The 72089-nt window shown below is 30.0% G+C and overlaps 1 protein-coding gene across 1 annotated transcript; it reads right to left on the minus strand.

The window, feature by feature from the left end:
* Positions 1–32882: 32882 nt before the first annotated feature.
* Positions 32883–36660, minus strand: LOC129315248 (alpha-farnesene synthase-like). The gene is made up of 7 exons (XM_054958831.1): positions 36487–36660; positions 35965–36229; positions 35098–35473; positions 34790–35008; positions 33814–33955; positions 33271–33519; positions 32883–33182 (listed from the first exon to the last, which is right to left on the minus strand). The coding sequence occupies exons 1-7, from the start codon at positions 36658–36660 to the stop codon at positions 32883–32885; spliced, it is 1725 nt and encodes a 574-aa protein (XP_054814806.1).
* Between the last annotated feature and the right edge of the window lie 35429 nt (positions 36661–72089).

Raw genomic sequence — 72089 nt, forward strand, 5'->3', positions numbered from 1 at the left:
AAAATTTTTTAAATAAGGGCGAGTATAACTACTCTGTAACCAAGGAAAAACTAAAATTATGCACATACAAGATAAATTAATTAAGTCACAGAAAGTGAGCAATTAAAATCATTCAAGAATATAACTCAATATGACATCATATGATATCATAGATGCATGATCAAAACACTCTTTATCTCTTCCATATACTGCCAACTAAATCTATGGTCTAACAATTTAATAAGGTTAAGTCCATGTGAATAGATTAGCCCAGGATCACAGATTATGAGGAGCTACTTGGCTAAATATGCTACGCTTACTCTAGTACCATAGATTCCTCCTTCTTGAATTTACTGGGGTGTCACAAGCCTTACTCGTCACCCAGTTCAGGATGAGGTTATAAGGGTCATTCATAGTGTTGGTTATATTCCACATGGAAATATAGCACTAACTCCTCCTAAAAATGCTCAAACCATCATCATGCATACTAAGAATACTGTCATACTAAAGTTAATACAAGCATGCATATATTATCATAAAATCTCATGTCTAACCTAACATTCAACATATTGTTTTCAATAACATAATAGCATTTCCATAATGAACTTGTCTCATTTGATACAAAATGCCACACTTGAAATTTATTTTCTAAAACAATAAACAAATTTATTTGAATAGAAAAAATGTTGATCATGTTCACAAACACCTTAACTAATCTAACAAGCAATAGCAAGGTATAAAATTTTCCTAGTTACCTTAAACTTTTAAGAAGTTAAAGGTTTCTCCCACACAACTTGCTTTTCGATCTTGTAATGAGCTCAAACAACATGCCATAAGGTTCATCTACAATTGAACAATAACCATCATCACTAATTATCAATATAGACACCTAACTCCTAAGCTCATACTTTAACAACTAAATTTCCCCAACACAAGTTAAATCCTATATCCAATGAGCTTAGTAACTCTCACAACTCTATTTAGATCCCATTAACTTAAACAACAACTAATATATCAACCAACAACCTGAATTCTTACTTAAAGTAGCTAGATTTGTCCAAAACCCTAGATCCAAGCTCACAACCTTTTAAAATCTTTAAAATTACATTTAAAAATCCTAAGCAACTCCCATTACTCTCATTAAAACCTATAGGTTTAGATCCATAGCTTTAGGTCAAAAATCTTGCTCTTTTAACCTTAAATCTTAACTTTAAATGATGTAGAGAGATAAGGAAGGGATAAGGAAGACATACCTTGGTGAAAGAAAGCTTAAATCACATTCAAAGTACTTAAAAAGTGATGTCCTAACATACAAGAGCTCCCTTTCATGTTAAAGTAGAGGCAAGCCTTAGACAGGGAGAGAAGGGCGGTAGTAAGGTGAGATTAAAAAGAATAAGAAAGAAAAGGCTAGCTTCAAAGAGAGAGAGTGATAGTGATGAGGTAAGGTGAGATTGAGAAGAAGACCATTGACTTAAGGAGGAAACAACAATAATCTAAGCAAGAAGGAAGTGATCCCATTATCAATCGATTTTAGAAAATTGGAAGAAGAACAAGAAGAATAAATTGGTGGTGATCTTATGTAGTTGTGGTGTAACATTATCTCTAACATTACTAAACACATAAGACACCAAACATCAGACACTGTGATGATAACCAAGATTAAACTAATCCCATAAAAATAGTTATTATAAGACAAGGGTTAAAAGAATATTTAAGAAAAATGGGATCTCGAGAAAACCCTTTTGAAATATTTTTTAAGCTCAAACTAAAGTTTAGAAGAAAATAAACAAGACAACAAAAGCACGAAAATTCATTACATAAAAATAATAAGTAGAATTGAACAATTTTTCAACAATAGGGTACAGTGTGTCGTGGTGCAGTGCATTATTTGCCTTGGCTGATTGCAAAGAGGTAAACATCCCTCTTTATGCCTCACACCACTACACAAGTGTGTTTGATTGTGATTTCCAACCCTAAACACGGGTTCGAAGGAAAATCGAGTCACCTAGGAACGAGAAAAGGAAGAAATATAAAGGGCAAGGTTCTGTGCCATACGCCATGGCTTGTTGATCAGGCCTCTATAGCCTGTATATCTTGACATGCTTGAAAGGATGCTCTTTGTATCATGTGTCATGACACATTGTGCGTTCACCATGGCGCATTGACAATTTTTTTATAGAAATAAGTCTATTCTATAACTCACGAACATAAGAGGAAAGGGAGAGATTCGAGAGAGCATCTAAAAAGCTATGTTAGGGCTTGAGAAAATTCACTATTAGGAGTATTTTGGAGCTTATAAACATTAAAGATAAGCTTTCTACACCTAAATCCTCCTTCTTTCTTCCATTTTCTAATATTGAAAGTTAGGATTTGGTTGATAATGATAATTTTTAGTTCATATAGGCTATGGTTCTAAACCCATTAACTTAAATAGAGTTAATAGGAGTAGATTGAGCTAATGAAATTTGGTACTTACGGGTTTATGTTGATTGGTGGTTGAGAAACAATAAATATGCGAAATTCCAATAAATATGTTAGTTGGGAACAATGTGGTCTCATTAATGGCCATTTAAGAGTTTAATAATGTTAATAAGGGTTAAAGAAAGCCAAGAAAACCTTATGGGAATTTTTATATAAGTATAGAATGAATCTTGAGCATGAAGAAGTGTTAAGTTAATAGTGAAAATTAGCTCAACTATGGATATTGTTGAATCATATTGCAAATGCTTGTAGAGTAACCTTATTGGCACCATTCAAGCTTTTTGGAAGATTTGGGAGTAAGTAATTATAGGTGAAACCTTTGATCTCTCAAAGATTTGAGGCAATTGGGGGAATTTTACCTTATACTTTTATGTGTTAATTAGTTTATTAATTAATATTTGATAATTGAATTGTGTGAGATTGATTAAAATACAAATATGGCTTGTTTTATTTGAAAAGCCCACTATGAAGTGGTAATTTAATGTAATTCAATTATTTGAAATTATGGAGTTCAACAGTTTTTAATGTATGAGGTATAATGACTACGAAAACATGGAGTTCAATGACTTGTTTAGTTGAGAGTTCAATGATGTGAATTGTGAGTTAAATGATTAAATTGAAGTTCAATGATATAATTTGATAGTGAATTTTAATGAATTTAAGAAATATGAGTCCAATGACTTGATATGTGTATAGTATAATGAAATCAAAATTGTAAAGTTCAATAAAAATGTGAGATTAAAGAGTTTAATAAATTTGGGAATGAGAAATTTAATAAAATAAATATGTGGAGTTTAATGAATTGATTGGGTTTGTTATATGATTGTCTTATTTATGATTGGGTATAATGATAGGTAAATGTTTTCTTGTGATACTGCATATCTATGCATCGCATGATCATAAGAGGCGAGAGTTCACCTATGAAGAGGATTAGAGAATTAAATCCATGTAGTAAGGCTCCCATCTGAGTTGATGGCTTGCCTAGATTTTTTTATATTCATATTGTCCCACTTGTTTAATAAGGGACTGTCTTACTAGTTTAATGAAGGACTCGAACCTAACTAGCCATCTACTGGTTCAATGAGAAAGCTAGTTTAGGAAGAATAACACCCTATAATGTGAGAAAATGGGAGAAACCATGTTTCACAAGTGAGTTAGGTAAACCTTAGTAAGGTAATCCCCTCATAAGTATTTAGGCTAAGGAAGTCCTGGATTATAAACTATCTTAGTGTACTATAGCTCACAATTTCATGTTGGAGGATTAAGGAAGATATAAGGGAGGTGTGATCATGCATATAGTGAAAAAGGGCATATGGGTTTATATATTGTGACCTTAATGTTAATAAATACGAGTATAACTTAGTTCCATAAGAAATTATGTTGATAAAGTATGTGATTAGTTATTCTCTTATATGAAATGGTGCTCATGAATCTTGATCCTTTAAGCATGTGCATTTATGCTTGAAAATGTATATCTTTATCTTCTAGAGAATGATTTGTGATTTAAAATCATATTGTATTTAGCCACGTGCATTTAAATTAATTGACATGCATTATGATGAGTTAGTTAGACCTTAGTTATTGAGTAGTTATACTCACTCCATTATCTTCAATACTACAGGAAATAGCTTAAGAGGACCAAACAGAAGAAAACAACTCGAGGCATAAGCCTATAATCCTATTAGTATGCCTCTTTATTTTGTGTCTTTATGTGTATATGATAATTGAAATTGCCAACTAAGAATAGTCCATTTTGGTTCTTACTTGAATTATGTGTTTTATAAGTTGTAAGTGTATTTTGGGCCCTAGGGAATGAGTTTATGAAATGTGATATTTGTGATAGGGCTAAAATACTAATGTAAGTAAGAGTTGGTCATATTATGTGATGTTTATGAAATATTTGATGAAATAGATGATTGAACTCTCCCTTCTTTGCTTTTGAATTAAGGGGTTGAGTAGTGAAATTGTGAATTATAAGTGTTTTACATGATGTGGTGCATTGCATAGGTAAATTTTAGTCTTTTGTATATAGTTAGATGGTTGGTTAGGGCTTTTGGCTTGAGGATTATGTCTTGGCCACTTTATATTATGAAAATTGTGGAAAAAGTATAAGTCTTAAAAAGAGTGTCCAAATTTTGAATGTGTAATAATTTAGTTATGAAACCCAAGCCATTAGCTAGAGTTCAAAAAGAGCTTTCTGTAGACACCTAATTTGTGTTGATCGAACATTGAATAGAGGAATGGAGCATGCTAAAAGTTACTCTAAAAGCTATCAAATTAACAGCAGAAGTTTGCTATCATGGAACATGCAATATGCTGTGATGCATGGTGCAATGAGCCGCAATGCATGGCACAGAGGTGAATGAAATGTGGCACATGTTCAACAAGCCGCATTACACACTCTAATTTTTGCATGACTACTATATTTTTTGATTCTTTTATGAATGCACTAAGGTTTAAAGTGATCCCATGCTTTCACACAATTTTAAACTCTAATTTGTAATTTTGAGATCTTTTGAAATGGAATTAGTTTTGAAAATTTAGGATCCCAACTTTACTATATAGTTATAAACTTAGTAACTTGTTTTTTCCTTAATCCAGTCTCTAAATCAATGGAGATTTAGAGTTAAACTTGGGTTAGAGAAGGAACATATCACACAATGTGCCACGGTGCATGTGCAAAATGAGTGCTTATCAATTCACAAAAATAGATCGAGAATCAGAAGTAAGGATAAGTGAAATCATGAGGAGGCGAGGGGACATGACTAGTGACTGCTAAGGAATGATCTTTAGACCATTTTGAACACATTTGGGGTAAGATTTGTCATTGGATAAGCTCTCTACACCTCTCCCTCTCCCTCTATATGAATTTCTGATGCTTTTGGCTATAGTTGAGGGTTTGATTCAGTTGTTCTTGGGTAGTGGACAAACTTATTGCCTTAGGTAAGGTGTTATGGAGTTAAATCAAGCCTCTAACCCTAGGATTATGGGTTTGGATTTAGAATTTTTATTGAGAGTCTAGACAAACCCTACGTATAATTTGAGAGTTTTTAGACAATGTAGATCATTAGATAATGATTTTAGTATATTTGGATGTTAAATAGGATTATTAGAGTGTTTTGGAAGGGTTGGTGTTGTTAAATAAGGAATTTAAGAGTTATGGGTACTTGAAATCTATTGATTTTAGGGTTATTCATAGTGATAATTGATAATTATTACTTAATTGTGTCGATTGAGTGTTGCTCAAGCCTTATCATGCATATAGAAGCATGGATCTAATGTTAACTACAATAACCCTTTTGGTGATAAAGCGTTGAGGTAACGAAATAATTTACACTATTCAATTATATTGTTTAACTATTTGTGAGTAGATATGTTAATTTTTTACTTGTGCTTTGATAACCTTACATATTGCGAAATGTAATTTTGTACTTGTAAAATGATTTGTAAATGATGAGAATGGTGAAATTTTTATATGAATTGGTAGAGAAATTTGATATGTGTATGCAATATATATGAGAAGTATGAGTATGGTCATGTTAGGGGGTCAGAGTTTAACTGTAGGAAGGAGTAGTGAAAGTCCATATGGCATGTGTCTCCTTAGTGTCTAGTGAGGCACGATGTTAGAGATTATCTCCTTAGTATATATGCAAGATACGGCATTAGAGAGTAATGCTCCTTAGTATTAGTGATGCAGTGTTAGAGTAATAACACCTCGATTCTTGTGCAATAGGAGGAGACCATTGTTCAAAAGTAGGATAGGACACCTTTGGCTGGATGATCCTACCACTAAAGGTGAGCTCAAGCCATTATGAATGTGAACTTGATCCAAAAGCCTATAGTTTTATTTGGGGTGATGTGGAGGCTTGGATGGCAAAATGATTATGCTAGAGTAAAATTGAACATTGATTATGGAAATGGTAATGTTGTAATATGCTAAAAGTACGTTTTAGTATATAATAGCTTTACTCCTATATAGTTTGTACATGTTAATTAATAGTAGTGAATTATTTTATTATTGAGATGTTTATCTCACCTCGTGGTTATATTTTATAGGTGAGGGCTCTGATAGGGTAAAGGGAAGGAAGGGACAAATGAAAAGTGAAGAGCTCATTCATATAGCTCTTCTCCCTTATCATATGGTCTTTTATAATGAATGTTTTATATATCTTGCCAACTTAGGATCATGACATTGTTTTGATATGACTAGTATGAGGATTTATGATATATATATATGCATATCTCAGCCTAAAATTGATGCCATTATGGTTAAATGAGTGTGTTCAGCCAAGATACAATTACGAATGATATAATTGTGATGACTTATATGTGAAAATGACCAAAATAATATTTATGTTGAGTTTTATCTACCACTTTATGTCGTTGTGAATTGGGGGTTTGGTGGTCATTTTGAGTATGATTGTTATTGGTGTGATATGATTGGCCATGTGTGCTGTGTGTGGTCCATTTGAATTGCTCAAAGTGGTTCTAGAGCTAATGGCATTTAGCGGTATAAATTGGACACCTTTGAATGTGTTTTAAGGTGAAAATAGATCATTTTGGATTTAGGTGTTCATCATTTTAATAGTTGAGAATTTAGGTGTGAAACTTGTGCTATTAGTTAGAGGGCTTGAACAACTTCATACGGATACTAAAACCACTCAAATTGGACGCCAGACGATAAAACAGCTCACTCTAGAAGTTTGAAGTGTTGTCATGATAACAATCTGTGCTGCGGCACAATAGCTGAGGGACTTGTTCCTTTGTGCCATTCGCCGCGACAGGTGTGGCCTACACCACGTAGGACGTACCAGTTTGTGGAGAGCATTCCAATTTTCTCCTACTTATTTTTAAATTGCTAATTGGTTTCCATACTTTTGTTATCACATATGACTTGTTTTAAATTATAGATCAAGCTCAAACAACTTCAAAAAAAGGTTTTTCTTAGGATCCCATTATTTTAAACTAATTACTTTTAAATCCTTGGGTTGTCATAATGATGTGTTAGAGTGTTGTCCTAGTAATGTCAAGGCAGAGATCACACAACCACTATCATGACAACTCTCTGAGCTAACTTTCAGAGCATGCCATTTTGCCATTTGATGTCCGATTCGAGTAATTCAAGTGTCCACATGTAACTCTTAGAGCCACCTATCTATTGGCACCAGTCTTACACTCAAACCCAAAATGGCACAATTTCATTCCAAAACCACTACCAAGGTGTCCAAACTGCCAAACCAAGTGCCAATAACCATAGAAGTCCTTGAGCTAACTCAAATAGATCACAAATGACCTGTATAAGTATTCAGTTCACTACAACAACAGTCTAGACAAGTTTTAGCCACCAAAACCCCATATTTGACATAAATCTTATAAGGGGGTAAAACATACCACAATTTTTCAAATGGCTAAACTAACATATGAATCACCATAAAATTAGCACTTGCACTAGTATCTCGACCTCTCATAGCCATTACAACACAGATACAACATCTCAATCTGAGATACTCACAATTAATAATAGAAATCATGCAAGTGCATTACAAAATAATATATGTCCTAAATGCATTACAAAATAATATACAACAATTTCTAGCTAGTCCCTTTGATACTCAACCACACCTTCTTTTCCTTTACCCCTAATGGAGCCTTTACTTATAAAATGTAACCTCAAGGTGAGTCAAGGACTGAGTAACTAAGTAGTCTAATCAAACTACTTGTCTGGAAGAATAGATTGTGCATATGTGAAGTGGCATTCAAATACATATAACAAGTCATATAACTACACATATGATTGCAGTACGATATGCATGATTAACACACCACTTTATACCCTCCTTATATCTTTTAACTAAACTTGTGGGCTAACAACTCAATAGGACCAAGTCTATGTGACTAAAGTAGTCCAAGCTTACCATTAGTGGGAAGCAGCCCCAGCCAAGAATGCCTTTGCCCACTATGGACCACAGATTCCCCCTGTCTCTGAATACTAAGGGTGTCGATACCCAATCTACCTCATGTAGCACTAGGACTTCTAAAAGGTATAATATTGGGCCTCTATGGTGCCAGTGTACCATATGGATTTTCAAATAATGTCTCCAACAACATACTTGGGTGAACTCCCACCCTCTCACAATGATTATACCAAACATGCTCTAAGGTTTAACATATAGTCATAACATAAATTATCACAAATTCTCATTTCTACATAAATCATAAAATTTTGCAAGTACCTTTACTTAAAAATAGCATTAGCTTTCAAATACTAAACATTAAAACAACTTTTAATTTTATTTCACATAACTTCAAAATCATAATTTTATATTATTACTATGCTAGTACAAAATCAAAGTATTAACCTTGAGATCTAACACAACCATCCAAATATATAAAAAAGGAGATTAGACAATTCGATTACCTCAACCCTTTTGTCACTAAAAGTATGGGCAACCAATAGCTCGACACATGTGCATTATGATTAAAGGCTAATCTATAAGATTAAACCCTTAATTGTCTTTTTGCATATTAATTACCTTATTTTTAACACAATTGTGGGTACCTATTTTACCCAAAACCTCAATTTAGCCCCAAAAATTCTCCTAATACAATTCATTAATTATTTTTCACACATAAACATATAAATAACACTATTGCATTACCCATATTGTTCTCGATCTTCTCATTTTTAGGGTTCATCTAACCCAAAGCCAAAAATTACAAATCACTATATCATATATACATCTAGATTTAAAGGTTTGATTTAATTCCCAAAGACCTTAACTAAGGCAATAGGTTTGGTCCCAACCAAAGAACAACTAAATCAAAGCCTCAACAATAACCAAAAGTATCAAAAATTTGCACAGAGGGATGGGAAGAAGGTAGGAAGCTTACTTAAGGGTAAATCTTGCCTTAAATCCATCCAAAATGGTCCAGAGATTATGCCCTAGTAGTTATCAATTATCTCATGTCGCCTCCTCGTGATTTCTCCTATCCCACTTATAATTTTCGTTCTGATTCGCGAACTGATAAGTGTAGGTTTCTATACATGCACCGTGCGTGTGGCACAGAGAGCTCCACACACATTTTGAACCTCTTCTAAATCTGTCCAATGATTCATTATCTATATTATTCTCCTAAAAACGTCATTAATAAAAAATTCATTTAATTCTACCATTATACCCTTCTAAACACCTAAAATTCCTAGATTTGAAATCCAGGATGTTACATATAGTGTTGTGAAAGTCTAACAGAGCAAGAAATGGTTAGAATAAGTAATTTCATAGTCATTATCGTCAATATTGTTAGGTTAGGTCATAATTGGTATGTTTTAATTAATTAGGGGGGAGATTGTGCCAAGAAATATTTAAGGATACCAATTACATCTCAAGAAAAAATTAGGGGCGGATTTGCACTTTAAACCTATAATGACTTTGGAAAAATTAAATTAACAAAATTGATTAGTAACATATTTTGATGTTATTTTTATAATTTTGGAATAAATATGACAAGAGACATTGGTAGTATATTAGAAAATTGTCTGGTAGCTTCCTTTAAGTCTTGAGTTTGAATTCTGTAGTGCAGAGGGAGAAATTTTATTTTTTGCTTTAGTTTTTCAAAATTACCAAAATGCCCCTATTGAAAAGGAAAATAAAATACAAATTTTTTCATCAATGCTCTTCTCCATCTTCATTTAAGCGTGCTGATAGAGAGAAGAGGGAGCTTGAACCTTTGAGACCCTTCTCTACCATTCTCTTCCTCTTTCAGTCACCAATAAGAGCAAGTAGGTAATTGATTTTCCCAGCTGTTGTTGTTGGAAGTCACCAGATTCTTCTCCCTCTGTTTCATATTGCCTAAATTTTTCCCTCTTCTATTTGTGTCTTGCTCTGGGTGTTAGTATGTTGTTGGATTCTTCTTCCCCCTCTTTCATCCGTATGTCACCTATGTGTGTGTGAAGTGGGAGATCTTTTACTTTAAAGGTCATTAGATTCTTCCACGTCTTCCTCTATATGTGTTGTCTCTGTCCATGCTTCTTCCTTTTTTTCCCACTTGTGTGATTTGTTGTGGGTAATCTCAAAGAAACCTTCCCTTTTTGCTATTCTATTATACATTTAGTCCCTCAATCATGACCTATTGTGATGTCTAAATGATTTGGGTATTGGTCTCATTAGATTTAAATTTATAAAGTTTTTAGAGTAGGAAGCTTGACGATATACTATGATTTTTTAATGCACTCTAGATATTTGATAAAATGTCTAGAAGAGTTAGATTGGAGTGATTAACTATATTCAATATATTAAGGACTAATTTTATAGATTTAAATTTATTTTGGATAAAGAGATGATTTTGGGAAGCATAGAAAATTTATTTAAATGTTCAAAAAATTTTGAGAGGAGATTTAAAGAGTAAATTGTTTGTTGTGTGGTTGATGACTTATAAACCTTCATATTGTTTCATGATTTGACTTTGTTGTTTCATAATTTGATTTTGGGATGTACATATGGTGTTTAATGAAATGTGATGGATGAATGTTGGTCTATGGTAGTAACGAAGTGTATGATGAATGGGGTACTGGAATAGAAAAAAATTGATTTATTTTTCCTTATTGTTCTTGCTTGATGCGTAAATGGGAGAGTAGTTTGGATCTAAGCAAAATGAAATTCAAGTTTAGAGTGGGTGATTTGTGATAAGTAATTCCATTATAATTGTTTTGGCTACTGCTTGAGGAGGATGGTAGTGAGTTGGGATTGTATATGAGCTTAAATTGATTTTTGATGGAATATGAGTTTAAAAAGTATGAAAAATTCAAATGTTGATAATGAAAATTATTGGGTAAGGGTTGGCAATCTCAAATGATTAAATTAGGAATTGATGCACTAGGTGTTTGTTGAAAGGTCTAAAAGAGAATCATACCTCAATTAAATATTTGGCTATGGCTAAAGTAATTTGGAGGAATTTTGTGAAATAAATGGTGTTTGGGAAAACTTGAATTGTATAAATTGATTATGATTGTGTTAATGTTGGAAGGGATTTTACTAAACTTGTAGAAACTCTATTGAAATCTTAGCATATGTTATAGGGTGTAGGGAAGAGGAATTTGATCGGAGTTGAAAGAAGTAAATCTTTGAATTTTGAACATGAGAGGTAAGTGGATAGCATCTTAATTAACTTACCAATAAAATTTCTTTTTACTAAAATATTATTTTTCTTAAGTAGACAGCACGTACTATTCTAAATGATTTCAAGTGTTGAATATTTTATTAAATAAATTATTGAGCTCCCATTTATATGGTAAAGAATAGATAAACCTTTGTGTGCGTTGTACAATTCCTTACAAAAGTATACTTTTCAGCTTGACAGAAATGTTTATACAAGTTCTTAATAAAACAACTTTATATTTTGAAAGTAATTATTTTCTCATATGTTTGAAAATTGTTTTCAAAGAGACTATATACAAAATACTGATTGCTAATGGTAACTTCGTTAGCCCTTGGCACACTATGGCTAAAACTTAGTTAACGTGGTACTTATGGACATAGCACTCACATTTGATATTCGTGAGCATTGCACTCATGTTTGTTATTCATGGATCTAACACCTGCATTTATTTTCATGGCTTTAAGCCATGTTTGTTTAGTATTACCCTTATGGACTGTGTGTCCACATTTGTTTCATAGCTCAAGCAATGTTTAGTTACTTATCCTCATGTACTATGTATCCACATTTATCTTTGTGGCACAAGCTATGTTTACTTATTTACCTTCGTGGACTATATTGTGTCCATGTTTGTTTTGTGGCTTAGGCTATATTCAATTACTTACCCTTATGAACCATGTGTCTATATTTGTTATCCGTTTTGGTAAAGTCCCAATAAAACATAATTTTATTTTTAAGGCATTTATTGTATATACAATTTTATTTGATTCTTATTGATAAGGTTACCACAATCTTCATTTTTCTAGTTATAGTAACCTTCATTTTTCTAGTTCAATGATTCATGATTTGAATGTCAATTTTATATTTATATTTATGCAAATTGAAAATGAGTAATGATGGATATATATATATATATATTGTTGCCATTCATATAGCCAATATCTCATGAAAAATTTTCTTTTATTTTATCTTGAAAAAAAATGTTTATACTATACTAGATTAATTCTTTAAAATAGTTACACGTTTCTGTTGTTATGTTTTTGTTATTTTTAAATTTTATAATTGGAATGTTATTCATTGAATTTTTTTTTTGGCTTAATTGAGAGCTTTATCGCTGAATTGAAGTAGGATTTCTCGGGACAAATCTCACTTGGCCTAAATGTGAGCCTAATTATTATTTTAGTTAAAGTATGCATTTAATCTTTTAATTTTATACAATGTTTTATTTTAGTTCCTTTACTTTATAAAGTATCTTTTTAATTCTTTAACCCTAATACTATTAGTTTTATTCCAACAAATTTTCACATTGAACTTTCACATATTGAAAAAATATTCTCAAATGTTGACATATTAAGTTTAATTATTTCAAAATAACAATGATTGACACAAAAAATAATCATTTGGAATGATATTAGGGTTGAAGGACCAAAACGATACTTTACAAAATTAAATAAAACCTTATATAAAGTTAAATGACTAAAAATATAATTTAGCCTATTATTTTTATAGTTTGTTTCATGTACTCTTCGTTGATATAGATAGGATCTTGAGCTATTTCTATATGTTGATTGCTTATTGTCGAGGAGCCAAGCTCTTGTTACTGAACTGTTATAAATTTTGTTGTAGAAATTTCTAGAGGTTCTTCTTTAAAAAAAAATAGTATATGATTCTTTTTGTTTATAATATAAACATGGTAAGAATTTTTTATCTTATTATTAACAATTTCAAAATATTAATTTAAAAGTTTATTGAATTAAGGCTAAGGGATATGGGTTATATATACATATCTTATGCTAGTCACTCCTATATTTTAAGGCATGACAAACCCTATTTATAAATATGTAAGGAAATTTGATAATAAGTGGGTAATGTTTAACATAAAGGAGTATTGGCCAATTTTATGCACTAATTCATATGTATTTTGTTCCAAAAATAGCCCAAGATGGAAGCTTAAGTCCAAGACAGTAAATATAAAAAGGAATTATGATTAGCTCATGTTTGTTGCAGTAAAACATGCTTCACTACAGTGAAGCATGAATTTTTAGTAAAATGCAAATATTTGATTTTTAGCCAATATTTAGGGTTTTCAAAGCTCATTTTTGACAAAACTTGTCCGACAGCAGCCTTTGCACGTTCATGTTGAAGAAAAGAAGCCAAAGGTTAGACAAACTTGGATTTAATGGAAAATCAATAGTTTACTCAAGATTAATGCTCCGATTAAACTTTTCTACTCCTTCTCTTTATTTTAATATATATATATATATTGTTAAAATTTTCTATCATTAGAGTAATGGAGGGTTGGTTTTCTCTTAATCTAGGGTGTTTATGAATTGATTCTTGGATTAGAGTATATTTGAACCATTTATTTGTGCTTAATTTTTTTTTACTTAATCTTATACTTGTTTGTCTATTTAATGCTTGGCTACCACTAAATATGAATTTGGAGGGTTAGGTTTTGCCTTGGAAAAGGAAAATCTAAATTGGACCATTAGATTGAGTAATGTGATATTAGAATTTATTCTACTTTGATAATAGGATTGGAATATACCTATTAGACCTATATAATTATTTTAGAGTGAATTTGTGCCTCTTGAGTAATTGTGTTAGGAGTAATATTTTTAACTTATAGGAAAGGGCACTAACTAATTGAAAGATAATTATTCCTACTTATACTCTATAGATTAATGTGGCTAATATTAGGTGCATTTAATTGAGTAATTACATGCTCCATGAATTGAAGAAAGGTCAATTTGTGGTTTTTGAAACTTTAATTTTAGTGCATTCTATAAATTCAATTTTATTTTGTGATATTAGATCTAATTTGTTTTTCTCAATTTGAATGAAAATGAGACTTTCATGTGTAATTATCAATTAACTTGATTCTTTGTGGGAATAACCTTAGTTTACCGCATACTATTTTTATGATCTATTCACTTGCAGCGGCTGTTATATATTTGTGTGCATAAGGTATTTATGTGCAATTTTATGGATTCTTTTATGTAATTTTTGACATCCTTTTCTTAATTTTTAAACTAACTAATAGTCAAAGTTATTTTTTTCAATTGGAATGTACTCAATGCACTATTCTCAAATGTTGAAAGATGAGATTGGCACACCACAAAAAAGTCTAGGATAACATATGCTCCTGTGCAAATAGTTGATGGACAAAAATGCCCTTTATGCCAAAATAAAATACAATTTTTAATAGGATTAATGAGCAAAATGGACCCTCAAGTATTACGCAAAAAGTATCCTAAACCCTGAACTTTTAAAATGTACAAAATAGATCCTAAATTTTTAAATTCATAGAAAAATAAACCTTGACCGTTAATATTTTCTAATGTCATTATTGTTCATTTGTTAATTAGCGCCACAAACCTTAAACTATTACACGAATAGTGTCCTAGACCCTGAACTTTAAAATTTTGAGCAAATTACTCTAATATTTATGTATAGAATGTTGACCATTATATAGACTAAATTAACTTTAGCGTGGCCCATCACAGTGAACGTATCGTTGGTTATGGTCAACGACCCATAATTTTGTGAAATGACAGTTTTTACACCTTTTTTTATAATGTTTTCCAAACGATTAGTATCTCATACTTTCATATATTCTATAATTTTGATTTAGTTTTATTTCGAATAATGTTTATTTATTTAATAATAAAAACTTGGGATTTTATTTGAAAAGAAGTTTAAATATTAGAGAATTTTATAACGATCGATGTGAAGTCCAACATTTTCATCAACGAATTTAAAACTCAAATTAACTAGTTAATTAAAATCATCTAATATTTAAACTTATTTTCCAAAGGCATGCCAACTTTTAACCATAAAAATAAAAAATATCCAAAATAAGAATAAATTAGAGTTCTAAAGTACATAGAAGCATAAAATAACAATCATTTGGAAAATATTTCAAAAATGGGGCAAAAAATGTCATTTTACAAAATCATGTGTCGTTTACCACGGCCAATGATGCATTTACTCTAGTGGGGCACACTGAGACCAATTTAGTCTACATAATAGTCAATATTATATACATAAATGTTAGGGGTAATTTATTGAAATTTCAAAGTTTATGGTCTAGGATGTTACTTGTGTAATAGTTTAGGGTTTGTGGCACTAATTAACAAATGAACAATAACGGCATTAGAAAAAATTAATTGCTAGAGTTCACTTTGCTATGAATTTGAAAGCTTAGGGTTCATTTTATATATTTTAAAAGTTCAGGGTCTGGGACACTTTTCATGCAATACTTCAAGGTCCATTTTACTCATTAATCTTTTTTAATAACCTTAAAGTAGAGTACCCTTAAGAAATCCCACTCTAGTTATACCAATCTACAAACATTGTTAATGAAGATTATAAACTAAAAAAACCACGAAAAAAAAATATACAAAGACTACCACCACATGAAATGGCGAGGAGCTTCAAGGCGAGCAATGAAATTTTAATTATCTCCTTAAGTTTATAGGCAAGGGTAGTACCGATAGTGCCCGCACTTCGAGCATAAACGCAAACAGTGTTGACATGTTCAATCGTTTAAAGACATCGACAGTTCTAGTGTTTCCAATATACACAGAGACAATGTCAATGTTTCCCTGTAAATGTTAACATTGGGCATTAACAGACACCAACACTGTCATCACTTACAAAAAATATGCTCTCAGTGTTGCCATATTTGTGATGCTGACAAGGTTGGTGCTTTTCGAAAGTGGCTAACAACATTTCCTCTAATGGAGATTATTTTTTTAAAAAAAAAAAACCGGTCTCAAAATCGTCTCCGTTGCATATATAGTTAGGGATGTTGATAATTAAATCATTTATATGGAAACTTTAACCTTGGGAGGAACTATAAGGGTTAGGCATTGTAAATTTTAGCCAATTTGTATAAAACAACTTCTTGGCCTTATCTTTATTCAGCAATGCCCTTTTAAGAGCTATAAAGATTGAGTTATCCCTTATTGTCACCTCTACTCCGCATCCTTTGATTGAAAAGTCGTGACCTTGCCACAAAAAAAATTGGTAGAAACAAATGCAAAAAATCTAGAAAAATAATTCATGATATTTGTTTTAATGAAGGGGAAAGTATATAAAATCCTTAGGGAATCTAAAGGAATAAAGTAATTCTTATCTTTAGACAATGAGGATAAAATTTTCCAACCTAAATAACTTCAAAATTATTTTATTGATATCTTTTACCATTAATTTCATTCAATTTACCCATAAAAAAATGAGAAAGCATTTACTTCAGAACACATTAGTCAAAGTTCAAAATTTTAGACGATTACAATTTAGATAGATATATAAGAGCATTTTATTGCATGGCATCTAGTCACTTTAAGCTAACCTCGATTTTGCATTTGAGTATATAATTAATTTGATAGTGAACAAAGAAACATGTAATCTAATGGAATTTTAATTGAAGTTTAAGGATCAAGGGTGAATTTGGATACTTTAATTTTTGCATAATTAATTAATTATTATCATATTTTTATGTGCCTAAGAAAAAAATGCCACATTAGAATAAATAAAATGTTTATAAAATTTATAAGGTCTAAAATTTACAAACGAAAAACACAAATCTATGCACGCATCTTAAGTTCTCTCATGAGCTTGCAAGTTATTTTCACAATGTGATAACATGAATCAGACGTGGAACATTTGGACACAGGCATGGATGTGCGCTAAGTAAAGCAGGAATATTAATTTTTTTGGCTTGGTTCATGACCGATTTAATACATAACAAATGAAATATGAAAATAAATTATTGTATAACTATGGAATGCATGAAACTTGAATTTTGATGTACAGAAAATTTAGGGATAACGAAAAAGCTTTGTTCCTTAAATTTACTTTAATTATTTGATTTGGTAAATTTAAATTTTATCAATTTGATCCTTTAAACTTATACTTTAATTATCGATTTGGTCTTCATTGTTAAAAAAAAATTAGCACCGTTAAACCTTGCTAAGATAAATAACAAAATATTGAGTTGGCAGCCATGTAGATATTAATGAAAATAAGTATAATTATTTAGGAAAAAAGACTACTTAACTCAAAAAATTTTAAAATAAAAGAGCAAAACATACTTGACACATTAGCATGTTGAGTCCTTAACATATTTTAAATACTTGTAAAGGAATATATTGATAAATATTAAATTGATTTGAAGTGTCAATTTATTTTCATTCAACCATATGTGTGTGTGCGTGCAGGCGTGTGCGCACACCAAGTCATTAACATAAATATTTTGCACATTAGATTAATTTAAAAATTAATTTATGTTTTCAAAACATAAAAGGATAAAGTGACAACTTAAGAAATCTTGAGAGATTAAATTGACAAAAAAAAATTTTTTGGAGGAACCAAATTAATAGCAGAAGTAAACTTGAGCAACTAAAAGTTTATTTGTCCCCATAATTTATACATGATTTTCTTTTTCTAGATTAGCCATATCTTTGTTTCTATTTTGTACGGTAATATCTTATTATACAGATAACCAATCATTCCCAAGGATATCAAACTCATCATACTATCTCCAATATTCTCTGAAATGACAATACCTTCTTCTAAACCTTATCTTCTCTCCTTCACAATCATCTTCTTCCTCTTTTCAATTTGTGTAAAAGCTAAAAAAGAGTCTTTAATAATAAATATCATACACCGTGATTCTCCAAAATCTCCACTATTTGATAACACCACAACTCCCTTTCAAAGAATCCACAATGCCTTGCTTCGATCTGACCAACGAATGAATTACTTGTTCCCCAATAGAGCCGACACCATAAACGATGATGATCCACGACCTATTCTGATTGGCAAACCTGGGGGAGAATACATCATGGAGTACTCCTTGGGCAATCCCATGTTCGATACATATGGTATCATCGACACAGGTAATCAATGTCAACATCATATTTTGGCTATCTAGATAAAAATATGGATAATGAAACATATATTCCCTAATGTTTGCCCCAACTTTTGATTTTCCCCACAAAGTTTAATTTTTAACAAGCTAGTCCTGTTCGTTTTGATTTTTGGATGTGACATGTCAAAAGGACCGTTATCATCTAAGTTTTTCATACAGAAGATAATCACTTCAAATTTGTTGTCCATCAACTTGAACCAAACTTAGACCAATAAAACTTAGCACATAAAAAAATTGATGTAACTTCATTATTGAAGCAACAACTCTTGAGTGTGTACCAGAGGTCTTATCAATTAGATTATACCCCTAAAGTTTCTACTATTAATGACGATTTTGCATGTTATTAGCCATGCCTGTGCTTGGTTTTAATAAATGCTCTAGAAATTTTACCACAATCTCATAAGAGTGACCCTATTCCACATTCCTATAGGTGATTTTATCATGTATATCTGCAATGAATACACCATCCAAAAGGAAATTAAAATCATTGAGAGCTTTGGCTCAGCCTCTAATTAATGCATTCTAGCACTTTCTCAAGCTATAGGAAGTGACAAAAAATTTAGTACTAGAAAAACTAATAAGTGACTTGTTCTTACCCATTAAACCTTCTCACGGGATCTCCAATCACGAAGGTTAGGTTGTCATTAGTATTAATTTCAAATTGGCTTTACTTCCATTCCCCTTGATATTTTAATAATTAATTTCTTCCCCAAGGGCTAGTTAATAGATCCATCAGATTTACATCTGATCTCACATAATTGATTGAGATAACTCCCTCTTTTAACATGCTCAATTGTATCTCAAATAATATCTTTCAGTTACATTGTTCATTTTATAATAGCTATTGCCATTTGGCAATCACAAATCATTAACATATTCTATATCGGTTTTACTCACATAAGAATATTTATAGAGAAGTCTCCCAATTACTCAGCCTCATTATTAGCCAACTTTAAAGTAATAAACTTTGGCTTACATAATATTTCACTTGGCTACTAATAGATTTTCCCCATCTAAATATAAAATTCAGTTGACATCATTGTGTTGTTTTAATGTGATGGAAATCTATTATATATGATATCAACATCTATGGTATTCTTCAAACGCTCATTTGTCGCATGCTCTTGTGAGACTACTTCTCTACTTAATCTGCATGTAATGTATGTCATGAGATTAATACTTATTAATGCAACAAACTCTCAAAAACTTATGCATACACAGATTGAGCAACAAAAATATATCATCTTTTTTTATTTAAAAAAATGATGTCTTAGCATCGTAATAATTGCTAAGAAGATATCTAGCAACTTAGCCTCCAATCTACTTTTAACTTAATGAGCTTGTACTCTACTATGGTTCTATCATTATATTTTTTATTTCTCACACAAATTTATAACTCAATAAACATATTCGTATATTGTATAATGGGAATGCACTATTCACAATTCTATAATTAAAAAAATATTTTTCTCATGGGATCATAACACATAAATAAATCATAATAAATATTTATGCCAAGATATATAGGTCATACACCTATTTTAAATATATTTATCTAGATAAATGATTAAATCTTGTGCCACCATCACAATGCTTGTTTCAAACTAAGCCACAAAAAATTTCATAATCAACAAACTTTGACCTCATGTGAATAATAGCCTCCTCTTAATTAGTTTACCTTTATAAATCATAACACAAAACATCTTGGCATTTATAAAATAAGGCTAATAATATGATACAACATATAATTAATTTTCCAGAGTAAAGCAAAATATTTTTGCTAGGTTCCCCACACTTTCAAATATTTGAAATATATGAAAAATATTTCCTTTCCATATCAATGAAATTAGAGTCTCATCAAATCATCACATTTTTCTTATCATCATATTTATTATACGCCAAAATAGACTACACAGTATGCAATCAACCGTGTGTTACATTCCAAAACCTTTTTGCATTTCACAACCACATAGGGCAACAATATTATCAACACAGTTAATCAAACCAAGACTTCAATGTCAACATAAATGATAGTTAAATTTCTTTAAGAAACCAACAGTAACATTTTAATTTTTCCCCGTAGTCTCCAACATTATGTTCCATTTTTAATAATATTTTTAAAAATTGAATGCTCATTATATCTTATCATAAACAGTCCATAATATATGGTAATTTAATACCTTTCTTATGTCTATTACAATTATGAATTAAAATGATTGCAATCAAATAAATCTAGTTATAAATGTAATATATATTAATATGTATTATAAATGTCAACCTATTAAGATAAATATTATAAACGTACTGGAGGTCTTGTTTGACGAATCAATATATGGGTATTATTGAACCTAAATACCCCATTGAAAATAATGAAAATTAAATATAAAGAGAAGATAACGCCCCTGACTTTGCTTTTCACAAGAGGATTTCATATTTGGACTGCCGCGTCCTCGACTCAGCCAGCAAAACAATAGTTGCCATAATAATAATAATACTAGACTAGATTGTATTTACAAAATAAAATGTATATTCATGACTTGATATACTTTTATTTGTGTTTCTAAAACAATGCATCAAAAGAAAAGAGACTGCATAAATATTCATTCATTTACCAGTACTCAAGATTCCCAAAAAAAAAAAAAAACCATTTTCAGCAAAATAACTCGCATTAAAATTTGCACAACATTAGTGCAAATAGCCAAACTTAATATTGATCGACAATGATCTCAAAACGGCAAGCAATTTCGTAGAGCACAGCAATATACCGCATAAATTAGCAACTTAAGCTGACGGTTTTCGCCATACATCAAATGTACGGCATAAAGTAGGAGTGAATACGGTCATGGGGCTGCCTAAATAATCATTGCTGGCCTCGACTGCAAATCCAACATATGAATAGGATCAAAGCAAGTAATTAAGAAAAGGGCAATATCAAGAAATTATGCTTTACTCCCTCTGCTACCAATAAATCAATAACCATGTCACCAAAAAAATTAATAAGAAAAATAGTTAAAGTCATTAAATTTGTCTCAAATTATTTTTTTTTACAAATGACCCTAATTAACTAACTTAAATATTCTATTCCCTTTCTCGATCTTGGAGAGAATGGTTGACTTGTATTTAATAGAAAGTATTTATGAAATGAATTAATCAAGGATAAATTAGCTCATTGACCCAAAAAAAATCTTGTAAGCAGAAAATAAGAACTAAGATTTTTAAAATTTGGGAGTATGGCTGATTCACATTAATATACAAGAAGTTTGTCATCAATATACAAGAAATTTGTAATTAAAAATGTAAAAATTTATAAGGGATTTATTATTGACATACAACGTTATATAATTGACAAATATAATAAATAGGTCATAATATAAAATATAATAAATGTTGTGCTATTTACTTTGTTTGGTCCTATAACAATGGTTATATTTGGAAAAGGCCCATTAATTAACTCATCACATATTTAAATAAAATTCTCTATATTTTAGGTCAACCCAACTCTCTTTCAAACACTACTCTCTCTCAAGTCCTATTTATAAAGAACAGAGAGAAAATTATTTTAGTCTTGTTTATAAGTTACATTATTAATTTCTTATCATAAATTTCACCTTTTACACTCCATTAAGGTATGTACATTCACATGATCTTGAATTCGAGACTTTGTGCTTATAAAATGGAATTAGTTCCATCCAGTAAGGCCAAAGTGCAGATAGAAATAAAAGCATAAAACATATAGCCCGATCTAAAACTCATATGGAACCTGCATTACAAATAGGAATACTATATATACTTTATTTGTTTATAAAACAATTTTATAATTAATTATGATGAATATTAACATTTCATTAATAAAAAAAGTTAAATTTAATATTCATATTTTATTTTTAGTTGTTTACTAGGTTGTTTGAATAAACAATTTAGTTGAATAAATAATTATTATAAAATTGAGTATTTACTTAATAAATATATTTAGTATTTAATTTGCATATAATACTGGATAATACTATTAGTTTAATTACATCAAGCACATGATTTTTAGAGTTTCTATCATATATATATATATATATATATGTTTGCGAGTGTGTCTGTCTGTATGTAAGACATCACTGTAATTTGCTTAAAAAATATTATATAATTATAAATGACACTTATCAAAAGATTTTTTTCCATATTATAAAAATATTCAATACACACATTTATTCTTAAACTAAAGAAATTAAAAAAAAGACTACTAATATATATTGCAAATTTGGCCGACATGTGATTTGGACTTACCTTGATGGGGTTTTCACGTTAAATTAAAATCGTGGTAGAGTGTCTCTTGATTTATTTGTGTTGTTTTTATAATTTCTACTATATATTTGTTAACTAGGAATGGTAATTTATTTCCATTGCATATATATTAACGTGTTGTTGTTCTCATCATAAAGTTACATTATATAAAATCCATGAATAATGTGTACTTACTTTAAATTATATATATATATATATATATATTAATACAAAACCCGCGATGTCCACTGAAGGAAAACAAAAACATCAAACCATTATCCAACTGATATAATCATTCTGAATAGTTTTCAACCAATTTTTTTAAATAAGACTAGATAAAAATATTACAATAAAATATCGAAATCCTTTTTATACACACAACATCTTGGAAACATTTGAAATGTTGAAAATTGACTATACATTTCTTGCTTGCCCTAAATTGCCTTGCAAGAAAGATGAGGGAGAACTGAACCTCCTCCTTAGATCTGTTTATAAATTTCAAAAGGAAATGACGTCAGTTTTGTGAAGAACCGACGCGTTTCTGTTTTTAACGTTGATTCTTTAAAAACTTGCAATTTTTTTTTAAAAAAATTTTATTTTCAAAAGTAAACAATGTCGATTCTCTAGAGAACCAACATCATTTTTGTTTTTAACGTCGGTTGTCGGTTCTATACGTTCTTTATAGAACCGATGTTAAAAACTTGCTATTTTTTTAAAAAATTATTTTATTTTCAACCTCAGTTTACTTAGATAACCGATGTTAAAAGTGTCTCATACCAAAAAAAAAAATTTAATATTTACAATTTTGCCACCATTTTTTTTTTTTACAACAATGGTTTTTTAGAATTTTTTTGTATATTTAAAAGGCATCGTCAAAAGCATAATTTCTAATAGTGAATCCCATTCATGAGTTGCCCTCTTCCCTGTGCATACCATCAATCACTTTTCCCTCTCCCCTATTCTATTGACGCCAATCTGAGTGGGTATATGCTTTGATCCTTCTTGTTCTCGTCGGTGTCAATTTGCTTCTATTGCATGAGTGGAGAACTGAACCTCCTCCTCATTGCTGTGGTAGTTATTATTATTATTATTATTTTGTCCAATAGCTCTTTCGATTCTCACTGGTTTGCTTAGTGTGAGGTATTCCCAAATTCCTTTTTTTTTCCCTTTGTGATTACTGTTGGTTGTGAAAAAAGAAAGGATTTAGCATGTTAGTTGCCTGAAAATATTAGATTAAGAGATTTATTTTGATTGAGGTATCTCCCTAAAGTTATCTGGTTATGATAAGATAAGGAAGATCAAGACCAAAAAAAAAATTATGTTTTGCTTGAATTTTAAGAAAAATGTTGTTAAGAAAGTGATTGAGGAAACTTTAAAGGATTACGTTGATGGATAGAGGTGTGTGATTGATAGTTTATGAATTACTATGTTGCTCTATGATTTAAATTTTAAATGCACGTAAGGTGTTTGATAGAAAAATTTTAGTGTAAATTTATTGGAATGACATCATAAGGAGATGAAGTTGTTTCTTTATAACTTCAAGGAACTACAGGTAGGAGTTAAAATTGAGGAAAAAATTTGTCTTGCATATTTGAAAGAAGTTGGACAGCAGGAGGTTAAGCGTGACTACTATGGCTGTTGGGGATTGAATAAGCTAATATTAAAAAATTCAAAATTATTTGGTTGGTCATTTCAAAAATAAATTGGATTGTTTTATGTTGGTTTTTGAATATTAGCCTCAAGTAATTTAAAGAATTTGGATTTATACTAAGTTAAAGCATATGTGAACATGATCATAGTGTTTCATTGGGCATTAGGGAATTAAGGAGTAGCTTATTAGGAATATGTTAAGGGAATATCTTACATATGTGAATAGCATCCCAATGATTTATTAGCAAATTCATTTTTTATATTGATTAAGCTTACCTGCTCTATATATATATATTTTAAAAAAATTAAAAAATTACTCAAGACAAATGATAGAGTATTTTTATTTATTCTTCCTTAATGGTTTATGATTTTCATTTTTATTACTAGCTATTGTAGTTACAAATGTCTCCATTATAATAGATTTTGGAGAATTGGAACTATAATTTTTCAAATGAATATTTAAAAGTGATTGCTATATTTGATAATGTTTGATTTACATGTGAGAGATGATTAACTATTATGATTCATGCATGGGATTTATATACAGAGGCTTCAATTATGTTCAATTTGATGAGTAATTTTAAAAAGAGATAATATGTTGATTTTTGACCCATGCATGCTTGATTTGAAATGTGAGATTTAAGTCAGAATACTGGTTGCTAACAATAGTATTATTAGCCCTTGACACACCATAGTAAACCTAGCTAGTAAGGTGCTTAAGAGATACTAGCTGCATGTGACTACCAATGCATGTGGAATGGAGGGATAATTATTCATAAGCATAATATTCATGCTTGTTTTCATGGGCCTTACGCTTATGCTTGATTTTGTGAGATTCGTGTTTGCGCTTGCTTTCGTGGTTTTAAGCCATACTTGTTGGTTATTTACCCTCATGGACTATGTGTGCACGATTGTTAATCATTCTAATTTGAGTCCCGTAATTTATGAAATTTTGGATCATATTGTCTTATAAATTAGTTTTGCTAAATAGACTGTTTGTTTGATTGTGCATGGATTTCTCTTTGTAAGATGAATTACATAATTTAGTTGTTTAAGGCAAAGGTCATAATTTGGAAGTTGAACTCAGTGTTTCCATTTCCCTTAACCACCCTTGTATCTATTTGGTTTACATATTTTTATAAGATTATTTGAACTACTCAACATATTTTTTTATGATAATGGTTATTAATGTGAAATTTATAATTGTTTTATAAATATTGTCTCCTTTTACTTTCTTTAAATTTAAATTGGGACATTATTCACTGAAAAGCTACTTTTGGTCTCAAACTCATTAGCCGATGTTGAATCTCTTGTTGACTTTTGAGGGTCTTGTAGCAGGGCCAGGTGGAGATTTGACTGAAATTATTTCCTTTTGAGGTGATTATAGAATTTATTATTTTATTTTAAAAATTTAGTTAGGTGCTCTACATAGGCTATAATTAGGATTCTATTGTCATTATATACATTGTCTGTTGGCTAGAAGGAGCAAAGCTCCTACTTGTCATGGTATTTTGTCTAACATTGTACTATAGAATTTTTCGGCGATTTTATTTGTGGGGAAACTACTGCTGAAAATTTTTTCAAAAAGTTTAGGAATCTTTTGCTTATATAAAAATGTTACAAAGACTTCTCATTCTACTTTAAATGAATTAAAATATATTAGATTAAAGTTTATTTGACTAAAGCTTAAAGAATGTATGTTTTGCATATATCTTGTGTCAGTTACACCTAATTTTTGGGGCATGACATAACCCTTATTGAAGAATGCAACACAATCATTTAGAGGAAGCTGCCACCCAAGCTAACGGATCCTATGAATTTTTTTTCTATTTCTTGTACTATCAATAAATTAACTATTGAAAAATAATGCTTGTATAACTTGGGTGCTGCTATTAACCTTATGCCTCTACATATATGTAGGAAGCTTGGGAACATCAACAAAAGGCCAACCATTACCACTCTACAATTGGTGAATCTTGAAAGAAAAATAGGAATCCTACCTACATTATACGTGGATCACTTAGGACCAGACCATGAAAATAATACAAGATTTAAATTTACATCAAGCAAAAACTTGTCAAAAATAATTCTTCGACTCCATTTTAGCAATAAAATGCCTCAAGTAACACCTTGATATACAAGTTCACCTTATATCATCTAAGGCCAAAAATATATTTTTCAGTGAATAACGCCCCAACTTTAATATTAAAGGAGATAAAAAAAAGAAATGTAACTGGAATAAGCATGAATTTAACTAAAATAGTCATTTAGTATAGCAAAAGTGCATAATTCAAATGTAATAATTTCATTTAAATAGTTGACTTGAAAGCATGTTCATAGGATGACAATACAAAAATAAAATTCCACTTTTCAACTATCAAGCTCGCGTCAAGTAGTTAAAAGTAGCATAATTTATTATAAGGAAATCCATTCATAAAAACTAGCTTGTTTAATAAGATTCATTTAAAATTAGAAATTTCAAAATATTTTTCTTTTTAACAAGGCTTTATCAGAATAGATAACAAGCACACAATCCACGAGGATAAATATCAAACAAGTGTATCAGAATAGATAACAAGCACACAATCCACAAGGATAAATATCAAACAAGTGTGGATACACAATCCATAAGGATAAATAACTAACAAGCGCAGCTTGAAGCTATGACAACAAGCATGAGCAAAAAACTTATGAAATCAAGCGCAAGCACAAGGCCCACGAAAATAAGCATGAGTACTATGCTTACAAATAACCATCCCTTCATTCCATGTGCATTGGCCATCGCATGCGACTAGCACGTCCTAAGCACCTTGCTAATTAGGTGTACCATGGTACGCCAAGGGGTAATAGAACTACCGTTAGCAACCAGTATTCTGATTTGGTCCCATACTTTAAATCAGGTATGCAAAGATTTATAGACTCAACATTTTATCACTTCTTGATATGAAACAATATCATCTATATTCTCCCATGCATGAATTAAAATAATAAATCATTTCTCAACACATAAATAAAATATTATCAATATGTTAAATATTTAAAAATAATCATTCAAAAAATAATTCTATTTTTCTCTAAAGACATAGCATTAACATATATTTCCATTAATAATAATCAACAACATAGGGATGAAAGTTATAACAATATAATTGTGCCAACATATTCAACAATAACTTAAAAATAAGAACTTGCTATTATTTATTTTGGGACATTATCCACTTACCTAAGACATTGTCAAATGTATAACTTACTCATAGTTAACCACTTCTGTGACATGGCCCATGCCTTAATTCCCTAATCCCCAAAGAACATTCTTATTATCTCCTTTATGCACTTTATAAATTCAAAATTTTCAGTCCAAACAAATTTAAAGAATTGAAAAGGAGAATCTCAATATCAACTTTTAATAAATAAGAAGCCATCTTGAATTTAATGATAAATCTTCAACAAGCACATATATAAATAATATTCAAAGTTTTCAAGTGTACCTATAGAAAATAAACTTCTATGATTTAATCAGTATTATCACTCAAGTAAATCCAATTTTATGAACTTTCTTCTTCTAACATTTCATCTAACACTTTATATGTGCCAAAAATCTAACATAAGAACAACAAACTTGGACATATAATTATTAACCAATTACCTATTTCCAACCTTTTACTATATATAGAGAATAATTTAGTCCACAATAATACATTTTTCATATTTATTTGCTATCCTAAACTAAAATTCTTCTATCAAACAATTTATCAAATACCTTGTGTGCATTCAAATCAAACCATATAGACAACATCCTACTCTTTAAATGTCTCTCAAAATTTTTCCAATCTTCATCATTTAGATTTATTATACTTTTCAAATTCAATTCCTTGCCAAGAATCAATTTCAGCTAAAAGAACCAATCCAAACCTCCTCATTTTTTATTAAGTAAAAGAGGAAAATATCATTACTTAAAAGAAGAATACCAACGCAGCAACCAGCATTATTTTATGGAATAAACTAATAGGCAATATGATAAGAAGAACAAAATCACTTGGCACAATTAAATAAGAAAAAAAGTCATGCAAGAAGCTTTTGCTAAAACTTCATTCATTCACTAACAGGTGCACGAATCCATACCCTGTTTTTAAAAAAAAAAAAAAAACCCAAGAAAGCAATTAAAGTGGAGCCCACCCACCAAATGTAAACTCCTCAAGTTTCAATTTCAGCATTAGGAGGAAAAAAACTCCCTCTCCTTTTCCCACTCACGATTACAAACTAAAACAGAGGAAAGAAATAAAAATCAAAATTTCAGCCACCCAATCACACACTCAAATGCAAATCAGATATGAGGAAAAGAAAAGGAGGTGGAATTTAGCTCACCGATGAAGCAAATAGGAACGTGGAGAAAAGTTCGAAGTCCCTTCACCAGAAGGGAAGCGTGGTGGAGGGGAACTAAACGGAACCAAGGAACTAAGCGACAACCGTCAGCGTGAACAGAGGACGACGAGAAGAAGAATGGAGGCTTTGAGTGCACGTGCTCGCACCCACAGAACGACATCAACAGAGGACAGGAAGGAAAAGAAGGTTCTGGCGACGCAAACAGAGCTGAGGAGAAAAAACGTGGTGGCAATGAACCCACAGCAATGAAGGAAGCACAGACGAGCTGCTGCACTGGTCGACGGTGGCTGAATGGCGGAAGAGGAAAAAAGGAAATGGAGGTTTGAACGAAAATTGATCTCTCTCTCTCTCTCTCCCTCTTTTCTAGTTTGTTCTGGAGCATATGAAAATTACTGGCCAGAGCAAAAAGAAATGGCTGAACTGTATTTCAATTTCGCTAGTCAAAAAAAAAAAAAAAAACTGTATTTCGTTTTCGTTTTCTTTTTTTTTTAAAGGGCATTTCATTAATTTCATATCACCTGGCAAAATAAGCTATCCCGCCTAGACAAATAATAAAGTTTCCTTGAAATTTTTAACAATACTCTTAAAATACTTTATCATAAATCTTAATGTTCTTAATTAGTTTTTTTTTATATTAGACTATTGCGTAACTATTTTAATTAATTTTTTTACTTTTTTTTAACTATTGTTGGACCCCCTTCATTTTTCTTTCCTTTACAATTATTGAAATTTTTTCAATTAATTATTTAGTGCACTTTTTTAAAAAAATTGAAAATTCTCAGGTCATTACAGTAACTTGGTTTAAGTTGGTAGTCTCTATCTACTCACCGACTTCATAGTATTAGACATAGAAGATGGGAGGAATGTATCTCTCATCTTGGGTAGGTCATTCTTAGCTACCAGAGTGTTAATTATGATTAATGTTTCCAAGAAGAACTAATTTTTCAAGTAGGAAAGAATAAGTTTTAAATTTGCTAAACCTACTAAACTCCTTGTTTTTGAGGACCCATTTTATATCCCACAAGGTGAAGGGAAGCAAATAAACAATTCTCCTTTTGAAACTAAAGAAAAGCATGCGCTCTCATCCATGCATGGCACCCCTTGACAACTGAAGTAAACTATCTCAGACACTAAATGTGGTGCTTATTGGGAGACAACATAATTTTTTCAATTTTTTTAAATAAGTTACTGTTTTCAATTTTGTTTCTTTTTCTAGTTTTAAATTTTATTTTTCTGTGTTTTGTTTCATAAGATCAAACTAATAGAGAATAAGAGCAAATAAAGGACCAAATTTACTTCAAACGCATGCAGGTGCACATTGTGTGATCTTGAGCTAAATACAGGGAAGTATTAGTCTCCAACCTCCTTTTCTTATTGTGTGAAGGTATAATTTTGTTCTTAAACTATTCTTAAAGGAGCAATGTTATCTCTAAACTAATTAAATCAGAGCAATGTTGTTCCTGTCATTTAAACATCCATTACTGAAGCTAGTGGGACCTACTTTTCATGAGTTAAAGTACAATTTTATCTCTAAACTATTTTTAGAGGAGCAATGTTGCCATCATCATTTAAAAATTATAAAATTAAATAAAAATAAAATTATAATAATATTAAATGTATATAAAAAATAAATATAAGAAAAATATAACTCATAATTTTATAACTTGTCAAATATAAGTGGATCTTGGTTAAACTAGATATGAATAGATTCAAAAGTATCTGCATTTGCACATATAACTATCGGCATCTTTATAAAAATTAGTCTCAAATAATATTTTATATATGTGAATTGTTCAAAATAAAGTTGGCTTTAGTTGGATCTAATTTTTAATTTTTTCTATTTTTTAAAAATATTTTTTAAGCTTTTTTAATATTATGTGTAAAATAGTCTGGTTTTTTGAAAACCACTCTAGTTCCCAATTCAACTTCAATTTCTGGCTTAATAGAGGCCTAACTCTTGTCCAATCTAACTCAATCATGGAAATAATTTTTTTTCTTCCAAATCGAGTCATTAATAATGGTTTCTTGTCCAATCCAATTCAATCATTAATGATAGATACTTTTGAGTCAATTTACTTATATTTGATAAGTTATAAAATTATAATTTATAACATTATTAATTTATGACATTTTATTAATATACTATAAATTTTTTTCTTATATTTACTTTATATGTACATTGAATAATATTTTTATTTAATATTATTATAATTTTATATTTATATATACATTTAATACTATTTTATTTAATATTATTGTAATTTTATTTTTATTTAATTTTGTTACTTTTAAATGAGGAGGGCAACATTACTCCTTTGAAAATAATTTATGAGCAAAATTATACCTTAACCCATGAAAAGTAGGTTCCACTAGCTACCAATAATGGACATTTAAATGATAAGAGTAATATTGTTATGATGAATAGTTTAGGGGCAATATTATTTCTTTGAAAATAGTTTAAAGGTAAAATTACACCTCAATCCTTTCTCTTATTTTATTCATATATAGCAAGGTCACTGTGACATCCAAAGTGTGGGTGAGGATATAGTATTTCTACCACTTAAATTTTCTAAATTGCCTTAGCAAATTACATGATGTATTTGGTTTTATTCTTGAAAATTTTTAAAACAAAGGATTTTTTTTGTTCACAAGCACTGTTTTATTTAGCTATACTACCATTGAAAGCCTCTAGAGGACTGTTGTTTTTATCAGCTATGTGTAATTAAATTCTTGTCATTCTGGTAACTAAATTCTTGTCGTTCTAGAAAACTATGAACTTAGTTCTGTAAATAACTTTTGATTTACTATTTATTTGTTGAGTAATGAAGTTTTGATTTCTTGTTCTTGTGTTTCTTGTTCTTTTTTGTTTTTTTGTTTTTTGTTTTGGGTAGAATGCTTTCTTGTTCTTGTTTAGTGTTTGGCTACCACTAAGTGAGATTTGGACATTTTGGTTAGACCTTAGAAAAGGAGACCCAAATTGAACCTTGGGAACTAGTAGTCTAAGATTAACTTAGCTAATTTCGCTATGAGAATATGAATGTATTTATTGGACCTAGGTAATCCTTATGGATTTTGGTCTTTACTGCAATTAATTACCTATGGTATAATTTGTTTTATTTGGGTTAATTAGGATCTTTAATAATAAGATGATACTCTTGATCATTTTCAATTCCTAGATTATCCAAACTAAATTTCCATATAATTAAAATGATAAAAGAAAACATAACTTTAAGTCTTTGTATTTTGCTCATGTTCTGCTATTAGTTTTGATACTTTTTTTTTTTATGTTTTTGGTCCTTATACTTTTATTTTTTATTGTTTTAGGTCCTCCATGAACAAAGTATAGGGACTTTGGAGTGACCTAAAACAATAAAAAAATAAAAGTACAGGGACCAAAAATATTGAAAAAAGTATAGGGATCAATAGCAAAATGTGAGTAAAGTCCATGAATCTAAAGTTATGTTTTTCCAAACGATAACAAGAGGGTTATATACCTAAAGCAATTAGGGGATAAGGACTTTAAAACACTCTCCATTTGATTTTCTTAAGTCCATTTGTAGATTTCTTTCTTTTCTTCTTTTTTTTTTTTTGTAATTGTGAACTTTGTAATTTTATTTTGAATTTGTTAAAACTACTCTCAAAATTTTCTCATTTAACTTGAATGAACTTGGTTTATGAAGTACTTAGTATTCATTAGTTGGGACAACTTGACTCACCGTTGTTATTACTATTGGGACCTGTGCACTTGCGGTTGCTAATTTTAGGCATATCAATTTATATTACCTTTATACTTACATTAAAGATTACGCTCGGTAAATATTTAAAATTTTTCTTGTACTTAGTTAAGATTAATCACATGTTTGGAAAATAATGATCTTACAGACGGTAACAACTATTCACTTTATTATAAAAAAGGTGATTATCCAAAGGAAAAATACACACCCACATAAATATTGTGCTAGGGACACATCAAGCTGCCCATTAGTGACCATTGCTAATAATTATCAGGTTCAAGTATTCAACAAAGTCATACATCAGGAAAGGGTTCAATAACTAATGACAATATTTGCTTCTTAATATCTCCATCTTGAATTCCAAAACCGTCACCATTCTGGTAAAGAGTATGTGCCACACGAGCAGCATTCATGGCTTGGTTTACAAATGCTTGTTTTGAAGCATCTTGGGTACTGACGCACTGTTCATTTATCTTCTTCCACGCTCTCTTTATCATTTCTTCAATGTGCTCTCTTGCTGTTTCCTCTGTCACATCCATGTGATTAATATAACACAATATCGATGATGCTGCATCACCTCTCTCTCTTTCGGCCTGTCATAAAAAACAGATGTCTAATTAATTTCATGACAACACAGTTACACATACTGATAAATCTTTGAAGAAGCAAATTAAAGCTTACCATTGTAGTTCCGAGATCATTGCAGAGACGAATTATGAGTGAAACATTGAAGATAAAGTCGTGATTTGTCAGCAGAAAATTGTTGATGTGATGTGTTGGTTGATACAAGGTAGCGAAATATGCATGCAATAGAATCACTGGTCCTGAAGATGAAATCCAAGCATTGTTAAGATATTCTTCCAAACATGGTACGTAACCCTCTTTGTACCACTTTGCTTCCACGTATAAAGACTTGCAAAAGTCTTTCCACTGCAAAAAATAAAATATAAAAACAGAATCATGAATTTGTCATTCAAAATTAGACAACCGAAAAGGAAGAAAAAAGGAAAAATTATATGATTAATTAACTGAAAACCTCAAGACTTAATTTTATAAAACTTTTTTATTATAATATTAATTATTAATCTTAACTTTACCTAGGTTGACCATCTCATATCAATTTAAGTCTACACATATTTAGATAACCTAATAATTTCTTTTAATTCAGTTTAGAGTGTGGCTCAGAAACTTAAAACTTAATAAAAAAAAGGTCAGAGTTGTTACTGCTTGCTTAATGTAAGGTAAGACTTTGTCAACGTTGTTTGGCGCAGCAATTTCTTGAGCAGTTTCAGCGGTCACATCACTGAGTGCTTGGAAGCAAATCCTCATATAGTCTGGTAGACTTTGAAGTTCTTTAGCATCCCACCTGAAAATAAAATGAGTAGCACGTGAAATTTTTTTGAAACAAAGATGTTTGACATGATTTTGACTGACACACAACTCCCTCAATAATTTGTTTTTGATCATTTTATGCTCTTCCTCAGTTGTTTTGTGGAACACTTTTTCTTTTCTTTGTATTTTGAGTGGTTCTCATATAATCTTTTCGAATGGTTTAGATAACCATATCCTTGACAGCGACTACTCGTTGCTTCTGTTCATGTATACATGTCCTGGCAATCGTGTGACCACTGAATTCAATTACAACTATACATAACTGTTCAATGGCCCTACTTTTATCACTATTCATGCATCATTTTTTTCAATTAGATTTGAGACTTAATAAATATATAGCTTAAAGCAAATTTTTTTTTGGTGAAGACTCTTTCATTTCTGGTTAATAAATGATAAAAAACAATAATAATTAATATACAGAACAAACCTACAACACAAATTTTAGATTGCCAAGGCTGGTTAAAAACCGCCACTTTTTGTACGTACAAAGTAAATGATTTTTCCTTCAAATCAACCAATCAGATCATCACATCTTACATGTGCACAACTTATGGCAATTAATTTAGTGACCACTTATTATTACCTAAATAACTTTTTTTTTAACAGAACTATAACTGTTTAATGGCCCTATTTTTTTCACCATGATTCTCAATAATATAATACACGTCTTTTGGATAATTATCTGCATATGATTTTTTTTTTTGGCAAATAGATATAGACTTGTTAAAAGCACCAAAAGGGTTTTTTTTTTTTTTACTCGTTAAATAATGAAAACATAATAATATTTGATAATTAAACAAAAACAAACCTATCAATTGCGAGTGTGAACTGCTTCAATTCTTCAAATGAGGCATACACATCATAGATATCATCGATGACCAACACAAAATTGATGACTTTGGTGAGCCATTTTCTCAAAGATTTGAACTTTGGTTCAGAAGACACTCCTGCTGCACACATGAAGCTCTCAACCAACCTATTCCTTGCAAACTTCAACTCTTTTTCTAAACCAAGATTCTTCCACCACCTATAAATTAAAGCATCACAAAATCAAATAATCAGAATAGAGAGATATGAGTTAATTAATTAACTATTTATTCATTACTAGCTGGCTACCTAGATAATTCCTTCACTTCCTTCTGAAGATTGGCCTGAATGATGTTGAAGTTTAATTTGGCCAGTTCAAGCAAGACATGATTCATGTGGTTTTTCTCCAATTCTTTGATATGCCATTTTACTTGAAACCACTGAACTCTCCAATGAGAAGGGAGTTCCAAGGCATGATGGACCACTTGGTTTGAATAGTGTAGCTTGGTGGAAGCATCCTTGAGAGAATTAATAGCAAATCTTTTAACATCTTCTAAGATATCTTCACTTTCCAAACCCAAATGTGAGACCTCAAGAAGCTCGATTAAGCCTTTGATATTCCTAGAAATTGAATACTTATTCCCCTTATTCTCCTTGCCGTATAAGAATATCGTACCAAGTTTATCTGTGTTTTCACCACACACATCACAAGTTATTTTAGTTGGGGTTATATAAATTATAAATTTTAAATGTTACTTATTTATTTTTGACAATTTATTTTTTCAATCATTACAATAACCTTTTGTAAACAGTTCCAATTTTTTTTTTGGTAAAAGCAAAATTCATTTCTCTCACAATATTGAAAGCAAAGGGTAGTAGACTCTTTTTAATTAAGTTTTACATATTCTAAGACATAGGATGGTTCCTCTTTGTGTGTGTATTTGGGAAAAAAATTAGAAAGATATTTTAGTAATAGTATTTTGCGTTAATTTGAATGTTTTTCCCCCTATTTTTGCGTTAGAACAAGTTCAAAATTATGATGTAAGTAGAATATTAAGCATGACCTTTCTTTGTGGGATCCACCGAATGATATGAAAGTCTTACTGTGAATCTTTGTGGGATCCATTTAAAAGATGTAATTAATTAGTTGGTTCAAGTGAAAAGTGAGAGACTTACCAGGAGAAACTTCATATCCATTCTGCCTAAGAAGCCTGAAGCATTGAGCATTGAAATACACATGATCATGAACCCTAATATTGTTATTCTTAACAGAGATTACGGTTTCTATAGCCTCCTTTATTTCTTTCTGAAAATGGTTGGCCAGACCAAGATTTTGAATGGTAGATATCAACTCCAACTTGGGCAATGGACCAATCTCTTCCACAAACAGACTTTTTGCTTCTTTAATCATCTTCTCTAACCTCATGACAAATTCTTCATTCTGTGTACATTTACACAGCAATAAATTAAATGAGTGGGTATAAATTAATGTGATTTGATCATGAAGGTCTAACCACTTCTATCATTTATATAAGGGAAAACATAACTATTAGTTCCTATATATAGTTTTAACGTGTTTTAGTATAGATTGAACCAAAAGTTGTGTTTAACCCTTTTATATGAGCAACATACTGTATTGAAAATAAAATTGAAGTAAAAAATTTGAAATAACAAAAATATTTATAGAAGTAATCTCACATCATATTGGCTGGTGAGTGACTGAAGGAAGTCATATTTCCAAATGTTGGGTTTGTAATTTGCAGATCTTCTGTTCTCCATTGCATTGTGATGAGATACTGAACCGTGGCCAATGTCACAGAGTGCTTTGTCTTGCTTTGCTGCTTCCGATTGGTGCTTCATACTATAGTCCATGTATGCTGTTTGTTCTTGTAAATTGATTTCTCTCTCTTGTCTTCTTTCTTGGTGATCACCTTTTTGAGTTTGAGGCAAAGCCTACAGGTTTGTGTTTATATGGGGAATCATTTTAGAAGAAACAAAAAGATGTTTGCTGAACGTAAAAGTTGTTTAAATATGCTTGTTCAGACGCGTGGGGCATGTACAGTCTTTAGTTTACAAAGGTTTTTCTTTGTCTGTTTTTGGTTTATTACTGTGATAATGATATATGTTAGTCTCAACACTTTGTAAATGTCTAAATCATAAGATTGAATCATTTGTTTTGAGAAATTACACGTTTATAAAAATTATCAACATATGTTTTACAAATTCTTATATTAATTTAAGACCAAGTTAGAGTAATCAATATTTTTTTAATTTTACCCTTTTTTATTTATTAGTATTTAACTTGAAGTCTTAAAAAATAATTTATTATAGTTATTAAATTATTCTCCGAGAGGCATTGGGTATTCTAAACTATCAAGTAATATAATATCACTTTTGAAAACAATATTAGAGCTTAAAAATTGACAGATAATGGTGGTAACAAGTGGTTAATAGCTGTAACTTATAATATTAGTAAGCTATAATTGAAGGTAGTTTACAATAGTAAAAAATAGTGCGATTTAAAAATGAAAATACTTCTAAGATATTTTCTTTTTTAAAAAAATAAAAAATGTAAACAATTTTGATAATACTTAAATTCAAAACACTTGTCTAAATAAATTTTAAAAAACAAAAAAAAATTGAAAAACAAAAATCAGACAATCTTATGACTCCATCAAAGGTGTTTCCTCTTGTAGTTTTATGAGAAATTTCAATGGTGACATCATTGAGAGCTTGGAAGCAAATCTTCATGTACTTTAATTTGAAATATTTTGATGTTCCTTTGCATGATTTCATTCCTCCTAAAAATAAATGTGAAGCACATGCAAAAAAAGAAACAAAAAAAAACAAATTAAAACAGAGGAATTGGGAAGACCTTTTGTTTTCCGAAAAAGAACAATTATACAAATAAAAAATAAGATTGTGGGGGATTGATTTGTTTTTTTTTAATTGCTCGTAGGTATTTTTTTATTAAAAATAATTATATTCAAGATATCGTAAGAAATTAAATGTAAACACCTCTCGTGATAAACATTTAAACCGTAATTCATCACGATATGAAACACTAGCCTAAGTCTGGTTTGTGTGGGGATTTGATTTTAACACCATTATAGACTCTTCTGTTACCAACCACTAATTAATTCGTTTGCGTTAGTTTGTACGTGCTATCTCAAAGCAATTAATGTGGGACAACTCATCAACGTACGTGTCAGGTCTCTCGGCCATGCGTGGAGGAGAAAGGCACCTATATAGCTTGCTGTCATTTTCTGATCTTTAAGGTTCTTGAACAGGTGATACGACGAATTTCTCCTATTAACTTGCTGAGAAACACGTGATGAATAACATTGCGATTTGGTGGAAGCATCGTCTTCGAGATAGATGTGTCAGTTACCAGAGCCAAGTGTGTGGCCTCAAGAAGATCAATTAATAGCCTCTGATGTGCCTAGAAATTGATTATTTCTTCATCCCCCCTTCCAGTTAACGTGTTTTCTTCACCATACACATGAAAAGATATTCTAGTTGGAGCTATACAAATTTTAATTTTATTTTTGTTTTTCTTTTCATTTTAAAATTTTGTTAACCTTTCTTTTTTTAAAAAAATTGTTAACTATTTTCTCTCTCTCTATATATATATTCCCATGTTTTACATTATTTAAAAGTTTTACCAAAAGCATGTATAAAATTGTTTTATAATTGGGAAAAAAATTCACACGCTTTATTTTTGGTAAAAAAAATTTGATACGCTTTTTTTAATAATATTATTGTGTTTTTTCTTAACGGAAAGTAGGGTTTCTTGAGCCATCTTGATTTCTTCCTGAAAACAATTTTCCAGACAAATTTTGAATTGTAGCCATCAGCTCCGACTTGGGCAATGGACCAATCTCTTCCACAAACGGGCATTTTGCTTCTTTAATCAACTTCCCCAACCTCAGGCCAAATTCTTCTTTCTGTTCACATTCACAACAATAACATAATTGGTGTCATAAGCCCAAATTAGGGATTTAATTTAGAAATCGTTTTTTAAGTATAGCTTAACCAAGATTATTATATAAGTGAACTAACTATTTTTATAAATTCATATTGCTTTGTTCATGTGGGTTATGCTTGGGAAAGATAACTTAGGAGAAGAACTTGGATAAATTTGTGTTTGACTTGAAATTTACATGATAAATAGGTAGTTTTGTTGGTAAAATAGATATATTTTTACTAACCCAACATAGTCATGATAGTTGAAAATTAGTTTTTAAACCAGCCTTTCTAAACCAATTATTGTGGAGACGATTTAAAAAGTAGAGGCAGTGGCAATATTATAATTAAATAGCATGTTGTTAAGACTTTCCAAACAGGTTCCAAATGGAATTGGTCTTGAAATGTTTTCTAGACCAGTTGATAACATAACTAGTTTGGAATGTGTTTTTTTCACAACAAAATTAAATTTTTGTACTTTTAAATCTAGCAGGTGCGGAACTGGTTTGGAAAGTTTGCTAATCTTTTCATAAATTTTTGTGCACTTCTAGGCCGGTTAGGCTTAAATGTGGTTTAACAAGATTTAATTTATCTCTAAAAATCAATATTTTTTAACTAGCTTTCTTGACTTATTGTTTGTGCAATTATTCACTGTCAAGCATTATCGCAAGCATATGGGAAGTCATAAATATAGAATATTCCAAAGATATCATTCTCACATAAATTTATGCAAAGAAAGGTTAAAAATTCACTATTTAGCTTTGAATTAAGTTGAGCAAAATCATATGAAGGGTTTGTGTAAAAGTATGAAAATTAGATTAAAAAGTGTTTTGAAGCAAGTAAATTAGTTGAAATTTTGACTTCAAGGGATAAGGACTTAGGATTATCTCTTCCTTTTATATTTCATAAGACTTAAATTAATTTCTCTCATAACAATTTTTAATGAGCATATAAGTATTAATCTAAGATTTTAATTTATTTAAAAAAGCTTTATCAAGTCAAAATCAAGTATTTTTTGCAAACATTAAAAATTCTCAATCTCTTGAAAGTAATTAATAAAAACAAGTGTGAAGCTCCAATCTTAATTTGACTATGAAGGATTAGTAAAATATCTCCATTTAATTAACCAACAAAGCTATCCATTTATCTTTGTAAATTTCAAGTCCAAAATTATTTTATCCAGTCTTAATCCATATAAAGTTTCAAAATGATTATAAAACAAGTAAACTAGCTACTAATGTTTAGAAAAGAGCAACAAACATCAATTGTTCAGAAACCATATAAGAAACACAAAGAGAAGAGGGAAGAAAAGCAGAAAAATTGAAGAAAATCAACTTGAATCTCTTCAAATCTTTATTCTTAGCCAAATCTTCAAAAACTCAAAACCCTAGTAGAGCTAGCCTTCGAGAACTGCTGGAAATAGTGTATATATCTATGGTTGGAGGCATAAAATGAGTCTATGTAGCCCTAATTACTACTAGAAAAATGCAAATTAGCGAGGGAATTTAGTAAGAGATCATCTATTTGTTTTTAAAATACTAATTATCTAGAAAATTAGCAAAAAATGTTAATTTCATAGCTTGACTTAAAATTAGCAAGAAACTTTTAAACCCTCTCTAACATAAAAGAATTAGTGAGGGAAATAGCAATAATTATCAATTCCTCTTTAAAATAAGACAATTAGCAAGGAAAATAGCAAGAGACTGTTAATTCCTTTTTAAAATAAGACAATTAGCGAAAGATTCTATCCATAGTTAATTACTGAAAAAAATTAACTTTTGGTAATGACTTTTAATTATAAATTTAATTATTTTCATTTAAAATAAAAATTAAATTTAAAAATTAACTAAAGTATTCATAATAAAATTATTTAATGTTTAATATTTTCTTTACTTTAAGTTGATTTTCATTACTAAAATAATATTTTATTAAAAATATAATATGAAGAATAATTTAAATAAAATATAAATATTTTTAACATATTAATAATTGAAAAAAAAATTTAATATGTATATATGTGTGTATTTTTATAATATATTATTTGATATATTTATGTAGTTAAATAATATATATTTAATTTCTCATATAATGACTACAGGTACTTTTTAGTTCAACTAGCAAGGAAAGAGAATATAAGGTTTAGAAGGTATGAGGTTAAGGATTTAAGTCTTGACTTTGACATAAACATAATGAAAATATGATATGATAAGGAGCAAATGATATGGCGCAAGGTAGACAATAACATGTCATGAGTTGTTGCACATATGGCAAGTGATGGGACACAAGATGGTATGTGACACGGCGATTGATGAAGTATGAGGTTGTTGGTGATATGTCACAAGTTGACGCACACATGGCGGGTAATGTGGCACACTATTTTTAAATATAGGCATATTTAGTGAAGGATTAGTGAAGGATTAATCCCTTGCTAAAGTTATCAAATTTTGAATTAGCAAGGGATTTAATTCCTCACTAATTTTAGCAAGGGACAAAATCTCTCTTGGAAATACAATTTAGCTAAGAAAAATAGTATTTAGTAAGGGATTTATCCCTTGCTAAATTTCATTTTTCTAGTAGTAAATTTTCTTTCTACAGCTCAAAATACTTTATAGCATTTAAGTCATACATGTTGTCATTGCACCACGGCACATGTACAAAAATTGTGATGTGTGCCATGACATCATGTATATGAGCTATGATGCACATGTAATTCCTAGAAACCACTTCTTTGTGCCATATACCATGGCATACTGTGTATGCACTATGGCACATGATATAGAGAGCTTAATCTTCATTTGCGGTTCGCTTTTGGCTGACTTTATGCTTCTAAATACAGGCATCTTCAAGCATCATCTGGCTCTCCATTATCAAGATTACCCATTAGAAGTCACTTGAAACAATAGATGCAACCATGAAACCTTTCAAAGATTAAACCAAGGCAAGTTTTTTCACAAAAATTTCCAACAAATTATATCATCAAGGCTAAATTCAACCAAAGCCATTTTCTTATATTTGAACTCAAAAGATTCACAATTCAACCAAATAGTATATGAAAGTGTAGGAAAATGTGCTGAATTGGCATCGATTTCAACAAGCTATCATCAATTAAGAAGCTATTAAAGATTAAAAATAATATATTTTTAATTACTTTCTAGATTGATTTTTGTGTGTAACTAGTCTAGAAAGTCCTTCTGAATTTAAATCATGAACACATTTAACCCAGGATTCGACCACTTTCTATTAAAGTCATACAACAAAAGATTTGATAATTTTGCAAAAATTTCAGCAATACCCTCTAAAAATAAGAACTCCCACGAATTCTATAAAAGCATTTTAGAACAAAACAACAACCAGCTCTATGAATAGACCTACAATTAAGGTAAACAAATGAGGATATTAATTATACTTTATATGGAGCGCCTAGAATGGGATCATGAAATATAATTTATAATTACAATGACTTACATAAAAAGAAGTTTGATGACAATCTCTTAACTCCAAAACAATATTAATGCCCCTCGATGACGATGACCAACAGGAAATGTAACATCAGTCAAAATATTTGAGACTAAAAGATACTTTTAAGTGAATAACACCTCAATTTATAATTGAAGTAAATAATGGAAAGAAACACCAATGAGTCACTTATAAACTTAATAAATTAATCAATTGAAACAATATAAGCACTATGAACATCGTATTTTATTCAGGCTTTCAAATGTAAATTGAAAATAAATATTAAAAATGACTAATAAAATAAAATATATAAAATAAATAAATAATATGTAATGATTTTGAAAGAAGAATATGCTTTTTCCGTTTGACCCCAATTTTCCTCAATTTTGTTTCTTTCAAATTAAATGCCTTTAATATAAATTTGAAAATCTGAAATAATGGGAAAAAAATCAAATGGGAATTTGATTTGATATGAATGATTCCATCATTAAGAGAGAGAAACCCTAGCTAAGTCTCTATAAAAGGGATAACAAGGAAGGGAAGGGAAGGGACGAAAAAATTGGAAGAGGAGGCAACAAATCACAGAAAAAATTTAGAAGGATAGAAAGTCAAGCAAAAACAATATTTTGAAGGTGCAAAGGTAGAAAACTTTTCTCATATTCTTTATTTTACTCTTACAATGCTTAAGTCTGATTAAGTGATTAGGAAGGAGATTTAGATCATTTGTATGCGATCTACCTATTGTAATCCTCTTTCTTGTTTTTTCTCTTTCTTGTGTAACGTCACAAGAATATGGTCGAGAATTTGTGATACCATCTTCAAAAATCATCCTTATAATAGTTGTATTATTATATTAGGGATATTAATCCAAAATCGTGCTTCCTTGTCTGCACCCTCATTTATTTATTTATTTGCTGCGAATGCATTTACATTAATTTTTTTTCCTTTATGTGTAACATGATGTTTGTCCCAAAAGGTGTGTGATTGGTGGATAATCTCAATTAACGTTGTTAATGTTACTTGGCCATGGGATTTTGGTTTTTCACACTTCCTGTTGCTTTTGAATTTTAATTGATTGATATGCTTGAGTGATATTAAATCACCATAATTATTAATTAAAAAATTCTCTTTGTATATTATTTTAAAAAATAGTAAAATTTATAGATACATTTTAGGTTATCTCATGGGTGATAATAAGTTATCGTGGATACCTAAAAGCCTTAAATGAGATATCATGAATGATATTAAATTATCATAAGTAAAACAATAGCAATAATAATAATATTATTGACATTTTCATGGTATATCATGAGTGATATTAAATCACCATAAATACTTAAAAACTTTAAATAAGATATCATGAATGACATTAAGTCATAGTAGATAAAAGTAAATAAATAATATAATAATAACAACAATAACAACAATAACAACAACAAAATTTTTGAAATATTTGTAGTGACCTCAAGTTGTAAAATATGTAGTGATTTGTTTAAACTTTTTTTCCTATTAATTCCCTAGCACATCTGAAAAGAGAATTGAGTCGACTGGAAAGCAGGCAATTGTCTATTTTTAATAGGTCTTAGGTTCGAATCCTCACAATGCAAGAGGAGAATTTTTATTTTCCATTGCTTGGTCAAAATTACCTTTATACCCTTCACTTTAGTCAGATTTTTTTTTCCATCTTCATTTCCCCACGTTCGGGACGAGGGGGAGAGAGAGATGGAGATTCCCCCCCCCCCCCATTCCAGTAGCTTCGAACCTCAGACCTAAAATCCTGTCCATCGTCTTCTTCTTCATGGTCCTATCCTCTCGCTGGTGACAGTAGCGTGCTTGCCGCCGCTCAGTCATCTTCCTCGTTCGATGTTCTACCTTCTCCACTCACGGTTGTGTCATTGCCGGTGCGTGGGAACTGACGCGTGAGAGCTAAAACACCAGACTGAGCTGCTGTTCTAATTCTTTCTGTTTCTTGGTCTTGTTTTATTAGTTCTGCTCCTCTTCTTTTTCTGCGCATCGTGCCAGAATTTCCTCCCCTGTTTCGTGTCATTCTCCCTTTTTCCGTCATCTGTGAAATCGTGCGAGTATTCAAGCCTTCCTCGCTGTTCTTCCGTTCGCCGTTGATGACCATGGAATCGCCGTCGATCCTCCCTCTTCCTATTCGTGTAGCAGCATTGAAGCTTTGTCCTGTTCAACATTGTGGATCCTCCTTCGTTTCTTCTTCATATTGTCTCTACCATGAAGGATCTGATGTGAGAAACTTCTCCCTTTCTCCTAGCTGCTCGTGCGCACGCGCTTGCTAGGTTATCTTTCTTTATGTTAGTGCTGTCATGCGTATTAGAAGGGAGTAAATAAGAATGAACCTTGAGTAGATGGGAAACTTTGAATGGTTGGATTGACTATGTTGTGTCAAGAAGTTGTTGGAATTGTTAGAAGCAAAGAGTAATAAACTTATATCGTATATTGCAAGGAGACTGCAAGTGAATTTGAATAAGGAGATGTTGGTATTAATTTAAAGATACATGCCTCTAAGTTGTTCAATAAAATGCTTGTTTGAAGAGTTTTGCTTGATTTGGATTTTTCTAAAATTCTATTCATTGTGGTAAGAGGTAGCAATGATTCAAATTTTATTTAGATGAGTTTTAACTTAAGCATTGTAAGGAATTTGATTATGAAATTATTGTATGGTTAGTTGAATTTTTGAAAGTTTTTATGTTGTGTAATTTATAAATTTATAATTATAGGATTATTTAATCATTTGATCTTGAGAATGCATTTAATGTGTTTGAGAAAATGGGTAAAAGAAGTATGATAAATTTAATTATGGGTGTTTGAAAATTTTTCATACAAGGTGTTTGACACAAGGTATAAGAAAATCATATCTCATTTAAGTAGCAGTTATGATTAGAGTGATATGAGGTAAATTGGTAGTGAGTGATGATGTTTGGGAAATCATTAAGATATAAATTTTGATTTTTGGAATTTTGAATACTTACAATTGATTGGGATTGTGTTAGTAGTGAAATAAAGTTTATAAAACTATAAGAAATAAATTGAAGTTTCATTTATACATATTTTTATAGGGTGTATGGAAGATGAGTATCTTGATCAGAATTGAAGAAGAAAATCTTTGGATTTTGAAAGGTATGTGAATAGTATCCCTTTTAATTTATCAATAAAAGTCTCTCATTGAAATTATTAAATTTTATGCATATTATTTTTATTAACAACTATGCTATATATTAGCTAACTTGTTAATTAAATTATCTTATTTTTTTTTAGATTATAGCATAATGTTAAGGGATAATTAAATTATGATTTCTATTAGTACTTTTCTTAAGAGATATACTTTTAAGGTCTATGAAGGCATTCTTATTTATTTAATTTTAAAAAATTTTGGCCACTCAACAAATGCGAGAATGGACATTATTTATGAAATTTTATTTTGATAAGTATCCAATTGAAGCTTAAGATAACTTATGCGAGTTTGGTATTAAGAATGAAAATTATATTTTAGAAATAACTTTTTTTCTCACATGTTCGAAAAGTGATTTTGAGAGGGGACTTTAAGCAGAAAACATTTGCTAACGGCAATTCTATTAATCATTAGCATGTGTTGGTCAATGACTAGCTTGTTTGATTTTTGTGAGTTTTGTTCTCATGTCTGTTATTTGTTGGTCTTGTATTTGCATCTGTTTTGTGGCTTTGACAATGACTGGTTAGTTACCCGTATAAACTATATATGTGTCCAAGTTTGTTTCATAACTTCAATCATGGCTGGTTATTTACCCTCGTGAATTGTATGTCCACGTTTATTTTTGAGGCATAAGCTGAATTTGGTTATTTTACCCTTTTGGGCTATGTGTCTGCATTTGTTACCTGTTCTGTGAAGTTTATTTTCGAGGCATAAGCTGGATTTGGTTATTTTACCCTTTTGGACTATGTGTCTACATTTGTTATCTGTTCTGTTAAGTCCTCAAAAATTTTAAATTTTTAATTAACTTGGGTATTTAAAATTTTGATTGCTTTCGATTAGAAAGTGCACTACTTTGATTTACATATGGATAATTTGTTTGCTTAAAGCATAAAAGAATAAAGAAATTTTAGTTCATTCTCAATTTATGGTTATGATTAAGATTTGTAAATTTATTAAGTTTATTATATTGAATTATCATCTTTTCAATTATTTTACATAATTGTTTGAGTTTATTACTTTTACCCTTTTAAATTCTATTTTTGATAATGCTATTCACTGAAAAATATTTTGGTCTTAAATTCATTAACTGATGTTGGACCTCTTGCTGATCATTAAGGGGCTTACAACTGTGCTAGATGTGAATATTTATCTTTGAAAAGGCCTATTCTTTTAATGTAAATATTCAATTATGTGTTTTATCTTGAGATTTATGTTTAGATGTTCTACATTAACTATAGCTAGGATCCTAATTTTGTTTTACTATGTTGACTATCTGTGGTTGGAGAATGTAGTTCCAAACTGTTGAATGCTTAATGTAATATTTTCTATTATAGAAATTTTGAGAGATCCTATTTATAGGAGAAGTTTTGCCAAAATTTCTGTAAAAATATTGAAACTTTTGTTATAATGAATATTATTAAGGATGCCATAATTTCAAATATACATCTAATTATGTTTCTAGAAATGTAAAAATTTCTCGATTTGAAACTTAAGGGATGTGTGATATAGTTCACATATCATGCTAGTCACTCTCTATTTTTGGGGCATGACAATATCTTAGGCTATGTCATGAGTGATAATAAATCACCGTGGATCTCTAAAAATATCAAACAAGATACTGTGAATGACACTAAGTCATTGCGTGCATCGAATTTCACATTAAAATTTTACAGTTAAATTATTTTATAGATTATTCACTTTGAAAATTCCTTTAGGATTTGTCATAAGTAATACTAAATCACTGTAGGTTCCAGCATTGGTTATTTTTCTCTTACCTAAAGGTATTTTCAAGGAACAAATTTTTTATTTAAAAAATAAATAATAAAATACCACCTAAAATAACATTCTCTTCATAAAATGTGAACCCATAACAGTGCCCACAACAGCAGCGGACCAACGGAGAAGGAAGAAGAACGAGCTCCACTCACTAGTGATCCGGACACCAACGCCGGTGGCCAATTGAAACGGAGGAAGTGAGCAAGGGATGGGGTTGATTAGAGCGTTCTCTCTCCCACTCGGTTGGTCCAGAAATTTTGAAGAATAAGGATGGAAATGAAGAATGATCAGCCGCCCCACTTTAACCTCTGCCACTCCCTTTTTTTCTTCCTAGGGGCAAAATGGCAATTGTATGCAATAGAGGGAAACATGAAAATCTCCCTTTTTGTGTTTGTGAGGATTCGAACACCAGACTTGAATGATAACAGCCAACAGAAATGCCTACTAAGACACCACTGCATGTTGTCTTGTTTTTTTTTTATTTCCCAACACTTTATAAAAATACAATAAATTTATCTTATTAATTGAGCCACCTTTATCATTGTAATATGGGTTATTACAACTATAACCTATATAGAGCACCTAACCATAATTTTAAAAACATAACATACATAAATATTTATAATTACATAAAAAAATTCAATCAACTTTCCACCTAGCACATCTAAAGGTCCCTCAGGAGTTGGAAGGAGGATCAGCGTTAGCTAAAGTATCTAATATCAAAATAATTGTTTTCCTAGTAAATAACATCCTAATTTTAAGTTAAAGGAAATAATAGAAGTATACCCAGAATCTAGTTGTAAATTTAATAAAATAATCAATTTAAAATAATATAATTGTATAAATCATGAATGTATGAATTTGAATGAAAAATTATTAGAAATTCATATTTCATTCAAAAATTACGTAACTTAATACTAAATTCATATATAATAAAAAATAATAGTTTTCTTTGCAAGATATATCAAATATAATGAAAACAAATTTTAAAACACAATCTATGAGAATAAATAACTAATAAACATGGACACATAGTCCACAAAAGTAAGCAACCAATAAGTGTGCCTGGGAGTATAAAACAAGTGTGGCAGGAGGCCACGAATAACAAGCCTGACATGAGTCATGAAATAAATGCAGTAGAAGCTATGAAACAAGTGCAAGCATAAGGCCCATAAAAAAAGTATGAGTACAATACTCACAAATACCAAACTAGCTAGAATTTAACCATTGCACACTAAGGGCTAATAAGATCGCTGTTAGCAACCAGCATTCTGTATTCAATCCCACTAAAATATTTTCAAACATGCACAAAATTAAATTATCATCAGAACATTATATCATTTTTCAAATATTGAAATTCACAAAAGAATATTGTTGAACATAAAACTTTCTTGACACAAGTTCTCATGAAAGATGTCTTAAAGGCTTTATATATTCCATGCATGGTTGTTTACAATCAATATATGGAAAGATAATGCTAGCAAATAAAATTCTTGTTTTATACCAATCTTAAAATATCAATAAGAAAGTGATATAATTTAAATAACTAGGCTTGATGAAATTTACCTTATCAAAACTAATAGTTAAATTTAATGGCATAGAAAATACTAAAATATTATTTGTAAAAGTAATTCTTACGGCATTCAGTTGAAACATAATTCCAACTCTTTTGAAAAAATTTAATATAATGAAAATTTTCATATATAATAGTCAATATCAAAATTGAATGAAGATCATAACATTATAAGTATAAGTACATATATTTATATATACTCAGTCAATATTTTATTTATTTATTATTATTTTTTAAAAGAAATTGTGCTAACAAGTCATTAGGGCACTATTCACTTACTTGAAATACTCCCAAAATTCTAGAATTCACCTCTCAATGTTAATTAAAATTTTCCTCCTCCAAACACCCTATAAGGATATGAATAAATAAAATTTTAATGCATTTTCAATAGGTCATAAAGACTTTCTTCAACTCTCTACACAATCCCAATCAACTACCATCATTTAAAATTTCAAGACCAAAATTCATGCTTTTGAGTTTGTACAAGTATTATCATTCATATCACTAATCTCCTCTATATTGTTTTAGCCATGCCAATCAATTTATTTGAGGCACAATTTTCTCTTAGGCTCTACATCAAACAACTTAGGGGCATTATTTCCAACCATTCAATTAAAATTTTCTAACCTTTCATCTCTTATCCAACAATTTACCAATAACCATACAATTCCCAAGATTTTAAATAGTTACATACAAATTTATAATCAAATTCCTTTGCAACCTATAAGTTAATTCACGGATCAATAACTTCCATAGTAATATACTTCTCACAAGAACCAATGAATTTTCAAAATAATGCAAAACCAAGCAAAACCCTCTTAATGGGCATTTTGTCGAATACCTTATGGGCACTAATCTCCAAGTTTCATGTCCAAATTCTTCTATCCTAATCTCATCCTACCTAATTCTTCAACTAAATTCATTAATTAAAAATAGTAATTAATTAAATTTTAATTAAATAATAATTATGCAATAACTAAATTTTAATGTGTCTAAAATCAGTCATAAGTGTGTCTGAAATCAGCGACACTTAATGTGTCTGAGTTTAGACATTTTAAAGTTTATATAAAATACTTATGGCGACAGGTATTTGTTTGAATTTAGACCACACTCAATGTGTTTGAGTTCGGACATAGTAAAATACTTTAAATTACTTATGGCAATAAGCCCCAAGGGCACCTATCACCATAAGTGTATCTGAACTCAAACACATTTAATGCGTTTGAGTTTTAACAATTTTAAATTACTTATGTTGATAGGCCGATGGGGTGCCTATCATCATAAGTAACTCAGACACAATTAATGTCTCTAGTTAATTATATTTAAATTTATTAATTAATAAATAATTGTTCAATTATCGTTTAATGTGGATTCATGGTGACAGGATGCCTATGTGTCTCAGAAACATTTAAATTATTAAATTAATTAATAAATTAATAAATTTGTCTAATTAAATTAATCAATTTATTTAATTTTTTAATCTAAATTTGATAATTTATTTTAAATTGTTTACGACGGCAATTGAGACTTATGATTGTCGCCATAATATCTACATTTTTCTAGTTATTTAGCTGCTTGTCACTATATCATTTATTACCATTGTTATTTGGAAACTGCAGTGAAAAATGTTTCATTAAAATTTAATTTTGCACTAGTGAGTATAAAGCACTCTAAATTTATTATAATTAATATTTTTTTAGCTAAGTTAAAAAGTTGAGCAAGTGATACTTCAGTTCTAAATATTCATTAATTTAATCATTAGTTGAACAAAAAAAATAAATTACAGAGAAGGACCAATAAAATTTAAGATAATTAATTAATAATAATTTTTTATAATATTTTTGCAATTTAATTATAAATATTATTATTTATAGAGTTTAAACTCTAAACTATAGATTAATGGGCAAATTAAACCTTAAATAATTAAAGTTTGTGCAATTTCACCCACACCATTAAATTTAAACAAACATGTATTAAATTTGTTTAAATTCCAATCCCTCACTCTCCTACCCTCATTTGGTGAAAAGCACACATTAGGCCCTCATTTTTAAAAAACTAATAGACATTTGTTTAAATTTAACAGTGGGGTGAAATTATCCTAACTTTAATTTTTTAGGGTTTATATTGTACCAAATAAAAGTTTAAGGTTCAAATTATTTCTGAACATATAGTTCAGGATTCAAATTGCATATTAACCCTTATTTATAAATCTTCCACATAATTGACAAGTCATTTGTTGGACAAAAAAAAAACAAGTCTTCTATAAATTTTTGTAAAACTACTTTGTGCTAGTAATATTAAAAAAAAAAAAAGGCCACCTATGCATTTTGAAAGACTTTTGTCTTGCCTATCTGAACTTCAATCCTCCGAAGTTTTACTGATTATTTGAAAATATTTTCTATACTTTGAAACTCAAGCTATTATTTAAAAATTTCTCCTAATGTTTTGAAGTATTTCATCCATTCTCATTAAGGTTTCAATATTTCGAAGTTTTCTCATAAAAGCTTCAAAATTTCTTCAAGAGCAAAATTTATCATATTCTCGTGTTTTCTGATTCCCTTCCCATATTCTTTCCAAACAATCTGAACACACTCCTTATCAACACAAAACCTATTTCTGTTCACATTAAAATCTCTTGATCTTTGGATTATGCTTTAAACAATGATCCATAAACTTCCTAAGTTCTAATATTTTGAGATCATCAAATATTTTGAAGTTTTTGCTTGAACAGTAATAATGTTGGAACATTTAATGCATTCTTGCTTTAAGCCCAAAACACATAACCCCATTAAGAAAACAATTTTCCTCAATCCTTTCCAGAAAACTTAACTTCATCATCAACAATAAACATTGGGTAAAGCATTCAATGTTCTGATGATTAATGAGAAAACAAGTCTCAATAGAAACATTTATGAGTATAATGAATAATTGGCATGAAGACGCATCAAATGGGATTGTCTCTAATGGCTGAAGAAGAAAAAGGAGTAGAAGAAAGAAGAGCCTCACAAAAAGAGGCTTTTGCTACTTGAGGTGATAGCTCTTTAGACAAAGAGGAAGATGAGGAGATGGACAACTTATGTCTTAAGGCACATGAAGAAGATGATCTAATTGAAATATGTACTCAATCAAATGAGGTGAATTATGAAACTTTACAAGATGAGTTTAATGAATTATTTTTTTTTTTTTAGAAAACACGCAAATAAAGAATGCTTGCTGAGAAGAAAATATCTTTTATAGAAGATAAACTAAAAAAAAAAACTCCTGATAAGGAGATTTTTGAAAAAGAAATGTATGATCACTTCATTCCATTGAAAACTCCAGAATGAATCCTTGGAAAAGGATTTAGCTAAGTTCCTTCATGGAATTGAGATGTTGAATATTATGATTGGTTCTCAAAGGTGCATCTCTAATAGGTCAAGACTAGGATATAATCTCACTATTGATAATTCTCAAAAGAAGCCAAAGAAGGCTACAAAGTATTATTATAGTTACTTTAAACCTTATGTGCATTCCTCTAGTCCATTTATTACATGCACATGTTGTAATAGGACAGTCCACCATGTCAAATCTTGCTTTCATAGGAAGAATGACATAAGGTGAATTAAATATGAAATGGGTTCCTAAAGATACCAATGTACTTGGGAAACCAACTAACAAGAAAGGACTCATGAAGAAATGGGTACCTAAGGTGACTTAAGTATGTGATGCAGGTTTGCCTCACTTTTTAAAAGAAGAAGAAGTGGTAGATAGATAGTGGGTGCCCTAGACACATGACCGGAGATTAAAAAAAAATGAAATTATTTAGCTACAAGACAAAGATGGAGGTCATGTTATTTTTGGAGGAAATAAAAAAGGATAGATTGCTGGAGTTGGTAAAGTTGGAAGAGACAAACAATTTAACATAGAAAATGTACTATATGTGAAAGGACTACTTTACAATCTGATTAGTGTTAGGCAAAGATGTGACAAAGGAAATAGAGTGATTTTTGACTCAAAATTTTGCATAATGCAAAGGAAGGCTGATGGGAAAGTAATTCATGCTGACAGGGACGATAACTACTATCTTATTAATTCAGATTCATCTCCTTTTCAGCAAAATTACAATAATGGTTCTTTCAGTTAATTTTCTCTCCTAAATCTCTCTTCTCTTCTCAATCTCTCTTGATCTTGCACTCATCCGATGACAAACTAGTATTTATTAAGAGATTACAAAGAAGGAAAAAGGAAATGTGATTATTATTGATCATGCATCCCATAGTCGCTTATAGGTACTCTTGATCGGGCTTTCATTGTCAGAGTGGAGTGGTTAGACAAAGGGAAAGAAGCACACAAGACTTATAAGGGTCAAGATAGGTGTTAGATAAAGCAGTACACCCAAGAGGGGTTGAATTGAATATTTATGAAATTTTCAGTTCTTTTAAATCTTTTTTAGCAAAAATATATGCAAGCAAAAGTTTGAGTAAATTCAAGTTCAAAACTCTGATTGTAAGAATACTAAAGTAATTTTGACTCACTCATGATATTTTGAGCGTGGATACTAATGGTTCTCAAGTGTGAAATGGATCATAGAATTTATTCAATGAAGAACAAGGCTCTAGAGGCCATTTCACTCATGTTTGGAAAGGATTCACATGTGGATTAGATCATAGAAGTCATTCAATGAAGAACAAGGATTTTGGAGTCTATTTAACACGTGGAAGCAGTGAGAATTCATGTTTGAATTGGACATTGAAGCATTTCATGGCTGTTTCATACATGAGTACCATTTTCATTCACGAGTGAAATAGAAGGCTTCACTGTACAGATTTTAGAAAGGCTATAACTCACTCAATACAACTCCAACTCTAGTAAATTATATGTCATTGGAAATCTCTTTAAGTCTAGTTTTCAATGAAATAATTTTCACAATTAAATGCAATGTATATTTGTAGATGTTATCAAAAGCATCGCTAACGGTCAAAATTGAACATTGTGCAAAATCAATATCTCAACTCTCAATTTTTAAAATTTATATCTTTCTCAATAGAACTCCATTTTGAATAAACTAACTATCATTGAAAATCTTATGGAGTCTTCTTTCAAATGAGATATTTTTTTCATATTAAAATGATTTGTATAGTGAGAGATATGACTAAAAACAAGACAAAAGGTCAAATCTAATTTTCTGCATAAACTTCAAGTGTTCATAAACATGATATTGGGTTTCAAGGAACTCAATTTAATTAGCATATAAATGAGGTGGAGAGTAGGATTAATCGGGTCTTTTGTAATATTGAATGGCTGGAGAAATTTCGATCTGCTACGATTACTCATCTTCTTTGGTATACTTTCAACCATAGACCTCTCCTACTCCAACTACATGACAGCATTGCTTCATGTGCTCTTAATAAGCCTTTTCAATTCATTGAGACTTCGGTCATGCATGAGCAATTTAAGGATTTTGTGAAGGCAAAACAGGGTGAAACCACTTCCTAGAATGAGAATATAAAGAATTTTGTTATTGAATGCTCTAAATGGAACAAGGAAGTTTTTGGTCACATAAATGATACGAAAAAGAAACTTATATGGCATTTGGAGGGAATCATCAAAACAAATGGTGGTAATAGACAAAAGCTTGAAGAGATGCAATTGAAACTGTGGCATGAGCTTGAAAGTGTCCTTCTTCAAGAAAACATTGTATGGGCTCAAAAAGCAAAGTGCAACTGGACTTTTATGGGAAACAAAAATACTTGCCACTTCCACTCTTCTGCAAATAAAAGAAGAATTAATAGAAGAGGAGCCCTTAGAGGGGACAGTGGGGAGTGGACCTTTTATGAGACTAAGTTGAAGACTATGACTACATATTATTTTAAAAATATTTTTTCTGATGATGTGGATTGGAGACCTAAGCTTGTATCCAGAATTAAGTATCCCTTTATAGATGCTTACATGTTACATCTCTTTGGCCGCGATATTGGAGCTGCAGAAATATAGGAGGCTATTAGAAGCATGGGAGGATTTAAATCACGTAGTCTAGACGAGTTTAGTGCAATTTTTTATCAAAGTCAATGGAAAACAGTGGGTGCAATGGTTATCTCTGCTGTCAAAAAGTATTTCACCAACCCACAGTAGGTATATAAAGTAAATAAAATATTTCTTGTTCTTATACACTATTGCAAAAAATGAAATTAATGTCGGTTATTACAAAAACGATGTTAAAAAAAGGCGATGGTGTATTTGTAAATAAAAGGAGAACATTTAACGTCTGTTTTTCAAAAAATTGTAGTGGAAAGATATTTAACATGGTTATTAAATACACTGACATGGAAAATAATGTTAAAAAAATTCAGATAAATTTTTTTGTATTTCACGTTGGTTATTGTTAATAACCGATGTGAAATAACACTTAAAAAAGTAAAAAATTATGATAACTTTACATTAAAAGAGTTTACAAAAAAATAAAAATTTACTAATTTACTTTGGCTCCATAAGGAACAGACGTGAATACCTGAAACCACGTCAGTTTCCAGGACAACCGACGTGGTTTCTCCCCCTTAAAATCTGTGTCCTGCATATTTGATGTAGAACATAGCAAAAATCTTTTTCTTCCCATTTCAATTTTGCGTTCGGTCCAGCATTGAAAGGTCATGCCTTTTCCCTCCATTGCCTCCATCTAGAACCTCCGACCACCATGGGTCCGTCTTTCTACTGCTATGGATTCGCCTTTTCCCTTCATTATACCTTTCTCCCTCTTCCTTGTTCCTTGTTCCTTCTTCTTCCTCCATTTTTACAGGTTAGAGATCTCTCTCTTTTTCTCCTCCTTCCCTCTCCCTTCTTTTTCCATTGTTGTTAAATACTCATCTATTTTAATAACTTTTGGTCCTTTATTGCTTTGAAGTTTTAGATTTCTTCTCTAGCCTTCCTTCTCCATTATTGAAGATTTGAGTTTCATTTTCTTCTTCTCACGTAAGGTATTCCAAGTAAGTTCCATTTTTTCATATTATTTTCTTTGATTTCTAAAATATTTATCTTAGATGGATAGATTTATATTGAAATTTTATGAATTTTTGATTATAATTGTTGATATTTTAAATTTGATATTGTTGTTGAAATTTATAATTTTTTATTAGTTGTTGAAAATTTGATATTGTTGAATCTATGTTAGAATTTAAAAATAGTTTGAGATTTTAGTTGATTTAGGTTAAATTTGATTGTTAAAATTTTGAAATGTTATATTTTAAGGGAAAATGCTGTCGATTTTTTTTTTAACTTTATAATTTGATAAAAAAATATAATTGCAATAATAAAATATATATGCTTTTATATAATCAAAATTTTTGAATTTTTGTGTTTTTCCTTTTAAATTTATATATATATGTGTTTAGAAAATGCGTAGGATTATATTTTTTAAATTGTTATTGTTTGGGAGTTTGATTTGAAATTGCTTAGAATTATATTATGTGAATTTAATTGTTATTGAAATTTGTGGAGGTCCTATTTTAAGGAAAAATTTTAGCAAACTTTTTTCTAATTTTTGCAAAATTTATATTTTGATAGTTAGACAATGGATCATACTTGGATGAATTTTAGAAGAACAAGTAAAGAATATGAGAATGGGGTGAAATATTTCCTTGAATTTGCTAAGAGAAATGCTCCTAGTAAAAATGGATTGTATCTTTGTCCATGTGTGAGATGTTTAAATGAGTGTCAACTGGGCATTGATGAAATTAAAAAGCATTTGCTTTGTAATGGAATAAATTTGAGATATATGAAATGGATAAGGCATGGTGAAACCGAAGGATTGAGTTCTATTTCTCAAGAGCAAGAAGTAGGTGATGAGGATGCTTGGGATGATATAATAGAAGATATGATCCATGATATTAGAATGGAGTCCTTTGTGCAAGTACATGCATATGAGAGCTTGTAGAATGTAGAGAAACCTTTGTATCTGGGGTGTAAAAAGTATGCACGTTTGATAGGTGTATTGAGATTAGTCAACTTGAAAGTGAGATGTGGATGGACTAATACAAGTTTTATTTGGTTGCTTGAATGTTTGGTATATATGTTTTTCGATGGTACTATGCTTCTTAACCGTTACTATGAGGCTAAAAAAATCTTGTGCTCGATGGGCATGTAGTATAAAAAAAATACATGCTTGCTTTAATGATTATGTGTTTTGCAAAAAAAGAATATGAAGGGTTGCATAAATGTTTGATATGTGGGGTGTCATGATATAAAGTGAAAAAAGACTTTGGTGGTGATAGTAATGAGATCATTAAAGGCTCACCTTCAAAGGTGTTATGGTATCTTCTAATAATATCATGGTTTTAGCATTTGTTTCTTAATGCCACAAAAGCAAAGCATTTGAGATGGCATTTTGATGACAAAATATTTGATGGTAAACTTCGACACTAGGCCGATTCTCCTCAATGGAAGATGATCGAATAAAAATTTCTTGATTTTGGTAGTGAGCCAAGAAACCTTTGACTTGGAATCTATGTGGATGGAATTAACCCTTTCAGTAATCTAAGCAGCACACATAATGCGTGGCCAATTATTACTACATAAATGAGAGTTAGTAGCATGCATTTCATAGCAATAAAAAAATAAAACGTCACTAATATTAACTCTAAAGATATTTGTTGGCATTTCTTTTTTCAAATGCCACCACTTTAAATTACTTTCTTTATTTTCAATTTAAATAAATAATGTTGAGTGGCATTTATTAAATGAAATGTCACAACTTTAAATTGAATAACATTATTGGTGGCAATTTAATAATAAAATGTCACCTATCTATTTCATTTTAACTTACCTATATTGTTTTATTAGATTGTTTAATAATTCAAACATAATTATTTAATTCATTAATAAAAATATATATATATTCATAATTAATTAATTAAGATGCGAGAGGTGGCTTTCCTAGAATATGAAAACATCACCTTTCTTATTTTTAATATATACATTTAATAAACAAAGATAGGTGGCATTTCTAGTCAACAGAAACGCCATCTCTCTAGTAATTGTTAAAAAATTTATATTTATACATAATTTTTTAATCATATTAAAAGAATTTACTAGATAATATGAAATTATTTAGTGATATATTTTTTTATATATACTGAAAGAAAGGTGGCATTTCCAGCAAAAAGAAACGCCACCTCTCTCATACTTTTATTATTTTATTATAAAGGTATTTTTAATATAAAAATACTTATTTATCTATTTTATTTCATTAAATTATTTAGAGATATATTTTTTATTAATTAAATAATAGAAGAGAGGTGGTGTTTCTAGGTGTTAGAAATGCCACCTCTCTTATACTTTTATTATTTTTATTATTTTAATGTTTTAATATAATAAATATTTATTTATATATTTTATTTAAAGAAATTATTTAGTCACGTATTTTTTGAAAAATACTGGGAGAGAGGTGGCATTTTTAATGCCACCTCTTTTTATACTATTGTTATAAATATATTTTCAATATAATAAAATAATTATTTATATATTTTATTTAATGAAATTACTTAGGAATATATTTTTTCTTAACTAATGGAAGAGAGGTGGCATTTCTAGGTATGCCACCTCTCTCATATTTTTATTATTTTTATTGTAAATATATTTTTAATGTAATAAAATAAATATTTTTATTTTGATTTGATGAAATTACTTAGGGATATATTTTTTATTAAATAATAGAAGACAGGTGGCGTTTTCAAGAGTTAAAAATGCCACCTCTCTCACATTTATATTATTGTTATTATACATATATTTTTAATAAAATAAAATAATTATTTATAGATTTTATTTGATAAAATAACTTATGGATATATTTTTTATTAAATAATGCAAGAGAGGTGGTGCTTCCAATAGAAAGAAACACCACCTCTCTCACGCTTTTATTATTTTTATTTTAAATATGTTTTTAATATAATAAAATAATTATTTATATATTTTATTTGGTAAAATTAATTAGTCATTTATTTTTTCATAAATATTGGGAGAGAGGTGGTGTTTTCGGGAGCTTGAAACACCACCTCTCTCATAATTTTATTATTTTTATTATAAATATATTTTTAATATAATAAAATAATTATTTATATTTTTTATCTGATTAAATTATTTAGGGATATATTTTTTATTAAACAATGAAAGAGAGGTGGCATTTTCTGAGTGTTATAAATGCCACCTCTCTCATATTTTTATTATTTTTGTTGTAAACTTATTTTTAATATAATAAAATAATTATTTATATTTTTATTTGATAAATTACTTTGGGATATATTTTTTAATTAAATAATGGAAGAGAAGTGGTGTTTTTAGGAGTTACAAACACCACTTCTCTTATATTTTTATTATTTATTTATTTTATAAATTATTTGCTTATATAACATATATAATTTATATAATATAAATATATATTTATGTTATTTCTTATATATTTTTTAATAAATTTTTTTAAAACCTTTAGAGAGATGGCGTTTCTCTATATTGGAAACACCACCTCTCTTAAAAATTATTATTTATTTTATTTGACAATGTATTTTATTTTTTATTTCATAAATAATTTATAACAATGTAATTAATTTTTTTATTGTAATAAAGGTTTGGGATTTATATATATTTAATAATTTTTAAATACTAAATATATATTATATACATTTATTACATATAATTTTATATTAAATATATATAATGTATTAAATTTTTGTTTTTTTTTAAATCAGTGAGAGAGGTGACGATTCCCAATCATTCTGTCTTTTTCCTTTCAAAATTTGACACTTCATGTGGCTCTTCCCTCTCCTCCAGCAGCTTTCTAGTTGTGGCCCCCCCTAAACGGCTCCCTTTCAATCCTTCTCCCTCACCTCGTGGTCTTGCCCCCCACCCCCCACAGCTCCCAACTCCCAGCTCCTAGCTCCCAATCATGGTTATGTTATCCCTCCTAGTTGTCCACACCATCGCCTCTCAACTCCCTGGCTCTCCCTCTTAGCTCGTGGCGCCCCCTTAACCCCCTAACTCTTTTCTCTCAGCTCCTTCAGCTCTTGCCTCTCAACTTGCAATGCTCTCAGTTTGTTCTTCTTAGCTCGCCCATAACTTCTCCCTTCTTCCTCATGTCACACCCCAAAAATCAAGTGTGACCAGCATAGGATATGGGCACAAAACTCACATCTCTTAAGCCTTAATTAGAGAAACTTTTAGGTTAATACTTTAAACACATTAATAGAATGAATAAAAATTTTTGCAATATTAAATTAGATATTCACTTTTAAAAGAAATATGAGGGTCTTACCTGTAGCTTACGTAGAGCACCTAAAATCAAACTCCAACATAAGTACAAAGTTCAAAATTTTCTCAAATTAGGATTTGTCTAAAATAATTCTTCCACTTTAGCTCAACAATAAAACTCCTCAATAGATGCCTTGAGACACAAGTTCAACTATACCATCTGAGATCAAAAATATCTTTTTTAGTGAACAACGTCCCAAATTAAAATTAAAGGAAATTAGAAGAATGAATTATAAATGAAATAAACATGAATTTAATTAGAATAGTCGTTCAGAAAAGTAGGAGTACATAACTCAAATTGAATACTTTTGTTTAAGCATTTAATTCAAAAACATCCTCACATGATTATAACAAAACAATCAAATTCTACTTTATAACTCCTAAGCTTGTATCAAATAGTTAGGAAAAATGCACATCTCTTTATAAAGAAATTGATTCATGAAAATCAACTTGTTTAATAAAATTCATTTAAAATTAGAAATTTCAAGTCATTCCTTAGGAGGACTTTCTCAAAACAGATAATAAGCGTAGACACACAGTCCACGAGGGTAAGTAACTAGTCAAGCGCAGATGAAAGCCATAAAACAAGTGTGGCCTAAGCCACAAAACAAGCATGAGTACAATACTCACAAATATCCATCCCTTCGTTCCATGTGCGTTGGCCTGCACACGGGGCTAGCACCTCTAACAAATACCCTACTAACTAGGTGTACCACGGTGCTCTAAGGGCTAACGAAACTATTATTAGCAACCAGCATTCTGATTCAGTCCCATACTTTCAATCAAGCATGCATGAGTCATAATAATAAATCATTCCTTAAACCGTCACATTAAACATTGCCAATATATTAAATAATTGTAGATACTCAATCGTAAAATAATTTAAACTCTTCTTATAAAACTATATACAACAGAAGCATTTTTATTCATGATAGTTGATAATGAAATTTTAAAATATATCAATATAAATAGTCATGAATTTACTTAAACATTATTGTGAAGAAAATAAATTTACTAATAAGTCATTTGGGATGCTATTCACTTACCTGTAATGTTCTTGAGTGTAAATTCACTCTTTACAGTCAAATCTTTCTTCTTCTAAGCACCCTATTCAATATACAAGATAATTCAATGATCTATTACTTGAATTTAATAAACTCTTTTACAATATCAACACCACCAAGATAACTTAAGTTTTCAACTAAATATAATTTATGCCTACATTCCTCTAATATCTACTAAACTTAATATATATGCACATATATATATATATATATATATTCCTTTATTTAACACTTTGCTTCTATCGAACCCTTCTCAAGTATATATATTCACACACACACATATATATGTAACTAAACTTGGGTATATATACACCACCTCTAATCATGTTAAAATTTCAAAGTTCTTCTATCACGTGTTTTATCGAACACCTTAGGTGTGTTTCCAAAATCAAGTCTTAAAACAACATTATCATTTATAACTAGCCATGCAATTTCCCAAAAGCTAATTCATCTCACAATAGCTTTATAAAAAAAATCTTCACAAAACTCAAGTTAAATCCATGGATAATTAACACCTAAACCAACTATGTGCTTATAAAAGTTAATGAAATATCTAAAAGTTCTCATTCTAACAGACACTTTATCAAACATCTTGTGGCCACCATTGCTTAAACCATAACAACAAGTTCATTTCTCTTCTAATCTCCTTATAACACACAATAAAATTTTATTCGGCCTCCTACAATTCCAACAAACTTCCTTCTAACATTACCACAACATTCAATAGATATTCCAAAGACCAATACATACATAACAATTCAATACTTGAATTATCAAAGAAGTTATTTTCTTTAAAAATCTCTATTTGTAATTTTAATTTCTTTTTAAGCATTTTATCAAATATCTTATATGCATCCAAATAAGAATAAACACCAAGTCTCTTCATCCTTAACATCCTTTCCAAAATTTGTCAACATCAATATTTAGCTTAACCAATTGAAATCATGCACAACATCAACCAAAATTACCACATAATTTCTATTTTATAAGGAAAAAAAATCATGATAGCAACAAGACAAATAGGGACGCATCGGTTCAGGGAAGAATAAGTGTGATTCACACTGCTATTAAGGTCATACTCACGTAAGAAGAAAGAATCAACACTTTACCTCAACCAAAGCATAGTAATAGATGCAACACCGTACTTCACGGGCCACACAAAAAAGAGGAGAAGAGCTTCAGCTTGGTTGCCCCAAGAAAAGGAAACAAAACTGAAATTATAAATCGAAAAGAAGAAGGACTTAAGCTTACTAAGCACATACACATGGACGTTCAACTGCTGAGAAGGAAAGGAAGAAGAAAGATTGAACACGCACATACCTTCAGCAGCCATGCAACAGAGCATAAATGAAGAACTTCAACTACTTTACTAGACAGAGACGAAAGAACAGCCAAGGAAAGTGACGTACACTTGCTGGCGGTGAAGAGACAAGCACACCGATGGCAAGATGAAGCCTGCATGACGGGAAAGATGGAGAGAAACAGAGACAGACGCGAATGCTTTCTTTCACTCTGTTCTCCAGCTTCTAACAGACAAGGAGGGGGAAGAGTATTATATAATAAACTCCTTGTGAAATCTACTCAATAAGACCCAAATTAAGTTTGTTGGGAAAAATTTTAAAATAGTGCTCCACCAGATTTTTATTATTATCATTATTATTTTATTATTTATTTATTTTTTTCACAAAAGGGCCAATATAGCAATCTCACTAAATGATGGAAAAAATAAAACACCTCTCAAACATTAGCAAAATTCGAACCAATGACCTAATAGATGAATTACTGACACAATTTCCATCATTACACCCAACATCCTCTCTTGTCTTATTTGTTCCAAAAATTAATGAAATACAATCAGTAACTTATCATTAATTTTAATCATTAATTTTAATCTTACTTAAATTCCTAAATCATTATAATTTACTCCAAAACTTTAAATAAAATACATTCAAAATTTCTTATTATAAATTTTTAATTCTACTAAAATTCTAGAGTTAGAAAAATTGAAGTCAAAATACCAAGAAAAAAAATCAATCAATCAATTAATTAATTTATCTTAAATTTTTTTGAATTTACACCAACTCCTCTTTTGATGCTTAAATAAAATTTATTGCATTGTTTGAAGTTCTCGAACTCTTTTGGGCAAGAGAAAACACTTTATCATTTATTTCATTTTTACTCAATTTTTGGAGTGTTACATTACCACTAAGCTATCAATCCACTATGATGTCTACTTTAAAAATTAATAAGATGCACTTAAATCATATAATTATAGATTTTAATTTAAGTTAAATTTTGTAGTCATTACACCTCACTTCACTCTTAGCTTGTTAGTGTAAAGTAATTTTTCCATCATATTTATTTTCCCATCTCTATCTTTATATGCTCTAAGGTTCCCACAAATTTTTTTTAATTTTTTTATCTTGTGGTCCCTCATTTTTGCTTGTGCTCATATTGATCTTCAACTCATGGTCCTAACTTTGTTTCCTTAACTCTGGCAGCGTGTGGTTCATCTTGTTCCCTCCTCACAGTACCTTTTTTTTATGAATTTTTGTAATTCTAAATATATTATCATTTAATTTGATTTATTTATTTATCAACTATTGAATATTAATGTGGTTGTTGAGATTTAAATTTACCTAGATAATTATTCATTAATTACCTAAAATAATTTGATTTTGATTATAATTTAATTTTATTTGTTTGTTTATCAACTGTTGAATATTAATGTGGTTGTTGGGACTTGAATTTACCTAAAAAAATTATTTTACATGAAAAAAATGTTAAATTAATTCTTGATGAAATTAAAATTATTAAATAGATGATTTAAGACTTGAAAATTTTTCATTTTTAGTTTGTCATGCTACCAATTTTTTTAAAAATGTCAAATTAATTTGTTCACATTTGTTCAAGTTTAAGTTGTCATGTTTTTAATTAGCTAGATCATATCCTAATTTAATTAATTAGTTGCATTAGATATCAATGGTTGTCTATTACATGACTTGATGGATATAAATGAATATCAATAGGTAGAGGGTATGGACTGGAAGTGGAAATTTGCTAATTGATTGTCAAAAGAATATAGGGATGGGGTGAAAGAGTTTATTACTTTTATAGTTAAGCATGCAAAAGATCTAAATAAAATTTTGTCCTTGCTTAGCTTGTTGCTATGGAAAGAGAATTACTCAAACCGAATTGTTAGATCATTTAATATGTCACATAATTGATCAAAGTTATACACATTGGGCAAGGCATGGGGAGAAAAATGATGTATCCAATGAAAGGTTGTATACCAGTAGGTCTTCTAAGAGAGAAGATGCATGCGATGATGTTGATAGTAATAGGTGTGAGATTGATCATCTTGATAAAATGCTAAATGTAATAGAGGATAATTTTCGTGATTGTCCTCAAATGTTTGAAAGGATGGTAGGTGATTTAGAGAAACCACTATATCCTGGTCGTACTAAATACACCAGGTTATCAGTAGTTCTGGTATTGTACAATTTGAAAGCTGCTTGTGGATAGACTGATAAGAGTTTCACTCTATTGCTTGATGCTTTAAAAGATATGTTTCCTACTGGTAATGAACTTCCCACTAAGACATATAAGGCCAAGTAAATGCTCTGTTTAATTAGTTTAGGCTATGAGAAAATACTTGCATGTCCTAATGATTGCATTTTGTTTCATAATGAGTATGCTTTGTTAGAGAAATGCCTTAAATGTGAAGCATCACGATATGAAAAGAAATCAAGTCCTGTAAAAGTACTATAGTATTTTCCCATTATACTGAGATTTAGGCATATGTATGGAAATGTAGAAATTGCCAACTTGTTGACATGGCATGAGAATGAAAGGATTAAAGATGGAAAGCTTAGGCACCCTACAGATTCTCCTCAGTGGAAAAAAATTGACTTTGAGTACCTAGATTTTAGAGATGAAGAAAGGAATCTTTAGCTTGCATTGTCTACTGATGGAATCAACCCACATAGTGTTCAAAGCAGTACCCACAGCACATGACCAATAATATTAATAATTTACAACCAAGCTACATGGTTATGCATGAAATGCAAGTTTATGATGTTTTCTATGTTAATATCTAAGCCTAAACAATTGGGAAATTATATAGATGTATAGTTGGTTCCTTTAATAGAAGATTTGAAGCTAATGTGGGACATTGGCATGGAGGTTTATGATGGGTATAAAGAAGAAACTTTCAATTTGAAAGTTATGTTATTCAACACAATCAATGATTTTCCTGCTTATGAAAATCTCTTAGGATATAGCATTAAAGGACATGGTGCATGTCCTATATGTGACGAGGACACACATTCAATACGGCTAGATCATTGTAAGAAAAATATTTATATGGGACACTGTAGATTCTTACCTTCAACACATCGTTGGAGGAAATGGAGAAAAGCTTTCAATGGTGACTTTGAAGAAGGGAAACTACCTAGGTTTTTGACAGGCATGAATGTTTTTCAAAAGGTGAAAGACCTTGATAATCATTTTGGCAAACCTTTTGCAAAAAATGTTACAGTAAGTGGTTAGGAAAAAATTAATTTTTTTATCTGCCATATTGGAAGTTCTTACATGTATGACATTTTCTAGATGTGATGCATATGGAAAAAAGATATTTGTGATAGTATGGTTGGGACGTTGCTCCAATTACTAGGAAAAAGTAAGGACGATGTGAAGTCAAGGTTAGATTTGGTCTCCATGGGAATAAGAGAAGAATTGGCTCTATTAGAGAAAGGAAATCATACTTATCTACCACCAGCAGCTTACACTCTATCTAGGCATGAGAAACAACCTTTTCTTGAGTTTCTTTACAGTGTCAAAGTACTTGAGGGGTACTCATCAAATGTAAAGAACCTTATATCAATGAAAGATTTGAAGTTACAAGGTCTTAAATCTCATGATTGTCATGTGCTCATACAAAATTTCTTACCTATTAGTATTCAATCAATTTTTCCTAAGAAAGTATGATGCGTCATCACAAATCTATGCTTGTTTTTCAAGATGATTTGTAATAAAGTGGTTGACCTTGTAAATTTGCCAGCCCTACAAAGGCAAATTGTTTTGATTCTTTGTGAACTTGAAATGTATTTTCTGCCTTTATTTTTTGACATCATGGTTCATTTGACTGTCCACTTGGTGAAAGAATTTTAAATATGTGGCCCACCTTATTTATAATGGATGTACCAATTAAGCATTACATGAAAATTTTAAAAGGTTATGTAAAAAATAGATATTGACCCGAGGGTTGTATTGCCAAACGGTACATAGTTGAAGAAGCAGTTGAATTGTATACAAATTATTTATCCAATATTGACGCTATAGGGATTCTAAAGTCTCACCATGATGGATGAAGATTAGGGAAAGGAATAATTGGAAATAAAGTTATTAGCATTTTAGCAGTTGAATGTGAACAGGTTCACCTATATGTTCTACACAACACTGAAGAGGTTAAGCCATTTGTGGAAGAACATAAAGATATTCTTAGATATATGTTTAGTATTAGAAATGAGAATTTTGTAATAAAAGAACACAATCAATGCTTTGTAAAGTAATTTAAAAGTCACATCCTTAAGGAATCAGGGAAGAATCCAGGTAATGTTTTTGAAAAATTGAGATGGTTGGCCAAAAGATTGAGTTTACAAGTTTTTTCTTACACCGGTTATGTAATCAATGGTTATACCTTCTATACTAAAGAACAAGATGATCAAAGCACAATGCAGAATAGTGGAGTAATACTTATTACTGGTGGTTTACATGTATCCAGTTCAAAAGATACCAACCTTGTCTATGCAAAAATGTCATACTTTGGTGTCATTGAACGTATATGGGAGTTCGATTACTCTATGTTTAGGATGCCTGTCTTTAGATGTAGGTAGGTTAACAATTATAGTGGATTCTAGATTGATGATTTCATATTTATTCAAGTGGATTTATCTAAAGTTAGACATAGAGATGAGCCCTTTATTTTAGATGAACAAGCTAAACAAGTATTTTTTGTTCCTAATCCTGCAAAAAAAAATTGGTCTATTATACTTTTATCAAAAGAAAAACATGAAGATGATGACTAAGCTCAAGGTAATAAGGATATGAATATTGAAGATGATCCTTTTCATGGAACAATACAATCTTTTAATGATGATTTCACTGAAGAGGAGCACTTGTACATGAGAGATGGGATATGGGTTGACTTATCAAGTTTAAATCAAATAAAGAAAAAATAAAAAAGTAATTTAATTTCTCATGTTACTTGATTTAATTTTTTCATGTTTCATATTATGCAAGTGTTAATGTGTTGATCTCAACTTGTAGGAAAATGAGTTCCCATAGCGACGATGAGCCTTACACTAGTTCAAATGATGATGATCCTCTAGTAGCAAAGGAGAAAATGTTTCGAGATGTTCATCATGATAAAACTGTGATGGCCAAGTTGATCAGAAATAGAAGCATGGGAATAAAGCTGTAAGTTGGTTGGAATATCAAGGGTTAGCCAATAAAGCCAAATGGAGATAAATTAGTCAATTACATTAGGGCTATGGCTCGAGACCATGTGCCTATTATATTTATTGATTGGAGAAAAGTACTGAATGAATACAAGAGATTCATATGAGAACAAGTTGAGGGAAAAAATTCATTAATACCTTATCTATTGAACTATTTTTTCCTGTGCTTATATTGATCTAGATTATTTTCTTTCTTATAGTCTTGTTTTGATCTCGACAAGTCTCATAGAGCATATGTCCTTAAAAAAGCCAAAATTCTTCTTAAAAAATTTCGTGCAGATGTTTGCAAGTGGTATTTAATAGATAATAATCATAATATCATTGAACACCTATTGAAGCTTTATGATGGGATCATATCTCAAGAAGAATGGGATCAATTTGTTCTAGACCACACAGTGAAAGAATTTAAGGTAAATAATGGAAGATTTTGCCAATTATATATAGTTTTACTCATATAAAAGTAATATGAATTCAATTTGTATTTGAATAGGTGAAAAGCAAGTGACATTGTCAACTAGCTAAAAGCTAAAAATATCGCTTTAGAAGGAAAAGAAAGGATATGCATTCATTGAACAAGATAAAGTATGTCTTATATTCAATAATTATTGCCTATGTTTGAGTGATTTATAAATTCAATTAATTGTTTTAATATGTAGATTAAAAAAGACAATTTAAATTGTGAACAACTTATGCAGCATGAAATATGGGTAGAAGAATGATTAAATTCAAAAGGTGAAATTGAAGATGAAGGTATGAGGCAAGTTTGGTAGACTTGTGTACGTATTAGTATTTAGTTCATATTTAAAATTTTATTTACATGATTTCATTTTATATATAATCTGTTATGATCCTTATATGATAGTAAACTTTGTTACAAGAAATGCCAGAAGCAGTGCAATAATTTGGTAGTGAGGACATCCTTAGTAAAGCTTTAAATGTTCCAGAAGTCCCTGGCCATGTCAGAGGAGTCGGTTTTGGTATTACCCAAATCACTTATTTTGTTGGTTGGAGACGCTCAAACAAGAGTGCCATTGCTGAGTTGAAAGAGGAAATGAATGTATTTTGACAATAAGTGTTGGAACAGAATATGCGCGAGCAACATTATGAAGAACAATATCATCAGTTACAAGAACAAAATAAAAAATTACTTGAGCAAATGAATGCTATGGTTCAGCAGGATTTTGTGAGAGTTTCAATAGTTGAAAGCCTTAGTTTAAGAGATAGCTGCACTTCTGTGTCAAACCATTATACTCTCTCTATGTTAATACTTTTTCTAGACAACTTTTAAAGTTATCATCATTTTTCCAATATAAATTGCTAAATATTTTATTTCTTTCTAGGGGAAATCAAAATGCAAATTGTACATAAAAATTCCATTCAAAAATGCAATTGCTGTGGGTATTGTTTACAATTTCATTGATGATACTTTACATACTATTCCGTTGTACCCTAGTACTTTGCGAGTTTTTGTGGACATTTGCATTAATGATGATGCCAAGTTATCAATACCTCTTAATGAGGATATTGTATTAGTCAAAAATGTTAAGGGCACTTTTATTGCATGGTCTTTATATCTCATTGAGTCATTGATAAGCTAATTATATTTCATACTTGCTTAAAATATTCTAGATGCAATTGTAATTATGACTTTATTTTTTTTTGTGTTTACAGACTCAGTGAAAATAAAAAAAAATCATTGAAGCGCATGGTAATATTTCTAAGGAATCTAATATCATGCATAAACAAAAAAGTGTATCTCATAGAGCTTCAAAAATGCAAAGAGCTAATAATTGTCGTGAAGCTCTTCGATCTCTTTTGCCAAAGGTTACTACTAATGGCCAAACACTTGAAATAAAATTTAAAAGAGAAATCTATTGTAAAGACAGTTGGGAATGTCTTGATAGAAATACCATTGTGGAAATACTTGATCGAGAACGGGTAAGTGCTTCTACTATCAACACTTGGATAAGGTACTTTTTTCATAACATCTTTTCATATTGATTATTTTATTGCTTATTTAATTGATTTTAATATTTTTTTTATTTATCAAGGTATTTGTACATTTCTTTTTTAAAAGACATGGAGAAAGAGAATAGATTTTCATTTATTAGTCATAGGTCAACATTGAGTGCATCTGAACAAGTAGATCTTCTAAAAGAAATATTCATAAAAAGGCTGAAGTTGGAAAAAATATGTTATTCTTAATATCTTACAATATGGGATAAGTATTTTATTAATTACTTTTTTAATTAATTGTTGTGTTAGACACCTAAATTTTATTAAGACATAATCAAAGTTTAAATTTTTCACAAAATATTGGATTTTGATTGTCCTCAATCCTGTGGCTGTTTCTTTGCCTTTAATTTATTATCTTGATCCTCTATTTGGAGGTGTGCCGACAAATTGTCCTAATAAGTTGAGGTTATTCAATAAGTAAGTATTTATATTTATCAGAATCATTTTACATATTCATATATATATATATATATATGTTTGTATCAATTATCATTGATTAATTTTTTTTGTTTTGGTAGGGCATTAAACAACTTTTGTGGTCACAAAGAGCTCCCCTTTCTCAGAAATAAAGATTTCTCAAAGAGTTATCAATGGACAAAGATTATGGTATATTTAATTTATACATGAAAGATTTTATTGAATTATGAAAAATAAATTTATTTGCTTCAAATTTATATTACTTTTTGGTAATTTTTTTTAGTTCCCTTTCCAACCAAATAATAATGATTGTGGGTATTACAGTATGAAATACATGAAGAATGTGATCACCATGGTCAAAATTTTATTCCATTTGAGGTATGAAAAGTTGTCTAATTTTATTTAATTTTATTTAGGTTATAATAATTTTCAATTATATATGTATATGACTTCTTGTTTTAATATATTTTGTAATACTTTGAGGACACAAAATGCTTGGTATATAGTGATGGGAAAATTTATGATCTAATTGAGGAGTGGTCATCATTTGTTTTAAATTTAGGACACTAGAACTTTGGTATTTGTTGAATGCTTTTGTAAGATTTAAGGCTTTTAGAATATGTCTTAGCCTAGCTAGCTAGTTAGGGAGCTTTATTAATATAGTTGTAAACTACTTTATTGTACTACAAATATATGTTTTATAATCTTTTATTATATAACTGAATTGTTTGCAATTTGCTGAATTGGTTGTATATTGTTAGATTTATTGTTTTGGTGAAAAATTTTGGTGTATAATATTTAAGAAAATTTATTTTTTTAAAAGCACATTATGTGGCATTTCTTCATCTATCTGAAGTCCATAAAGGTGGCGTTTCTTGCATGAAGAAATGTCACCTCTCTAAAATAACATAGGTGGCATTTCTATGTTTCAGAAACGGCACCTATGTTATTTAAATTTTAAAAAATTATGAAATGATGACATTTGTCGATTAAAGAAATGCTACCTCTGTATGATTTTTAATTTTTTAAAAATTGTTCCATAGAGGTGGCATTTGTTCTTATTGAAAATGCCACCTTTGTGAAGAACATAGGTGGCATTTCAACATGTAATAAATGCCACATCTCTTGAGGTTTTTTAAAAAGTAAGCTGAGAAAGGTGGCGTTTGCAGAAGGAAATGTCGTCGCTCTGTCATAAGTCTTGTGGCATTTTAATAATTAATGAAACGCCACCTGATACTTATTATAGCATTGAATTTTATAATGTTTTATAAATGCCACGAAACTAAAATTTTAAATGCCACCAAAGGCTATTTCGGTAGTAGTGAATTCTCCTAGTAATTTACAATTTACCTCCTTGGTTATGTATGAAATGCAAATAAATGATGTTGACCATGAGATCTTTGGACCAAAATAACTTGGAAATAATATTGATGTCTACTTAATACCCTTGATTAAAGATTTGAAGATAATATGGAAGGAGGGTGTCGATGTATTTGATGCTTACCAATAATTAATAGTTCTTTAAACTATGTGCCATGATTTTTTGCATGATAAATGACTTTCCTACATATGGAAACTTGTCCGGGTATAGTGTCAAGGGGTATAAAACATGTCATATTTGTGAAGAAGACACACACTCTCAACATCTGAAATATGAAAAGAAGACAGTCTACCTTAGTCATAGGAGATTTCTTAGTCAGTACCACTCTTATCGCAGATTGAAAAAGGCTTTTAATGGCTCACAAGAGTATGAGTTTTCTCCATAAGCATTAACTAGGAAGCAAATTTACTAATGGGTGGAGAGGATTAATGTAATCTTTGGTAGGAATTGAAAGATTTCAAGTGAGAAGAGTTTGTGAAAAAAGAGGTCTATCTTCTTTGAAATGCCATATTAGTAGTGTCTTGATGTGAGGCATTATTTTGACATGATGCATGAGGAGAAAAATATTTGTGATGGTCTTATGGGCACACTCCTACATATTAGTAGAAAGACTAAGGATGAGATAAATGCTAGACTGGACTTAGCTGAGATGGGAATAAGAGAATGA

This window comes from Prosopis cineraria, unplaced genomic scaffold, assembly GCF_029017545.1.
Source record: "Prosopis cineraria cultivar Desert tree isolate PC_DT_omini unplaced genomic scaffold, ASM2901754v1 PC7, whole genome shotgun sequence".
Taxonomy (NCBI): Eukaryota; Viridiplantae; Streptophyta; class Magnoliopsida; order Fabales; family Fabaceae; genus Prosopis; species Prosopis cineraria.

Coding starts and splice junctions, on each gene's coding strand:
- LOC129315248 (XM_054958831.1), bottom strand. CDS start 36,660: ATGGACTATAGTATGAAGCACCAATCGGAAGCAGCAAAGCAAGACAAA. Junction 35,474..35,964: donor TGGATATGAAGTTTCTCCTG/GTAAGTCTCTCA, acceptor GTGAAAACACAG/ATAAACTTGGTACGATATTC. Junction 33,520..33,813: donor TACCTTACATTAAGCAAGCA/GTAACAACTCTG, acceptor TATTTTTTGCAG/TGGAAAGACTTTTGCAAGTC.